The sequence below is a fragment of the Nicotiana tabacum genome, chromosome 3, assembly GCF_000715075.1.
Source record: "Nicotiana tabacum cultivar K326 chromosome 3, ASM71507v2, whole genome shotgun sequence".
Taxonomy (NCBI): Eukaryota; Viridiplantae; Streptophyta; class Magnoliopsida; order Solanales; family Solanaceae; genus Nicotiana; species Nicotiana tabacum.
In genome coordinates, this window is record NC_134082.1 from 95,323,676 (window position 1) to 95,395,764 (window position 72,089).

The 72,089-nt window shown below is 37.3% G+C and overlaps 1 protein-coding gene across 2 annotated transcripts; it reads right to left on the reverse strand.

The window, feature by feature from the left end:
- Positions 1–30,482: 30,482 nt before the first annotated feature.
- Positions 30,483–48,111, reverse strand: LOC107823901 (uncharacterized). 2 transcript variants are annotated; one of them, XM_016650614.2, is made up of 9 exons: positions 47,796–48,111; positions 38,015–38,426; positions 37,470–37,610; positions 34,860–35,024; positions 34,552–34,641; positions 34,398–34,456; positions 31,100–31,250; positions 30,893–31,025; positions 30,483–30,807 (listed from the first exon to the last, which is right to left on the reverse strand). In XM_016650614.2, exons 2-8 carry the CDS (start codon positions 38,342–38,344, stop codon positions 30,951–30,953), a joined length of 1,011 nt encoding a protein of 336 aa, XP_016506100.1. In that variant the 5' UTR covers positions 38,345–38,426; positions 47,796–48,111; the 3' UTR covers positions 30,483–30,807; positions 30,893–30,950. The 2 variants fall into 2 exon arrangements, with proteins under 2 accessions (XP_016506100.1, XP_016506101.1); XM_016650615.2 differs by having other exon boundaries at positions 34,860–35,015; positions 47,796–47,935.
- Positions 48,112–72,089: the final 23,978 nt, after the last annotated feature.

A 72,089-nucleotide genomic window follows, 5' to 3' on the forward strand; every position in this document is an offset into this window, starting at 1 on the left:
CTGGTCGGATCGTTACATCTTCCTCCTCTTAAACAAACGTCCGTCCTCGAACGTACCAAGAGTTGTTCCCAATGCCATCAAATCGACGTGTAACCTTGCCATGTACATACCCGGGGGTGATCCCACGTTACCCTATCCTATATAGGTCTGATAACTCCACATAACTAAAATTTCTTAATTCAACCTACCCTATAAGCCTTAGAATCCAAATTTCCAACCTCCGAAATTTTCTACAAGATATGAACCTCATATCTATACACTGTATAATTATGAACAAGTTGTACCAAGTCGTAACCATAACTCAAATACTCCAACTCAAATACCACATATCTCAATACTCGTAGCAATGTTTTTTAATTACAGTAGTTGCTCAAATTAACCCGATACCGGCAATAAACCTCATATCAAAGAAGACCTCATTCTAAAACCTTCGTACATCGCCGAAAATGAAAGAAACATACAAGAACTCATAACCACTCACTAGATCAACATGTCATGGAGCTTTCTCTCGCTTAACAAGTACCATAGCCAATTGTTTATGATGAATTCTAAATTATTATTTTTTTTCCGGTATGTTGTAATCAAACATCATAGTACCCATTCTAGGTCCATTGATCTTATATCACTAAACACAACTATTCCAGCTATTTCAGTGTAATCTTGCCTTTCCGGCACAGAAAATTAGTTAAATCCAACAAATCAATTTCCGTGAGAAGACCATATGTGTGTGCATGCACATAATTTTTCTCAAATTTCCCTAATCAGAAAATATCATAGCATGTAGAGGAAGGAAGTAATTAATCTGATAGATGGTCAATGAGATGCGATTTCCACACCAATAGTTATCACTGTTCAACTCGGCAAGTTAATGCAGAATTAGCAACAACCAAGTTTATTCTATACATTAGCCTCTTTGTAACCTCAAGTATAGCCAAGATAGTTCTAAACAAAGGTAAGAATGCGAGAAACATTATAACTTTAAGCGTAACAGTCAACTCTATATCACAGCCTAAGCTTCTTCCCGAGCATGAATAATTACCCCGATACCCGGACATGTGTTCAAACCTCACGTATATGAACGCTCACAGCGAGTAGCTATAACAATCAATTAGCGCAACTAATACCTCTAGTGGGTTTAAATAAAATACTCACATCAAGCATGTCGCAATTCCCGAAATAGTATACTTCTGGAGACTCCTAGTCTCCAAATTCATAGAACACATTAATCACCGTAATTGATCCCAACTCCAGTACCCAAATTACCAAAACATCCCTCATGCACGATCATCCCACTAAAAATACTTCTAAAATTATTCCGTTCCACATAGCAATAATTTGAATATATGCAGTCTATCATCCAAGTGACTACTACAATACCAATGAAACATCTGTAAGTCAAAATACAATGTCACTTCTGAAATGCACACCCATGCTCAGGAAATATCAAGCAGTAATAACATTGATCTAAATATCTAAAATTGGCCATGATGTCCAAAATTTGTGTCTTTTTCTTCAAAACTGAACTACCACCTTATACATGCAATTCTCAATCCCACATGACACACCACCCCTATTAGACCATCATACGAAAAGTACGAGCATTTCATATCAACTATGAGTCACCAGTAGAATACATACTCGATTTGTTAAAAATCTTCCATCTACTCCCTTCTAAGAGGAAATCACAATACACCACGCGTTCCTCACACCGGTAGAAAATATCCGGCTCAAACACTTTGAAATCTATTTGCACATAATCAAGATATCAAAAATAAATTCCTCTAACTCGACCAAGCCACATAGGTTACCAAACCCAAGAATATTGCCACCAAAACATCTGTAAAAACCCACTGCATCATAAGCACGCAAGAATCGATCATATCCATCACCATTCTGATCCAACCTACTACCAAGATGTCCTAATTCTCTGAGTTCCTTTCGAATTACCTCCAAATTTATATGTTTCTCTTCTAGTACACTACTATCCTTAACTAAAAATTTCCCCACAAACTTTAGCATAAAACCACACCGCCCTAAGGCTCATAAACCGTTGTATTCTTCTTAAGCACCCCCGTAAGTATCGCAACTGAAACGCCCACTTTGAAAGTACCTTATGTGAATTTAAAATCGTTCTCTTACCTCCCTTACACTGGAATATAGAACCCGGAGTCATACAGAATTATTGCAAGTTTCAATACCATCCAATGCAAATAATTGATTCTAGCGGTATACGGATTCGAAAAAAAATTCAATTCCTACATATACATTTCTGAATCCATAAGAATTCTTTCAAGAGTCATCTACTCTGCTCAAATCTAAATTGCACTGCCTAAATAAGCCAAATGACACATGTCCCATTAGCACAACAACACTCAAGGGAGTAAGCCTGCCTTAACACCACTAGTCGCATTCACGTTCCATGCGCATTACATTCTTCACAATTAATAACTTAATCATCCCATGATTTTAATATACTCATAAAGTGCAATATGACTCCTATTCAGGAATTTCATTATCCTAGTCTTCCCCGATCTCAACCTCTGCAGGTCATAACTAACCCACGAGTATGTTTCGAACCAAAACCTAAATTTAACATATAACCATCAAAATCGAATTGTCAATAGTAAGATCCCCCATTTGGCTCAAAGCCATAGATCAAAACTTTAAATAATATTCTATACCCATATTCATTTATTGTCATAATACCGCAGTGAGACTTAACTAAATTCTTCACAAGCTCATGCAACACAACCTATATGGTTTCTCAAATCTTCCACAAAGTTCACTTTCATTCTTGTGACAGTCACGTCAACTTTCTTGACTAATTCAAATTCAAATCCCAATACCAATACCCTACCGGTAGTAAAGAAAAAAAATTCTCCACACAACATTGTAAAGATCACACCTCTGTAGGTTATTCCATAAGTGATAACTCACCTACTTAGCCTCAAACTGGCATTTTTCTATACTCTTTTCGCAAACACAATTACTACGCAATCATTTAATGTCCCTAAGTCTAAACTCATTTACAAGTCATGAGAATTTAATTTGTTCCACACGTACACCACGTGAAAGATCCTTCAATAGACCCATAACTCAAGACGATAAATTAATCAAGACAGTTCAAGCAACTCCTCTCATTACACTCCAACCATTTGAACACATCCTGCATTCACCTCCTACTCATCATATAGCCATTTAACCATTCATCGAGCCACGATTTCAACTCATAAGAACACTATCGAACACATAAGTCCAATGCACAAGTTTTCACACTGAAACTACTGAGCCCTAGTTGCAGTCTACACCTGGACTCAAGTCTCCTAGACTGGACCATCATTAGTACACTAATCACCTTTTGTGTATCATTCATGGAATCTCAAACTGTCGAAAGCCGATACTGAGCGCTCATGTGCGCACACAATTACGCTTCAAGTTTAATCAATGTCGCACGATAAGAATTCAAGAATGTGGAATTTCCTAAAGGGTTCTACAGCCTCTCTAAGATAAGTACAGACGTCTCCATACTGATCTGCAAGACTCTACTAAATCTGCTCATGACTCGTGAGACCTATGTAATCTAGTGCTCTAATACCAACCTGTCACGACCCAAAATCTCACCTGTCGTGATGGCGCCTATCATGGAAGTAGGCAAGCCTCAACTCGATATCTCAACATAGTAGAACTTTTAAATAAAGGCGGAAGCAGTTAATATTAAAGAAATCCTTTTAAATATAGAATATAACTCCAAAACCACTATACAATCCATCCCTAAAATCCGGTGTCACTGAGTGCATAAGCAGCTAAATGATAACAACAACCGACTGATAAAACACTGTCTGAATATATAGAACAAAACAACATAAAAGGAAAGGAGAGTCAAGGTCAGCGAACGCCATGCAGCTACCTCAATGTCTCCTGAGTCTGACTCCTTAATCAGCAACCGCCGTGACCAGAAGTGCCTGGATCTGTACACGAGGTACAAGGGGTAACGTGAGTATAACAACTCAATAAGTAACAGAAATAAATAAGGAACTGAGAAGTAGTGATGAGCTATGCAAATACAGTTATCTCAATAACTTTCAAATAAGAGTAGTCATACTTTCTATTTAACAGTTTATGGCTCATCAGTGCATACTCAAATAAACCAGATATCAAATATCCCAGAAATATGTACGACAGGGACAAATAGCAACTAAGTGTAGCAATTAACTGAAAATAAATATGGCCTCTCAAGGCAACAGTCACTCAGCCCTCAATAATCATACTCAATAGGTACTTGCGCTCACTGGGGGGTGTGCAGACACCGGAGGGGCTCCTTCAGCCAAAGCGCTATAATCTGCACGGACAACTCACGTGCTATAATATAATATCGGGATCTGCACGAACAACTCACATGTTTTACGGACAACTCATGTGCTATAGTATCAATATATGGATCCGCACGGACAACTCACGTGCTGCACGGACAACTCATATGCTATAGTATCAATATCTGGATCCACACGGGCAACTCACGTGCTGCACGGGCAACTCACATGCTATAGTATCAATAACCTCACAACTAGGCCATCGGCCTTACTTATCATCAATATCTCCAATCTCTCGGACTCTCAGAAATCATATAAACAGCCCAAATAGAAGTAATATCATGTATCAACAATAAACAGTAAGAGACAAAGGCATAATAAGCAAGAAAAGCTATGACTGAGTACAAACAGTAATTGTAAGCACGTGATTTTTGCCCTATGAAAGAATTACTCCCAAAAATTCAAAATAAAACAATTTTCCTTTGTGTGCAATTTTTGTTATTTTTGTGGTATTTTTGTATAATTATTTGTATTTTTATGAGTGCATGTTTATTTGTTTTAATTAATAAAAATATAAAATATATCACATTTTCATTTAGTATTTAATTAAGTTTATTTTACAAAAATGAAAGTCACAAAAAAAATAGGAATATTTTGCATTGTTAGCATTTAATGTCAAATTATGCAATTTTATTTTAGTTGGTGTTTAATTGTGTATGATAGTTGTTGTTAGGAGTTTAATTAGTATTTTTGGATTTTAATAATTTTATTTGTATTTTTATGAGTGCATGTTTATTTGTTTTAATTAATAAAAATATAAAATATATCACATTTTCGTTTAGTATTTAATTAAGTTTGTTTACAAAAATGAAAGTCACAAAAAATAGGAATATTTTGCATTGTTAGCATTTAATGTAAAATTATACAATTTTGTTTTAATGTGTGTTTAATTGTGTATGATAGTTGTAGACGTGTGATTTTTGACCCTCCCCGGGAATTTTCACATTTTTAGCGTGAATATTTAAATTGGGTCTAATATAGCTATTTTGACTATTTTACTTTATTTCGTCGCAAAAGAAAAATTACAAAAAATATATATATATAAATTTTAGCTTATGTATTTCTCATAAACTTGAAAAAATACAAAAAAAAATAGTACCTTATTTTTGTACTTTATATAATTTCGAAAATTATAAAAAAATATAGTTTTATTAATGTTTTGTAGTCGTTTTAAACTTAAAATATATAAAAATAGTACTTTATGTTTTTATCGTTGTATAATTTCGAAAATTACAAAAAAAAAATTATTAACGTTTTGTAGCCATTTTAATCTTGAAAAAATACTAAGAAAAAAAAGATGAAATAGTTTTGTTTTAAATAATTAGTCTTATTTCGGTAGTTATTTTTCTTGCATAGGATTAATTGAATAACATCGTGTTTTTATTCTTGGGTCTGGGCAAAGAATAATATTTGGGTTTAAACTACCCGTTTTTAGGCCTAATTTTCGGACCTGACCCATAATAATCCGAGTCCACCACACATGGGGGACACGCGTGGGGAACACGGACGGAACACCACACACGGGGAACCCCACCACGCATGGGGGACACAAGTCTTGGACCCCTACACACGTGGGGTCCATGTTCTTTGCACAAGCTACAAAGAGGGGACAGAACGTGAAATTGAAGGGGGATTGGAAATTTTAAAAGCAAATTTTTGAAAAAAAGAAAGGGACAGAACGTAAAAAAAGGGGGGGATTTAAAAAGAAAAAGTTTTGAAGAAGGCACGATTGACCTTCTTCTTCTTCTTCATGAAGAAAAAACAAAACAGTCCAAGACTTCTTCATTTGGCCATTGCTTCTTCTTCTTTCGCGTCCAAACGATACCAGTTTTCCGTCGCGTCGACCACCCCGACAAGCAGCAGTTGCTGCAGCTGCTTCACGTCCTTCCCCATCGCCTTCTTCCTCCATTGAAACCAGCTCCATACGCGTCCCGTCGACCCCGCCACCAGCTCCCTCCATGCTAATCCACCACAGTCCAAACGACCAGCTTCTGCTTCGTCCTTTTTCGACGTCCACAAAACAGTCCGTTCGACCTCCAATAGTTCAACTCCGAGTTCGACTTGGGTTTGTTCAAGTGTCAGATTTTTCTTTCAAGATTATTTAGTTCATTTGATTTATTTTCTGTTATGGTTTTTGGTTTTAAGTGTTGTTCATAATCTTGTTTTGTTCATTCTATTTTTCGGATTATTGATTCTTTGTTTAAAGTGTTATTTTGTAATCTTGTCTTGTTCATTAGTCTCCTTCTTCTTCAAGACCTTTTTATTTGGTCAAGGTCTTTCTTATGTTTGTTTGAGTGTGCGTTATAAACTACATTCGATTTGAACAACTTCGTCGAATAGTTAGTTTATGACTGCTTTGTTTGGACGAATACAACATGAATCACTTCGTAAGTCTGTTTTGATGCTTGAATCTTTTGTGTGAATTTGACTTAAGTATTGGTTGTAGCTGTGTAGTGATTTGGTGTAGTTGTAAATCAGAGAGGTTTAAATACAAATTGCTAAGAGTGAGGGCAAGACAATAATAATAGGGGATTTTCAAGGGTATTTTTGGGTGTTAAAAGATTTAAAATGTTTAGTGTTAGTAGTCTGCCAGTTGAATATTTAGTGTATAATTAAATTAATGAATTATTTAATGAAAAGGGAATTAGTAGTGCAGAATACACCCTATCTGGTATCTTTAAGGGTGAAAAATCAGAAAATAAGCATGGGATTAATGATAAAAGTGTATAGATGCACATGGGAGGGAATATACAAGCTGGAAGTGAAAACTTTGAATAAATAATGTTTAGTTCTAGCCTATAAATAGGAGGAGTTGATATAGAGAAGGGGACTGGAAAATTTAGAGAAGAAAAAATTTTCAGAACTTCAAAGTGAGAAATAGGCTAATTTTTCAGAATTAAAAGTCAGTCTTTGAGAGCTAAAAATTGAAAGTGATGTCCTTTTCTTTACTACTGAAATCAGAACTTTGTTACTGCCTCTGTGGATTGCGTTTAGTGCTACTGATTTTCAGTCAGGCTTTCCGGGGTTTTTCAGTTTGGCTCAGACCATTGTTACATTGGTTATTGTTGGTTTTTGTTGCTGTTATTTGCTGTGGGATTCTGTTGCTGTGCTACTGCTGTACATTGTTGCTCCTGACCTCTTTTCTTTATTTGTAATTCGAATTCCAGGTACACATTCGAATCTTGTAGTGATAAAGCTTTGAAGTTGAAATGCAGCAATAAAATCCAACCACTTCAATAAAGTAGATAGTAGACAATCTGGTCTATTTAGTTTTTTTCTTTGTGAACTATTTTAATTTTTTTTGTATAATTGGACTGAAAAGAGAAGGAATCGTATAAATGTTCATGCGCTGATATAACATGAACCTTTCAATTTTGTTAGATTAATGGGGTAAATCATGATAAGTAGCATATCTCTAGTTAGTTGTTTGTTTCCATGCATATATTCAAGTAGTCCATAAACGAGATAGAGTACTTAGTCAAAACCCAATTAGTATTTCGTTTAGATGGTTAAAACTAATTCCCATTAGTCCTCTTAAGTGATTATACTCTCATCAGTATTGGCATTAATTCATGTTACAAATAATCTCACATAGATAGATTGTGGACTTGATAAAAATGTAAAAATAAGGTGGTTGGGTAGTGTCAACATTATAGCTCCAATAATAATAATAAAAGTAAATAAATAAATAAATAAATAAATAAAGGTCGTAGTCGATAATTTTATGTATTAATAATTAAGTATACTTACACTAATGTAGAGTAGTTTCAATAAAGTATAGTTAAATTGTGAATCCATTAGGGTTAATGAATTAGTCTATAGCTTTTATCATTTAGTTAACCTCACCACAGTTAAAAATGGCTAATTGTAGTAACGTTAGTCAATCTTGTACGCTTTTTTTATACAAAAATCCATTTTTAGTAATATTAGCTTATGGAATAAGGCGCGAAACAATTTTCTATTTTTACAAGTTCAAGTATAATTTTCGTTAGCATCTGTTGTAATCTATTAATTAAATAAGTTACGGTTTTTTTTAGCATGTAATTAACCAGGATTTTTCTTTATTTAGAGACAAATAAAAATAGAAATGTAGTTACTTTCCTTTTAAAAAATAAATAAATAAATAAATGAGACGAGCTTCGTCAAATAAAAACAAAAAAAATAATTAAAAAAAAAATTTGCAGGACCCTCAGTAAAGGTTTAAGAAATTTTTTTAGAAGTCGGGAAGGGCCGTTTAGCGAATTTCACGGCCCTCCCAAAAGATAATAATGCGCTAGAATCTTTGGGCGCGGCTTTAGTAAATTACATTCCTAAATATGGGTGGGCATTTTATGCGGCCCGAATCCAAATCCTAAGACGTTGAATAGAGTGTGCCTAAGATTGTGGGTTCATTTGATGCGGCGCAATCCGAAAACATACTTTAAACGGCGTTCACTCTCTCGAATAAATATATATATGTAAAAGCAATAAAAAGTAGAATCAGCACATAGGTTATTCATGTAAAAATCAGATAATAGCTAAATGCAACAGTTGAACGACCGTGCTAGAACCACGGAACTCGGGAATGCCTAACACCTTCTCCGGGTTAACAGAATTCCTTATCCGGATTTCTGGTTCGCAGACTGTTAAACAAAGTCATTCTTTTCCTCGATTCGGGATTAAATTGGTGACTTGGGACACCCTAAATCTCCAAGTGGCGACTCTGAAATAAAAAAAACAAATCCCGTTTCGATTGTCCTTTAATTGGAAAAACTCCTTCACCCCTCGCGGGGGCAGAAAAAGGAGGTGTGACAGCTCTGGCGACTAATTCAGCAAGACACTACCTCTCAGGTCTCAATAGTGATCACATAAGGCCTAAACATGATTTCTAACATGAAGTGCAGTCAATTTCTACGAAAATAGAGAGACTATGTATTAAAAAGTAGTCCAATTGATTCCACAGTCTCACGGGACAGACCAAGTCACAATCTCTACGGTGCACGCCCACATGCACGTTACCTAGCATGTGTGTCACCTCCAAAATAGTCATACGACACAATGTCTGGGGTTTCATACCCTCAGGACCAGATTAATAACCGTTACTTACCTCAATCCGAGAAAAAATCCTACACTGAAATGCCTTTGTCGCTCAAATCGGTCTCCAAACGTCCCGAATCCAAGTCGAAATCGTGAAAAAAAACCTTTGGAATCACCCAAATTCGTGCTTGAATGACCAAAAATGGAAGAAATTTTGGAACCCTTCGGTTTATACACTGTCCAGGGGTATTATAGCGATTTTACGAGCACTGTTGTGCTCAGGACACGCTCCAGCCGTGCTCACAAGGTAGAAACTTTTGAATATGCGCGGCCGCCGCGCACCTAGGTGCGCATATGACATAGGTCCAGTAAAATGGTTATAACTTTCTGTTACACCTCCAAATAACAAACGGTTTGATGCGTTGAAAACTAGACTCAATATGCTTTAATTTGATAGGTTGTATATCATACAACCCCTTATATCCATGTAGACATGCTCGTCCAAAGTGAGGTCTTGCGCGTACTCATTTGCAACTTTAGTCTATTATGTAATTTTCCAACTTGGCTTAGACTTAGGACCTTCCTTAGACCTCATATCATTTATAATATGTTTCGTACACTTGCTATCATATCTAATTGGTATCCATCATGTTAATAGTCATCGGATGAGAAGTAGAGTCCGCCCCCAAATGCATAACATAACTTATCTCTTCTTTCACGGATTTCAATTTCCCGAATTTTACTAACTCCCAAAATTTCCAAATATTTCGCCAGAATTTCCTTTGTAACTGGGCCTATCCTCCTGTCAGAGAATCTCACAAACCAATCTTAAAATATCATACGAATTTAGTCGAAACCTCAAATCATATCAAATAACGCTAAAACAGTGAATCACACCCAAATTCAAGCCTAATGAAACTAGGAACGCCCAACTTCTATATTCGATGCAAAAACCTATCAAATCAAGTCCAATTGACTTCAAATTTTGCACACAAGTCATACATGACATAACGAAGCTATAAAATTTTTCAGAATTGGATTCCGACCCCGATATCAAAAAGTCAACCCCCCGGTCAAACTTCCAAACTTAATTTCTTATTTTTGCCATTTCAAGCCTATTTTAGCTACGGACCTCGTAATAAATATCCGGATACACTCCTAATCCCGAAATTACCATATAGAGCTATTAGAATCATCAAAAATCCATTTTGGGGTCATTTACACATATTTCACATTCAGGTCCATTTATTCAACTTAAGCTTTCTTCTTGAAGACTAAGTGTCTCAATTTATTTCAAAACATCACTGGACCCGAACCAATTATCCCAGCGAGTTATATAACAACTGTAAAGCATGATTTTAGCAGTAAATCGGGGAAAATGGATTGTAATATTCAAAACAACTGGTCGAGTCGTTACAGTAATCATGTATCTAACTTCTTAAAATTGTGAATGCGAGCTTGAACACTGAGAAATCTATTCTGATGGTCTATTACGATCATTGTATTCGTGAATCTTTGTTGAAATGTGAATCATCTAGTCCATGACTACATATCCGGTTATTGGGTTGCACTAGTTTGGTACATAACTTTTCTCTGAACATCTTAAACTAGTATACATGTTGTTGGAATTTAAATGGCTATTACTTTCGATTATCATTGCCTCATTCTATATGATAAGTTTTGTTCTTGAATATGGATAGAACACTGAGAGGCATCATGAATCTCTCTCTTGTCTTGCTCTAGATTTTAAAAGTGTGACTATTCAGTTGCAAGCTGCCTTGATTTTAGCTGTTCAAAGTTCTGAATTAATTGATCTACATCCTCAATAGTCTCGCTTTTGTTCTTGGCTAAGATGTCGATATTCTAGATTTTTATGCATGTTTGGAATATGCAAGTTATTAGGGGATGAGTTTGCACTATACTGATGTGCATTAGCCTGAAGATACATTTCGAAGGACGTGTTATTACCCTACTCCAGTTGGCTACTTTGTTAGTTTATTTTATTTTTCTTTTCTTTTGTGTTTGTTTGGATCTGTTTGGGCTGTATGGACCGACTGAAATTGAATTAAAGTTTGGATCTTTCTTCTAACAAAAAAATAAATAAGGTAGCTAACCATCTTTCTTTTATAGGTTAACTTACATTGCATAAATAATTCATTATATTTCCAATAATTTTTATCCATAACTCCTGCCTTGCAATAATCTCGAATTAGTTTAGGACAATGTTTTATGAATATTTGTAGTTTGCCTTAGGCGCGATTAATAATAATCATCGTGATTATGGGTACGGTTCTCGTGGCATAGTCATGATACGTAATCCCCAATCCGAGTGTGCGTTTCATGTGACTCGGCCATAACTTTGAATAATAATAAAATATACATGTTGTAGATCGTAGGTATGGTTCCCGTGACACGATTTGCGACATGTACAAAAATAAACAAGCGTACGACAATCGTAACTTGTTCCATAAATAACACCATAAATAATTAAAAGCGGTTAAAAAGCTACAAGTGCACAATAGCTATGAATATGTTATTAATCAGATAATTAGGCCAAATAATAATTGAGCGACCGTGCTAAAACTATGGAACCCGGGAATGCCTAACACTTTCTCCCGGGTTAACAAAATTCCTTACTCGAATTTCTGTATTTTGCGGACTGTAAAACAGATTCAAACTTCCTCGATTTGCGATTTTAAACCAGTGACTTGGGACACCATAAATTATCCCAAGCGGAGACTCTGAATTTGAATAAATAATCCCATTTCGGTTTTGTCACTTTAATTGGAAAAACTCCCCTATACCCTTTCGGGTAGAAAAGGAGGTGTGACATTCACATCTACAACGTGAAGCTCCACTATAATACTTGCACCTCTGGTGCATATACAATCCAGTAGGAGCTTTATACTTACTCCTTATGAGGTTGGTACTCTTCTAACTAGATTTATCATAGAGCCTCTATGGAATATGACTGATGTACTATCTCTCTTGTACCTCTGATATTAGAGTGATTTTGCAGTGTTTTGAATCACGATTTCTATATTTAGCTGGGTCTAATAATAAGACTCCTAATTCACTTAGTAATGTAACTCTTTAGTTTTCTCTTCTCTATCAGCCTTTATGTAGGCTTAAGCTATCTTCTAATCTACGGCTCAGGGTATTAGTTATTACTTTCGCCTTTGGTGGACGCTATGGAACATCCATAATATAATCTTTTAACAATTCAAGCCTTTGTCTATGAGGTGGACTCAATTATTTCATTTAACTTATACCGGAGTCTCCTATAGTTGTAGGAATGTCAACATATGCTGCATGGATAATATTCTGAAATCTTAAGTGCGTTCATAATGTAACTAACTCTGGGTCATTGATCGAATAATTTCTTTCGCGCCTTCTTGGATTTCTTTAAAAAGTAAGCAATTACTTTTTCTGGTCGTTCTGCCACTTGTTGCATGAGTACTTGGCTTATCTTAGGGCCCAAACCCATTGGAATTTCATGCAACTCATATGATCTCTAATATTACCTTTTTTCGTTCATTAGCCACGATAGGTGCCACTTTCTTATGGAGTATATACAATATTGTAGTGAGACTATTGTTATAAGATCATTTTCTGTTTAGCTCACTATGCAGCTTGAAGTTTTCTTCCTTATTTTCTCAGCTAGTCTTTCGTTGCAGGGCTTAGGGAAGACCCTCTAACTCTTGTAAAGTTGCAAGTTACTACATTATATACCCCACAGAATTTTTGATGTTCTTACTCACCTATAAATATCATTAGTTACATACCCCTGTGCCTTTGTTCTTGTAGGGTTACTTCTGAACTCAATTTTTTGTCTCCCCCATGGCACTCTCTTTTATTTTCGTAACACTTTTATGGCAACTATAACTACCTCAACTCCTATCTGAATATTTCTCAATGATTATGATGTCGTATCTGCGAGACTAAATTTCCTATGCTGGGGTTCACTAGGTTTATCTTGCACGATTTGCGGATTTATCTGTATCCTCTTGTCTAGCCATAACTAGGCTATTCCTGAATCAACTACTAACTACTCGTTAGTCCATTCTCATATCTATATTCCGCATAATCTCTCTTGGGTTTGTTTCCTTTGTCTTAACTTACCTCTCGCATTGGCTCCTTATGTATCAAGTGTTCATTCGCACTTATTCATCAATAACATCCTAGGAGGGAACCCTTACTGCATCTCCCCGCCGTCATGCGTGTATAGTGTTCTGGAGTCATAACATATATGTAGGATCTGAATAAATGCAGTCTCAACCCTTTCGCCTTTTTACCACATTCTTCCTTTACTAGTCCATAGTTACCTCTTCATCTTTAGCATCTTTTCATATCTTCCTTGCCTCTTACTCGCCTTGCGGTAACCCTTCTCTACCAGGGATAACTGAATTTCTTACGCGCGAGGGTGACACCTAGTGTATCTAGCACACTTAGGGCCTTAATCCTAACTCTGCTCACATTGCTTGCTTTAGGGAAGTGTCTTGCTGAATGACCTTTAAAGGTTATCCTTCTGTTGTCCATTCTATCATTCTGAAACACGATTTATAAAATTCTTACGATGCCGACTATTATCGAATCCTTTGGTCCCTAAATCATGTTCGATTTTTTCTGTTTACTAGCCTATGTTGATTTCTATTACTCCGAGGGGTCTAACTTAGCCTTCTGGTAATTACGTTGGAGTCTCCAACTCATTTTCTCAAAATGAGGATATGACTTTATAGCTATACTCTTTTATAGTCTCAAGGCATGTCATCGCTTGTCTTTTCCTTTACTTGACTATAGACTATGTCATCCTGTCATATTATGATTTACCATTACCACTCTTTTATCACATCTTACTTGTAATGCTTTATTTACTCTCTTCTTATCCACCCTTCTTATTCTCTATTTATTACTTTATTCTAAAAACTTCAACAAAACATTCTTTCACTTTTATCTCCTCTTGCTTCATCTCACTAGCTCTTTGGGTCGCCAACTATTCTCTTTTTAGTAGGGGTGGGATTTATACTAAAGTAAATATTTATCCCTTATAGGATACCACTACATGTCTTCTAATATTTTTGAACGTTCTAGTATTCATATATGACTATACTATTCTATAGTGCACCATCCGTTATGCACGATCTAGTAAGGCCTCAAACAGGGTCACATCGTCAATAATTCTCTCTCTACTAATGCCCTTACCTGCTACTATATTAGCCCCCTGGCTAGCTGTAATTTTTTAAATTACAGGTATCTCTATAATTAGCAAACACAAGTCTTGGCTCGAACTCTTATGACTCAGCTCCATAGAACGATGTGGATTTGAAAGAAGGGTAACATACTCCTAAATGCCTTGTAGCTTCCTGTTTATATAATACGGTGCACAACACATCTATAAACAAGGCTCTACTAGACATGGCTTGTAGACTCCCTAAGATAGAATTGCTCTGATACCAAGTTTGTCATCCCCCAAACCTAAAAAGGCGTGGCCAGCACCCCGTGCCATACTCGGCCCGAGTGTACCACTCTGTAACTGTGAATTCTGGAGGGGTAACCCTCAACTTAGGCCGATGAGGCCATATTCTGAATCATCTAACAATAACGTCTACAACTACCAATACCAAACTAAACATCTACATAGGGCTAGTAAGGCCACAATACTTATATAAAAAATGTACAGGACTCGTCTACAAGCCTCTAGAGATAACTGAATTGTACCATGGTTGGGACAGGGCCTCGACCTACCCATCAAACCTGTATATATAAAATGGACTCCAAGGTCTACACCTAGTAACTCTAAGGAAGTGGAGCTTACCAACCAAGCTGATGTTTGACTCTGTCTGCTGAGAGGGTTTGTCCATCTATCAATCAGAACCTACAGGCATGAAATGCAGTGTCCCTAGCAAAAGGGACGTCAGTACAAAATAATGTAACGAGTATGTAAGGCAACAGAATTACTGAAAGTTGAAAATGAATTGATAACATAATAACTGAAAGTACTTGGGTGTCAAATATAATTTAAAGATATGCTTACCTACTGATACTGACTCATCTCTCTCAATATAGAAATTAAAATAGATGTCCAGCTATAAGGTTCGTTATGTATAGCTACTCTGTAGTAGTAGGCTCGCTCATAGGCGCTCGACTATACTAGGCTTTATATCTCTGTCCTCTAGGCTTGCTCATAGGCACTCGACCACAGTAGACTCTCTGCTCTCTTGGCTGAAAGAAGAGAAAACTAAACTGAATATGAAGTCCCGATAAGTGAAAATAATGTAACTTATGAGACTAGGATAATGTACATAAATTCCGGAATAAGAACTTCTCTTTATGCCTCGTTATCAAACGCATGTAGTTATAGGATCATGCCAAAATGAAGGAAAGATTTAGACTTAACATACCTTAACCTCGTTTATTCTTTAATAGCTTCCAAGTAACTCTTCAAACAACTTAACTCAGTCAACCATAGCATAAGGAGATTCAAAATTAGTGCTGAGTAAAGGCTAAGTGTGTAACTTAAGCTAGTAGCTCATTTTATGTAATTTTGGGCAGCATATTTCTTGTAACAAGGGCCTCCTCCAATACCATATATCAACAACAACAACAACAACCAGAGCAATAAAATAAGAACTACATCAACAATAGTGTACAAAATATTTCATTAACAAGTCGTCAACATATCCGACGAGGGGCAAGCTCAGACTGAATCCCTTCAGCACCCTTCAACCCCAATATCACCCCTTATATGTCACGACCCAAACCGAAGGGCCGCGACGGGCACCGGTGCTTTACTCAACCGAGTACCAACGTAACATATCTTTCTTATCATATTATCATGAGTAAATGAGCCAGAAAACCCGTCATGAGATAACAAGAATAAAACATAAGGGAATACTCAACATATAAAGACCCAATATGATATACAAACTTATATATGTCACATACGGGACTATAAGGCCGACATGATCATTAGTAAACTCGAAACATAGGCCGACACGGCCATACAAGTATCCATACACCTGACATCTGTCTACAAGCCTCTAAGAGTACATAAAATCATAAAGGTCGGGACAGGGTCCCGCCATACCAATCAATACATATCCAAAGCATACTGACCAAATAGGCAACTCCGGAGCAAGTGGAGTGCACCAACACCTTTGCTGAGCTGATAGCCTACTAGGAGGACTGTCAACCTATCAATCGGGACCTGCGGGCATGAAATGCAGCGTCCCCAGGCAAAAGGGACGTCAGTACGAATAAAGTACCGAGTATGTTAAGCAGGAAAGCATACATAAGAACAGTAATGTAAAGAGAGAGATAGAAGAGATACAACCTGTAACATCTGAGTGCCTCTAGGGGCTATGATATGAAATGCATAATATATATATATACATAAACTTTTTAAAACATTCGCCTTTATGGGCATCATCATCATCATATCGTACCCGGCCTCAAAGAGGCTCGGTAAAAGCGTACCCTACCATCATAAGGTTCGGTAGAATCGTACCCGGCCACGTGGAGCTCGGTAAACCCAACTGATCAGTGGTTGCACAATAGGTGCCATACCCGGCCGACTATAGCGCGGCTCGGTAGAGTAAAATAGATACTATATATAATGCATGCTAGACTCATGGAATCACCTTCTAAACCTTTTGGAGTGACTTAAGAGCACTATGGACATCCATACCCTCAATATGAACCTTAGTAGGATTCAAGGATCATACACACTTGCTTAGAATAATTTTATAAGGAAAGAACAACATGGACAACCTTAGTTGCTAGGAGTAGATCCGTTATGAAGTAGCGTATTCATTTCACTTTAGATCATGCCAAAAGAAAGAAGAAAGTGTCTTAACATACCTTAAATCCGTTGAGTCCCTAATCCCTTCCAATCAACTATTCAAAAAAGTCAACTCAATCTATCATAGTATAAGGAGATTCAAAATCAGTGCTGCGCAAAGGCTAAGTCTATAACATAAGCTAGTAGCTCGTTTACGTAAATTTGGGCAGCATCTACCTTGTAACAAGGGCCTCCTCCAATACCATATACCAACAACAATTACCAGAGCAATCCATCAATACATAATTATCAATATCAAGACACCATATAACAACAACAAGTCACAACTACATTACGACGAGCGGCAAGCTCTGATTGGAATCCGTATACCCCTTATCAATCCTTATAGACTTCTTACTTCAACATAAAAGTATCATTAACATGATAATGAAGTCATTAATCAATGATTCCAGCCTTAAACCATATATTTATAACAACGAAAATAATCCACAACTTCAACTATCCTCAATTAGCAACTTTATTCACTAGTTCATGTCTAACCCATCCATTTAACTTAATCAACATCAAGATAACCTTAGGAACAAGCAAGATCACAATATACATACCTCATACAGTAACTTCAAGTCAAAATCCAAGTTATATTCAGTTAACAACAACCCTTAATAGCAATACAACACCTTAGAAGTGACTTAAGCTAATCCAAGTATTATCTTGTAGTTTATCATCCTAACAACTTAACCAACATACAAGCAAGATTAAGCACAATTAGTAGGCTTTTATACTCACCATAGACAGCAGAAACAACTTGGAATTTCATCCAAATACAGCCCACAACAATCCTCAATGATAACACAACCTCAAAGAGGTGTTGTTCTTCACTGGAACTAAGTTTTGATGTTGAAATATGGTGTAATCACCTTGGAATCACTTCAAACCCTTGTGGTATATGTTTAGGAGGGTTAGGAGAGGTTTGGAGACGAATTTTAGTTGAAAAATGAGCAAAAATAGGCGTCCAAATCGTTTATAAATTGAAGTAGGTCAACCACCGCCTAAGTGGGTCCCATTGGGAGCTGCTTGCGCGGTCTCGCGAAAACGCGAATATCTCTCTACTCCGATGTTGTATTGACGAACGGTTTAATGCGTTAGAAACTAGACTTGTAGAACTTCAATTTGGTAGGTATAACACCCCATGATTCCAAGTATATTTGGAGAAATTCTCATATACATGTGACCTAAATTTCAGCAAATTTATGAATGTAACTTGTGATGACCTTTGCCAACTCTTGTTCCACAACTTGCTTGCCTTCAAAATGTAGAAAGTGAATATCATACGACTAAAATAACTCATAGAATAACCTCCTTATCATGTTAAGAACCCTAGTCTCATCCCAAAGTACATGTTATAACATTCCAAACTTATCGACTTTTGACGAAACTTATTTTCTTCAATTGGTTTAGCTTCTAAGATTTCCAACCCTCTTGGTACTCGTTATTCATGATCTTAAATATTTGTAACCTCCAAGGTAGCATGATTAACTTACTTTATTTTCTTCCAAATATAATCTCATTTCCGAGCTTACATCAATGACTTACGACGTACTCTCACGTATGAAAACTTGGGGTGTAACATTATAGACTTCTTACATTAACTTAATAGCATCATTAACATGATAATGAATTCATTCATAAATAATTTCATCCTTATACCATATATTTATAACAAAAGAAACAATCCAAAACTCCAACTCTCTTCAATTAGCAACTTTATTCACTAGTTCATGTCTACTACATCTATTTAACATAATCAACATCAAGATAATCCTAAGCACATGCAAGAAAAACAACACAAGTACCTCCTACAATAGCTTCAAGTCAAAATCCAAGTTAAATTTAGCTTACAACAGCCCTCAATGGCAATACAACACCATAGAAGTGACTTAAGCTAATCCAAGTATTATCTTGTAGTTTATCATCCTAACAACTTAACCAACATACAAGAAATCTTAAGAAAAAATAGTAGTCTATTATACTCACCTTAACCAGTAGAAAAAACTTGAAATTTCATCCAAACACAGCCCACAACTATCCTCAATGACAACACAGCCTCAAAGATGTGTTGTTATTCACTAGAACTAACTTTTGATGTTGAAATATGGTTTAATCTATTTGAAAGACTTGAGATAACCTAGGGTTGATATGAAAACCTTGGTAGAGTATTTTAAAGAAATTAAACCACCTAAACAACCTCCCACATAAGCTGGAACCACCCAAACATCAGCAACAACAAGAAGAACAAGAAACTTACTAGTGCGACGGGATTCCCGACACTCGATTTGTGTTGTTTGCCCTTCATTTGGGTCTCGGATCATGAGAGAACATTGAGAGAGTAGTTTAGGTGCCTAGTGTTTGAAGATACTCAAAAATAATGAGTTAAAATGGGGTTGAGGCATCTTATATATACTAATATATCTTAACAGCCATTATGGGTCCCATAGAGAGCTGCTTGGCGCAGTCTCGCGAAAATATGAATATATCTCTACTACAATATTGTATCAACAAACAGTTTAATGAGTTAGAAACTAGACTCATAGATATTCAATTTGATAGGTATATCACTCGATAATGCGAAGTAAATTGGGGGAAAATTGCATCTACATTTGACCTAATATTCAACACATTTATGAATGTAACTTGTGATGGCCTTTGCCAACTTTTGTTCCACAACTTGCTTGACTTAAAAATATAACACACAACTATTATACGACTAAAAACTCATAACATAACCTCATTGTCTTGTTAAGAACTCTAGTCTCATCACAGAAGTACATGTTATAACATTCCCAACTTGTCGACATCTGACAAAACTTATTTTCTTCAATTTGTTTAGCTTCTTAGCCTTTCAACCCTCTTGGTACTTATTATCCATGATCTTAAAGATTTGTAATCTCGAAGGTAACATGATTAACTTACTTTATGTATTCTCAAAGATGATCTCATTTATGAGCTTACATCAATTGACTTATGAATACTCTTTCATACAAAGATATGGGGTGTAACATACTCTTTAAATTCCTTCAATTCAGCTAGTGCCATACAATCCAGAGGAATAGAAATGGACGGAGTGCTCGTCACCAAGTCAATACCAAATTCGATGTCCCTGTCAGGTGGCATGCCGGCAGGCATGCAGGAAACACATCCAAAAAATCTCACACCACCGGAACAAAATCAATAGTAGGAGTATCAACACCGACATCCCTCACAAAGGCCAAATAAGATAAACAACCATTTCCAACCATCCATTGGGCCTTCAAATATGAAATCACCCTACTAGGAACATAGTCTAGAGAACCTCATCAATCGATCATTGGCAATCCAAGCATCGACAATGTCATGGTCACCAGAAGAGCATGACATGGAGACAACCAATCCATACCCAAGATCACATCGAAGTCAACCATACTAAGCAATAAGAGATCAACTCTAGTCTCCAATCCCCCAATAGTCACTACACATGACCAATATACACAGTCCATAACAATAGTATTGCCCACTGGCGTACATAAATGAACAGATGAAACTAAGGACTCACGGGGCATATACAGATAATGAGCAAAATACGATGATACATATGAATAAATGGAACCAGCTCAAATAACATAAAAGCATCCATATGGCATACTAAGACAATATATGTGATCATTGTATTTGAAGCAATAGCATCTGGCCTGGCAGGAATAGCATAGAATCGGGCATGACTGCCACCTAATCGGCCTCCTCCTCTAGGGAGACCTCTAGCTACGTGGGCTCTACCCCAAGCTGGTTGGGAGGGTGGTGAAGTAACTAGAAGTCGTATCCTGACTCCTCTGCTGCACTAGGCCTCCCGAGCGATGGGGATACTGCCTCCACATATGCACAAACTCCACGCACTCAAAGCAACTCCCCAGTGCTGGTAGTGAGGAATGAAAGGAGCCTTGAGCATCGGGATGACTGCTAGAAGGACCCGGCATAGATAAACCCTAAACCGATGGAGCACGGGACGAACTCTAAACTGGAAGGGCACTGAGAGATGATTGTCCCTGATGAGCACTGTATGAACCATGGCTGGATGATGCACTACGGTGACCTCGACGAGTCGTTTGAGTGTGCCTATAAAGATGACCCTTATTGTGGTAGAACTAATACCCAGAAGGAAAACCGCTGAAACCACCCGACCCACGAGGCCTCTTGGCTCCCTTTCACCATTCACCTGGCTACGGACCATCTCTATACACTGATCAATGTCAACCACCTTGTCGAAAGTAGTACCAAATACCCTCTCCTGAGTCATAAGCAACAGTAGCTGATATGTGAGGCCATTAATGAACCTCCTAATCCTCCCCCTATCAATAGGAACCAACCAAATTGCGCAATGAGCCAACTCTAAAAACCTCATCTCGTACTAGGTCATAGACATGCCCTCCTAACGTAGTTGCTCAAACTATCTGTGCAGCTCCTCTTTGAGAGACTGCAGTACAAACGTCTCTAAGAAGCGAATGAAGATCTCCTGCCATATAAGTGGTGTTGCATCGACCAGCCTTTACCTTTCATAAGCATCCCACCATCTGAAGGAAGCCTTAGTAAATTGAAAAGTAGTGAACGAGACCCACTGGTCTCCAGAATACCCGTCGTGTGAAGAATCTGCTAGCACTTATCCAAGAAGTCCTAAGCATCATCTGACTCAGTCCCGCTTAATGATGGAGGCTGAAACCTCCCAAATCTCTCTAGTCTCCTCTGCTCATCATTAGTCATAACAGGGACCACCTAGGCCTGAGCAACTACAACCGCCTAGACTGGTAGTACCCACGGTGTTTAGAGTTCCTACATCACCTGCTCTGTAGTAGGGGCGGCAGGAGTGTGAGTACCTCTCCCAATCTGAGAAGTGGTTGTTGCGGCCGAAACAAAGACCGCCTGAGCAAGGCTGGTGCACACAGGCAAAATCTAAGCCAAAGCCTCCTGAAGGCCTGGAATCACAATGGGCACAGATGGTGCCTGAGTTGGTCCTACTGGCTCATCCACAATTAGAACCTGCTCTTGAACTGGGCAACTGGTGGATTTGTACGTGTTGCCCTAGCTGTTGTAGGAGCTGCATTTCTACCCCTACCGCAGCTCCTTCTGTGACCTCAGCCTCTTGCGGCCCTAGCTGGTGGTACTGGTGGCTGTCCATTTTGTCTTGTATCACGTGTCCTCACCATCTGTGAGAGAATAGAATAACAGAAGTTTAATTACCGGAATCAAAAAATTTGCACATCAAGAGTACAAGAATGTGAAGTTTCCTAAGGGTTCGACAGCCTCTCAAAGATAAGTACATATGTCTCCGTACTGTTACACAAGACTCTATTAAACCTGCTCATGACTCGTGAGACCTATGTAACCTAGGCTCTGATGCCAACTTGTCACGACCCAAAACCTGGCATGTCGTGATGGCGCCTAATGTGGTACTAGACAAGCCAACATTTCAAAATAATTCCAATAATTTTAAATGAAAGGTAAAACAACACAGGTTTAAATTCATGAAACTCTCAAAAACTGGATAGAAGGTCAAAACATAATACTGGAATTACCAACATCGGAGTGTCACTGGGTACATGAGCGTCTATAAAACACAAGTCTAGAAATACTGTTTATAATAGTCTAAAACTAAATATATAAAGTGGAAAGATAGGGAAAAGGTCTGCGAACGTCGGGCAGCTACCTTGAAATCTCCAAACGATCAACTGTGAAAATGAATCAACACCCACCATGTCCAGAAACACCTGAATCTACACACGAAGTGCAGGGTGTAGCGTTAGTACAACCAACTCAGTAAGTCAACAAGACTAAATAAAGGACTGAAATTAGTGACGAGCTTCACAGTTATAGTTAAATTATAGTAATTTAAACATAGGAAGGTAGGCAAGCTTTCAAGTTCGACAATTTAGGCCAAAACAGTGGATTCGTGTCAAGTTCAAGTGAAACAGAATATAATGTTATCAGAAATTACAAGACCAGTGATATACGACAGCGGAAGTGCAACAGTAATAAAGTCAAATGCATCCTCCTAGAGCAACAGTCACTCAGTCCTCCCATTCACTCCAACCTCACAGTCACTCATACCTCACAGTCACTCATTCCTCTCAGTCACTCAACACTCAGCATTCGGCACTTGGCACTCGCACTCAGTAGGTACCTGAGCTCACTGGGGTGTGTACAGACTCCGGAGGGTCTCCTTCATCCCAAGCTCTATAACAAGCCAATTATGTCATAAATCAACAAAATATGATGTGACGTGCAGCCCGATCACATAAATATCCTCACAATTAGGCCTTCGACCTCACTGATTCATCAACCTCCCCAGCCTCTCGAGCTCTCAATAATCATAATAATCAACCCAATATAAATGATATAATGTATCAATAAAGAATAATAGATACTGAGATATGATATGCAAGTAAAACTGTGATTGAGTATAAAAAAGCAATTTAACAGATAAGTCAACATGTACACGACCTCTATGGGTCCTTACAGTGCCAATACATAGTATAAACATGATTTCTAACATGATTTGTAGTCTAATTTCTATAACACATGGAGAATAAACGGATAACAATAGATTTTTCAACTATACAGTTCCATGTAATTGACCAAGTCACAATTCCTACGGTGCACGCCCACACGTCTGTCACCTAGCATGTGCTCCACTTCAAAACCAATCACATGACAAATAATCCGGGGTTTCATACCCTTAGAACCAAATTTAGAACTATTACTTACCTCAAGCCGTGCAAATCTCTACTCTAACTTACCATACGCGAACGCGGAGACTTCTACGTGAATGCGTACCACAACTTCCTCCAACCTACGTGATCACGTCTCACCTCACGCGATCACGAAGCACAAATGCGTGACACCCAGTTGCCTCCTCACCTCTTTGCGAACGCGGCAATGCCCACGCATTCACGATGCACTGCTTAGCCAAACATACGTGAACATGTACTACCCCTCACGAATGCATAGGGAAAAAATCACCACTGCCCCGAACAAGCCAACGCAATCGCGGACCTGTCCACGCGATCACATATAAGGAAACCAGATACAGACACAAGAAAATCTTCAGCCATAACACCAAGTCCAAAATCGATCCGTTAACCATCCGAAACTTACCCGAGGCCCTTGATACCTCAACTAAACATACCATCAAGTCCCAAAATATCATAAGAACTTCTTCGAATCCTCAAATCACATCAAAAACATGAATCGCACCCCAATTCAAGCCTAACGGAACTAAGAAAATTCAAATTTTACAAACAATGCTGAAACCTATCAAATCACATCCAATTGACCTCAAATTTTGTACAAATGACACCACGGACCTACTCTAACTCTCGGAACTCCATCTGAGCCCGGTATCCACAAAGTCCACGTTCAGTCAAACTTCCAAATGTTCAACTTTTGCCATTTCAAATCTAATTCAACTATAGACCTCCAAATCACAATCTGGACACTCTCCTAAGTCAAAAATCACCCAACGGAGCTAACGAAACCATCAAAATTCCATTTTGAAGTCATTTATACATAAGTCAATATCCGGTCAACCATTTCAACTTAAGGTTTCTACCTTGAGACTAAGTGTCTCAATTCCTTTTGAAATCCCTCCAGACCTGAACCGACTACCCTGGCAAGTCACATAACAATTGTAAAGCATAGAATGATTAGTAAATAGAGGAATGGGGCTATAACTCTCAAAACGACCGGTCGGGGTGTTATACAAATGATCAACGTGAACATAATACGTAGGTAGTGGCTCAAGAAGAGCCCCGAGACATAACAAATTATAAGACCTAAGGGGAGGTCTAGGTACCTGAAAATAATGAGAATGAATATATACCGATAAGTTATGTCTCTACAGGAAAAAGGTAAAATTAAAATGAAATTATTATTGACAATATTTTTACATATAATGTTACTATTGAAATAATGCAACAAGATGAGTACTTGAACCAAAATCTGTCAATAAATGTAGACAGAGAAATAATTTACCAAAATAGAAAGATGCTATCCAAGCAGAATTAACTTCACTTGAAAAATGTGAAGTCTTCGAACCTATAGTCCGAACACCTGAAGGTATAAAGCCAGTGGGTTACAAATGGGTTTTGTGCAAAATAACATGATAAAATTAAAGTCATTAGATATAAAGCACGACTTGTGGTACAAGATTTTTCGCAAAGGCCTGGTATTGATTATATGGAGAAATATTCTCCTGTGGTGGATGCTATCACCTTCAGGTATCTTATAAATATGGCAGTGCATGAAAAGCTTGATATGCATCTAATGGATGTTGTCACAACCTATTTGTATGGCTCATAGACATTGAAATTTTTATGAAAATTCTTGAAGGATTTAAAGTGCCTGAAAAATATAAAAGTTTTCGAAAAACTTGTTCAATAAAGCTTTAGAAGTCCTTATACGGATTGAAACAATCAGGGCGCATGTAGTATAATCACCTGAGTGAATACCTATTGTAAGAAGGGTACAACAATGATCCAATTTGCCCTTGTGTCCTTATAAAAAGGGCTGAATCTGAATTTGTTATAATCGTTTTGTATGTTGATGATTTAAATAACATTAGAACTTCTGGGAAACGTCTAAAAGTAGTAGATTATTTGAAAAAAGAATTTGAAATGAAAGATCTTGGAAAGACAAGATTTTGTCTTGGTCTACAAATTGAGTATATGAAAAATAGAATTTTTATCCATTTCAACATACACCGAAAAGATTTTAAAGCGATTCTATATGGATAAATCACATCCATTGAGTACCCAATGGTTGTGAGATCACATGATATAAATAAAGATTCATTCCGACCTCATAAAAATGATAAAGAGCTTATTGGTGCTGAAATATCATATCTTAGTACAATTGGGGCATTAATGTATCTTGCCAATAATTCTCAACCAAATATAGCTTTCTCAGTAAGTTTGTTAGCAAGATTTAGTTCTTTCCCAATACAAAGACACTAGAATAGTATTAAGCATATATATAGATATCTCCGATGAATCCAAGCCAGCATTAATTGGCTATGCAGATGCATGATATTTATCCAATCCACATAAAGCTCGATCTCAGACAAGCGATTTGTTTACATGCGGAGGTACATCCATATCATGGCTTTCAATGAAACAAACTATGGTTGCTACTTCTTCAAATCATGTAGAGATAATAGCCATTCACGAAGCAAGTCGAGAATGTGTTTGGTTGAGATCAATAACTCAACATATTCAGGAACCATGTGGTCTTTCTTTGAAAGAAAATATTCCAACAATATTGTATGAAGACAATATTGCATGTATAGCTCAACTGAAAGGAGGATACATTAAAGGAGACAGAACAAAACATATTTTACCAAAATTCTGCTTCACTCATGATCTTCAAAAGAATGGTGAAATAGATGTTCAACATGTTCATTCAAGTGATAATTTGGCAGATCTGTTTACTAAGGCAATGTCAACCTCAACATTTGAGAAGTTAATATACAAGATAGGAATGCACCATCTCCGAAACCTTAAGTGATATTTTAATCAGGGGAGTAAAAGTACACAATTTACATTTTTTTCCTTAACTAAGGTTTTGTCCCATTGGATTTTCCTAGTAAGATTTTTAATGAGGCAACAAATAATACATATTACAAATAACTATGTACTTCCCAGGTTTTTCCTATTAAGCTCTTAATGATGCATATTTGTTTTACATGGTCATTCAAGGGGGGGTATTGTAAATAGTATGTGGATGAATGTCCATGTGTAAATAATTTGTGGATGGATGTCCATCTTTATTTTACTATAGTAGTCTTCACCTTTATGCCTATAAAAGGCTATGTTAATGGCAGAGGAAAGACACGCTAGAAGAAGTGAAAAACTCCTTCATTCTATCTTTGTTTCTTATTTTTATTTTACTAAATTACTTTTATTTCATAACAAAAGGAGCTTTTGGCAGCACAGCTAGGGGCGTAGCTAGCATAGGATTTGCGTGTTCGGCCGAACACAGTAACTTTGGTGCAAACCCTGTATTTATCTTTAAAAATCCATTGAATATGTATAAATTGTTAATTTAGAACCCAATAACATAAACGAACTAGAATCTCGAACCCACAAGCTCTAAATTCTGGCTCCACCTCTGAGCACAACACTGCTCCCTCCGGTTTATAATAAGTGACTTTTGTCCTTTGACACACCCCTTAAGAAAAAGTAACTCCTAGAGAAAAAAAAAAGGGTATTTTGACTACATTACTTAGTTAAAATTTGTTATTATTAACTTGACACATTGGAATATGTAAATAAGGACAAATTTTAAAAATATAAAACTAATTCCTTCTCGATTATGTACACGTATTTTGGACCAAAATTAAAAGGCAAAAAAGTCACTTATTATGGACCGGAGAAGTAGTATTTTGTATTTCAGTAAATGAATGCAACCATCAAATAATAACTTCGGAAAAGGGCCGAAAATGCTCCTTTACTATATAAATAGGATAGGCTAGCCCTCCGTTAAAAGTTAGTCTCTATTCTATCCTTGCCATCAACAAATGGGATCGTATATGTCCTCCATCCTAACGAAAGACTCATAAAGCCACGTGGAATATATGTGAGGGAAAGTTAGACATAGTTCGAATTGTATCGGGGCATATATGAGTCAGTTATAATAATCATTTCTCAAATATTTCACAACTCCATGTCAGTTTACTTAGACACCTATTTGACACACCAAACTAATTATCACAGCAAATAAACTAAGTCATGAGGTATTAGCATTTTCACCGTTAAAATATAGCATGGTTACTGGTGTTAGCATTTTCACGCATAACACTTTAAATTGTTGCGCTATATATAGGGCCAATCTTTCTAATAACCCGCCACTTTTTTCTTGCACCTTAAAACCCGCCACTTTACAAATGGAAAGTTTCCAAGTCATTTCGCGGTACCATCTCACACTGGCGTGTGTTCACATTACCCTTTGCTACTTTTGTTGAGTCACTAGATGTGAAGAAATCTCATTGGTTGGATTGATAATGAGAAAGATTTATGGATCTTCGAACATCTGTCTTCCTGTGTCCCAATTTCTTTATGAGATTTTTTTCTCTTCAATTTTGTTACAAAAAAAAAAAGATATCTTTTTATATTTAAAATATTTTGATTTGAAGATTTCTTATTTATTTATAGTGACATTTTCTTACAAATATAAAAATGTTGTAGTAATATATTTTGGTCAAGCTTTTTAAAAGTGTTTCTAAGTTCCATTTTATAAGATGTCAGTTAGTTACTTTATATTTCTTTACAGTTTACGCTTGTACATTTGTAGTTTTAGTGCTTTATGGAATGACTTCTGAATATCAAGTTTATTTTAAATTAATTTTGGCTTTTTCTTACACATCTAACCCCTCGGATTATATTGGGTTTATTATTATTATTGATGATGTAGTACAGTAGTAGTCTGAATTCTCTTTTGTAGATTATTTAAACATTTAAACCAGCATGACGATTAGTCAAAGACCATGTATATTTCAAGTATCATCACTGATAGATATATATCTATATTTATCTATATCTATATATATATATATATATATATATATATATTAAAGGAATAAAGTTATCATATATAAGTGGCATTGTGGTTAAGCCAAGTGACAAACTAATAAAAGCACTTGGCAATCTTTAGGATAAAATATAAAAAATATAAAAGAAATTGTCTTGAATTAAACGATAGACATTTTAAACAGTGGCTTAAAAGTAAATACATGTGTTATTAATGGCTAACCGTGCACTTCCCCTAAAAACGTGTTTGCCGTTTTACTGCATTACACTAGCAATAAATGTGTTTGATTAAGTTAAAAGCTCGACAATTTTTAGAAGACAGAATCTAACTAATGTGGCTTTAGAATATTCATATGAACAAGATAGATTCCATTCTCTTTATCACGTATTTTTATCTATTGTTCTTTTGGGCATACATGGTCAAAGTTGAAATGACATGACTTTCTTTCAAGATAAACATGCTCGTATTAAGATTATTAAAACGGATTTAGAATTTCAGATTAGCAAGTACAGAATTTAAGTATAAAGTATTATAGATCTACTATTCACAATGTGAAGGTAACTTTGTATAAATGTATATATTTTTATGACTTTACATCTATATATCATTTAGGCATGTCTGCAACCACAATAGCAAATGGTACATTCATGGATGAAATTCAGTGATTTGACCTAGCAACCTACTGGACCATAATTAAGATCCGAAAACCATAGTAAGAGTAACACATGATTTGCGAGTAAAAAAGAAAGAAATATCAAGAGAATGGTTAGCATAAATAGCAGAGTAGATAGTGATAATTTTGTCTTTTAATCCATTAAATAGCAATAATTACACCATGTAGAGATATGCATCGTGGCAAAACATCATCCACAGAGTTGACTTATCCATAAGTCAGGAGGACTAAATAAAACTCCTCGCTACTCCCGTCCAAAATTTCTTGTGGTCCAAAATAAGTAATTTTTTTATATTTCAAGAATGAATTAATTATTTTTTTCCTACATTGCCCTTGGAGTAATTAATGTTGGAGTATATGTTAGGAGTAGTTATGTGAAGAGACAATAAAGGTTAATATAGTCAATTTCATTGCTAATTAATGTTAAAAGGTAAATTTCTTAATATGTGTGAAAACAACCAAAAAATCACTTATTTTAGACCGGAGGGAGCACAAAAGAGACATTCACCTAATGTCTTGGATTTAGAGAATCAATGCTTCTGAAATATTCCAATAGATCTTTTGGCCCACTTTATTTTATCCTTATTAAAGGATCATTTCTGTTGTAGAAAAATATGTGTTATACATTTATCATAAAATTAGAAATGCTCTCGATTTGTGAAGAACCTATTAATTCTTATGGAGAAGAACGATTAAGTAACAACCTCGTAAGTTGTACCTTCATATTTCTCTTGTCCTTTCAGACTTCAGTGTAAAAAAATTCCAGAATTCTAATCCTATAGTGTCAGATTATGTTTATTTTTATGAAAATGGTAACAAATAAAATGATGTCTATTGTATGTATAAGAACCTACTAACGTTGGTAAGTTTTGAAATTGGAAATAGCCACGTGCTTAACACTGAACATTTTCACTTGCTTCTGTCTATTAGGTCTATATGATAAAATTTATTATGTCAGGCTTCTCTGTGAAACTTGCCTCTGATCAATTACACCTCTTCGACTTGACAAACAAACTGATGACAAAAGTCTCACGTTGTGCATAACTAATCATGGTATGTAAATTCTTAAGATGCTATAAAGCTTGGGAAATTTACAATAGTTGATGGCTGGATCACTACAGTAGTTTGTGACATTCTATAAGTGATGAGGAAATAAAACTGAAAGGCACCATACACAGCCATTGAATATGTGATTTGTGTCTATGTTGCCTCTATTTGTCATCAAAGACCAGCAGTCTGCACACAAGGCTGAGTTATATCAACACCAGCCATTGGCCTCCAAAATCTTGAGTTGAGACGCCTCCAACATAACCACCAGAGATCTATTTCGACGAGAAGATCTGCAAAATGTGCAGTTTGGTTAAGCCTTTCTGCAGCTCTTGAGCATAAAAACGATACCTGATTCATGATAGAACTTATCAGAACCTAAATCACGAATGTCCCCAGTCTCATGAAGGGCCTTGTCAATTGTCACCACTTAGTATTACACCTCATGAAGCCTCTTAGCATTTTCTACTGTTTCAATGTAGAAATACAATCTCCACAGTGTTGCTTTGTCCTACAATAACCCATTGGGAACTCAGGAAACTGGTCATGTAGAAAAACTAAGCACATAATTAGACTTATATTTACCTCTTTTTCTAGATCAACATGCACCTCACTGCAAGAATGTTGCTCTACTTGCTTACCACGGCATAAAATCTCGACCACGCGATCAAGATTCCTAGGTGGGAGGTCCCGTATCAGCCGCCGAAGGTGTTGTTTCTCAGGTAAGGTCATTAACCTGCCAAGGGCAATCAGATTCCCCATACCAAAAGTTAAGCACAGATCTGACAAGCAACAAGCCACATCGAGACCTCATGTAATAAACAATACCTAATTAATTAATTAACCAATTCTTCATCAAGGCCAAATTAATTAGGATCAGTCATATGGAAATTCTATAATCATTCTACCCCATTCGAGGCCCTTCCAAAATAACAACGAAGGATTTAAACACTACACCCCGCAGGATCAAAATACAGACCTTCAATTTACAAGACTGTTGCTCTACCACTGAACTATAGGGACGCAGACATCTACCAGATATTCTACTACTGTCTTCTAAAGGGAATTCCACATCAGTCAGGTTTCTAATTCTGTCATGCTTCTTCTGGACACAAATTTAACATGGCTTCAAGGGTGTGCAAGGAATTTACACCAAACGCAGCAACTAACAGGACATTACAGCGCATCTAATTTTTTTTTTTTTTTGATGACCGAGAAATCCGTATGGAGCCGATCATACAGCGCATCTAATTTAACGAGGCCAAATACGACAAAATCAGATATATTCAGGCACTCACGCACATGTAACATTATACACACACACGCACACTTCGTTTTCACACTATGTCAGTCACTGAAAACCAATAAAACACTTCTTCTCAAACTTTTGCTTTTATCTTTCAGAAGTATAGCAGAATTCTTTATCATAAAGAATACAACACAGAAATAGAAAAGAATAAATTGGATCCTTCCACAGTATTTATTTATGAGAAACATTACTTTTGTTTGATAATGGTTATGAGAAAAACACAACTTCCAATCTCATTCATTCTACCAATACCCTCAATTGTAAAGAAAGAATAGACCTTACTACTCAATTTAGACAATGTACAAAATTCTCATACCTTTCACCCGGATATTTTAGACTCTTTCTTAGTCTTAAAGGCTACGTTGAAGGAGTTCAACATTGTTAGAGAACAGAGATACTATAATCTATTAAGTATGAAATAGATCAAAAATGTCATGTGTGTCCTTTGTTTGATAGTTGTTACAAATTTTTAACAGAATAAAACCATACAAAAGTTAAAGGGCAAGAAGAAGTAAATTCATGTCCCTTGCTTTTGAAAACTGTCTTGCATCCACACAACAACAACCCAGTAAAATCCCACAAGTGGGGTCTGGGGAGGGGGTAGAATGTACAACTGAAATAGTGGTCAACTAAGGGAAAACTCAAAAGTTAGGTCTCCTTTCGATTAGAATATACCTAATATGTGAAACCAAGATTGGGTTTGGAATGTTGATAAAATACCACACAGGAACAATTAATTTGCTAGTAGAACATGCTTAAATTGGACATTAGCAACATTTTCAAATTGTTACATGCTATCTCCATTTTCAATCTTTTTTCATAGTAGTCCTTCCCGATAAAGAAGACATCTCTCCTGAAATGGCACAATTACCATATTGAAAAAGCCAAATTAACATGTAATGGCAGTATCTTCCAACTTTTGTTTTAACAATCCCTGTGGAAATCATCATTTGGGAGCTATGGACGTCTAGGTGCAACTCTAGATTTGATATGGAAAACCCATCTTTTCACAGATCCAAAGAGATGATTACTTTCAACATGAAGGTCTAGGCGCAGCTCTAGATTTGATATGGAAAAACCATCTTTTCACAGATCCAAAGATATGATTACTTTCAACATCACTCAGCTTATCAAATCTCATTTCAAGAAGATCAACTTTGGAAACAATTGAGAAGATGTATGTAACATGTATGAAGTCCGGGTGGTGATAAACTACTTTATTATGGTGAAATGGCTCAAACCACCACCTCTCTTTGTGAAGCTGAACAGTGATGATCTTGTCTAGATGGAAACTGTGGAGGAGGTATAGTGAGAAGGAGTGATGGCTGTCTCATAATACCTTAATGGCATATTCATTGCCATTGGGACAGGGCAGTAACACTGCAGAAGCTAGTGCATTGCTCTATGGCCTTAAATGGTGCATCAACAATGGCTTTAACTCGATCATAGGAGAAATTGACTCACTCATCCTTCAGAACTCAATGATTGGAGAATGGGATACACCTTGGAGAATCAGTGATACATTAGAAGAGATAAAATTGTTGGTAAATACTCATGATATTAGAACTCGGCACTGCTATAGAGAAGCAAATCGTGTTGCGGACAAACTGGCATCCCTTAGCCACAATCTGACAGATCTTTGTATATATAACACTTTTGATAGCCTACCTGGGCAGGTTACAGGCTTGGTAAATACCGATAGATTGCAACTTCCTTCATTTAGAATCAAGAAGAAAAAAGAAAGCACCCTAACAGATGAACCACCTTGAATTTTCAGCTTTATAGCCACTATGTAACTATTTTTTGGTGTTAGCTTTTTAGCTCTCTAAACTTGGTTTCCAAGTTCAACTCTTGTAGTAAAAGGTCAGGCAAAGCCCCCCTTTTACAAAGATTATTCTCAAAGTGGCTACAAAATCGTGACTCGGTTTGAAGGTTTAAAAAAAAATCCCCGTGGAATTAAACACAACATCACATTCAAACTTTCTTTTCTTAAACATTAGGCAAAGTCAGCAAGGTCAATCAATTTGGGTATGGCAGGAATACTTAATATTTGCTCAAACCAATTGATAATCACATTTGGGCTGGATAACCTCAGGTAAAGTGCACTTGCCCAAAAAGAGACACCTCGAACTGGATAAGATCCCAACAACCCAATATCCAAGCACCCTATAGGACCATAAGGGAAACATACCAACCCTGAGTGTTATGGTTTTACTAAACGAAACTGCCAAATTATCGTAACATTTATCCCAAATGAATATCTCAGGTGTTCCCTCTGTAGCCAAATAACAAGCATTATATATATAACACAAATTCTAACCTTCCTTTGAATCTTCTAAGATATTTAGGTTTCGGAGAAGATTTACAAGCAAAGCTCATCCAAATTGTTAGAATTCAGCTCCCTAGAGTTCTTATACGCCAAACAGGGGGAAAAACAATACTAATAAAATGAAACAAATTTTGAAATGAGAACTTCAAATCATCGTCTATCAAATATTACTAGCATACAAGGGCTAGCAAAATATACTGAAATGGGAACAGCAAATAATCAAATTTCCCAATGTCAACAAATACCTGCAATTTGACATAACAATATCAAGAAGTTCTTCAAGCTTCTCCTCCATGTATCCAAGCTGCATAATGTCAAACCACAATTTAGACATAGCTAACAATCTACTAAAATCAGTAAAATTCCTGATAGAGTGACTCAAGTGCTTAGCCAATTTACCGTATCTAAAAGTTCATCGCAATGCTTCTTCATCACACTCTCAACCTTTGCACTATCATTTTTTAGCAGAAACTGCAAATCATTGTGGACCTGGAAAACAGGAAGGGGGTGATGAAGCATTTCTTTGCAACTACATCAATTCAACATTCTAAGCAAAAGGATAGTCAACATGTTAGTTCAAAGCGAATAATTAAAGCTTTATCCTCGTCCAAAAAAATTCCCACCTGAAAAGATAAGAGAGAGAAAGAAGAAAAGAAGGCAAGCCTAGAAACATGCACCAGAGAGAGAGAGAGAGAGATGGATCTTACATCCCAGTCTTCAGGAGCTGCTCCAACATTTGAACCCAATTCATTTTGGTCCATCTTTGCAAGGGATCTTTTAAACTGTTCTCCTTCAACTTTTTGAACATCGTCACTCGACATTCCTCCAGATGGCAATATATCCAGGTCCTCTCTTTCTGAATCCTGCATATCCTGTCAAACGTCTCAAAATACATTTCGATAAAAAAAGCCAAAATATGGGGTGAGACCGATAGAGGCAGTGAATTGATTCACCCTAGCCGAATGAAGGAAGACCCTCAGGTCCGTTCGGGGGCAGTAAAAGATTCGCGTGCCCCCGCCTCACAAGGAAAACGAAGTCTAACACAATACAAATTTTTGCGCAGCATTATAGCCGATGAAGTTCAGGTTGGGGCGTTTTTCCATCATGCTAACTTATCAACTGCTTTATTATCTTCCTTTCCCTACCCATATTATTCTACTTTTACCAGTAACTTGTCGCTGGATAGATGACGATTGATTATGCAAAAACAAATTTTAGCTTATCATTTAAATAATGATACACACTGTTTAAAAAAACTCAAACAAAACTAGGTATCTTATTATTTTTAATCTTAATACAAATATTCGTTCGATAATGATAGTAACAGTGATAATGTTGTATCTAAATCAAACTAACGATTAGCATGTCAAATTTTGAATTTAACTGTAACAGATGATCTTAAATCCTTTGAGAACATAATTAGAAAAGCTAGAAATTCAATTACTTATGTTGTTAACTTTATTTCAAGGCCGAGAAAGGCCGAATTTAAATGTGTGGAAAACTTTCACAATGTACTTTACAATTGGGTAAATGACATTATTAAATGTGCGGAGAACTTTCACATATGTACTTTTAAAAAATTTAGTACTTACTATCCTACTACAAATACTATTTCAGATTATTTAACTTAAATTGCTGCTATACTTCATGAATAAAAGGAAAACCCTTTCGCAAATGCTAAGCAAAGAAAGTTAGAACTTGAAAAGCATTTTATTCCAATTACACCTATTTTTGAAGTTGCTTTATTAGATCCTTTTTTAGAATTAGGATAAGTTAAACAATTAAAAGATTTGGTTATCTACATTTGGATATAAAAATTGTTGTTGTCCCAAATGTGAAAACAACCAAGGCAATTTTACATGTAAGTATGCTATTGCAATGTTCGGTTATTATCGTGAATAAGTAGGGAATGTTAGACCAATGATTCCTACTCCAACTTCTTCTTCTCAGAATTTAGGTACTCTCGGTATTTGGAATATGCTTAAATCTCAATCAAGTTATGGCCCACTTTAACGAGCTTACTTTTTCTTTGCAACAGGATTTGGGAACGAAGGAAGATTGCAATGACATTTTGAAATGGTGGAAGAGAAAATGCTAAATATAATACTATTTCCACCACGACTTGGGATGTGCTCAATGTTCATGTCTCAATTATGGCATCTACAGTGCTTTTTAGCCAAGGAAAGATGCAACTTAGTGAACAACGAAACAGACTCACTGGACAAACTTTGGACAACTTAATTAAGTCAAACTCAAACTCACAAGAAGAGTTTCAATATCCAAAGTTGAAGACATTTGTGCTTCCGTGGATTGAGTAATTCTCGTAAGTAACAAAATTAGTCTTGTAAATTTGTAAGTTGCATTTAAAATTTTAATATCTTTGAAATTTAATAAATTTTGAGGTACAATGTTTGCATTTTCGCATCCAATGCCTCAATATTCATATTTTACAAATTTTTAACTTTAAATTTAAATTTTAAAAATTACATACAACTCAAAAGAGAAAAAGATTATTATAATCATTGGCCCATCAAAAGCCCAGTTTAAGCCCGGACCTGGCATGCCTAACCCATTTAATAAGGGGCCTGGGTGAACTGCTTTCCGCTCAAGAATAATCCGGCCCATGATGGCATGTTTAAAGTGAGCTTGAATCAGCAGCCTACGGGCCCTCCACTTAATGGGCGAGGTTCAGTCTGAATCAACCAACTTAACATGTATAATTAAGCTTCAAACCACCGTCTCCCGGATAAATTTGTTAAGGCAGTGTAAAGAAGTTTATGCCCCCAGATTCCAAATTTTTACAGCTAAAAGAAATATCAATTTAACCCCTCTGCATGTTTTTACCAAAATTATAGAAAAGAAAAACAAATCTAGACAAATCTTCTTTTTAATAACCAAGAAATCTTCAAAAGTCAGCTGGTGCACGGCCCGAAACTTTGGTGAATATTGGGCTTGCCTCTTAACCCTTCTTCAGTTAAATATCAGACTCTAAGTTTGTGACAGAGTTCGAACTCCTGGCGTGCATCTAATTCACACATCATGTTTTGCACTCTTACCCCTGAACCAAAGTCCTAGGGGCAAATCTCAACAAACCATTTTGGCCCTCATTTTATAAAAAGACACTTAAAATAGGAACGCTTAAGAGTCACTTTATTAAAGCAACTACCATATTCTCTACAAGTAACCTGTATTAAGCCTCAAATTTCTTTTAGAAGTCTCACTCCTTATTTTCTCTTTTCTTTTTTCTTTTAACTTTCAAAGATCAAATTGAAGCTTCCAAAAGATAGCAAGTTCCAAATAAAACATGAAACACTTACTGGGAAAGGGGACGCTTTGAGCTTCTTCTGAGGATGGTTCCCTTGATCAGAGTCAGATACAGCACATGGTACAGCTAATAAACTTTCTTTATACCTTAGGCATGATCGCAACTGACATATGGAAAATATAGGATCCAGAATCTGCATTGACATATCCATGTGAAAATTATATTATATAATATAATACAGATAATAACTAAGACAGACAGCTGGTTTTCAATCATTCTTTGCATAATCTTTGCTTAGAAATGGTCATAAAATGCATACAATAGCACATCTAACATTTATCTTCTGCAGTTGTTTCATCTTTATGAGCAAGAGGAGAACCATTGACTGGAAAGCAATGACCACTTCCCACGACTATAATGGCACAGGCACACAGGCATAGGCACAGAACGACTTTTTACCACATAGACATGCCCACAATAAAAGGATCAATATATAATAAAACCATAAAAGTAACACCCCTTCCGGAAATAGCCAAGTATTGGGAGAACTTTGTTTGATGTGCGATGTAGGTGAAGGTAAAAGCGGGTAGTATGTACCTCGTCCACTTCCCGTGAAAGAGCAACAATACTTTGCCGAAGCAACAACTTCAATCTTTCCGTTCTAAAATCCGAAACATGAGATCCAAAACAATCAGAAAATAAGGAAGCAGACCCACCGGTGTACCTAAACTCCTTGGCGTTATAGGTACCCATACTACTATTCTTTTCTTCGACAGCACTACTTACTTCTCCAGAATTCTCAAATATCTGATCTGAAAATGGCAGAAAATCTCCATCCTGAGAAAGTAACTCTGCCACCTCAGATGCAAAAAGCCCAAAGTAATCTGGTCCTTTTCTATTGCACTCAGTCGAAGCACCCCAACCCATTTAAGATACTTAATATCTTCAACGCCAACTTCTGCGATGAATTACTACTAGATCAGTCGTGGTAGCATTCGCCAAAGTATTACTGCAAAGCAAAAACAAAGCCAGGTTGACTGATAAGCTGCCAGAGTTGCATAGAGGGAGCTCTTCTCCATCGAGAAGATAGAGTAGCCAACACAAATATAAACTAGGGACGTAATTAAATACTACCTGTTGAAAGTCAAAGGGATTAGTGAAGTTATATGTCTCTTAATCCATAATATGACTATATTCAACTTGCAGAATTATTGTTAACATTAAATCTTCCATATTTAATTTAAAATAGTTACTTACCTTATTGCATAGAAGATAGTTACTAATAAGAAAATGAATCTTGAGCCTAACTCAACCGCAAACTAACTCATGAGGAGAGGATTGTCCAAGATCATATAAAAAGACCAAATAACCTACTCACAACTGATATAGGATCTTACATCCTCCTCCTCTTCCCCACCAGCCCAAGACTGAATATTTGGAGCGTTGACAGTATAATATGAGAGCTCAATATCGGGTACTTTGTGATGGATCTAGCTATGATACCACTTGTTGGAATTCGAAATAACCAAGTGTGATGTGGAAGCTATTAAAGCAAATCATGGACGATAATAAATAATACAACAAAGAGAAATATACCAAAAGAAACAAAACAATTTAACATGATCAGGTCAATTGAACTACATATAAGCAATTCACTAATATCAAAGAGAGTACAAAAATACCGAGGGAATAATCCACCAAATTCACTCTCAAAAAGGTTTATGTTCTCCCCCGAAACAAACGCTCTTAAAGACTATATCGTTAATGATGTAAAGCGAGAAGGAAAGATCTTAAATTTATAGAAGTCCAAAACTTTTTCCTCCAAAAAAGAGGATTAGCCAAATATGAAAGATTTATAATTTCCTTTTAGGAAAACTAAAACTAATTATAGTAAATGTTTTTCTCTTACTTCAAAACAAGTAAATTCAAATATGGTAAAAAAATCAACGCAAACACCTAACAATTCTCACCCTTATCTTGAATTTTCTGACAAAATATACTTGATTCACTTTCTTCACATAATCTTTATCAGATGACTACCGCTTGCCATGTTTAAAAATAAGGTTAAAAATAGGTATGGATTAAAAATATTTATATTTTTATTTTCAAAGATGCAGCAACAAGAATGTCGAAAATATGAGAAAATTATCTTCATATGGAGTAGTACAACAACAAGAACATCAGCATACCCAGTTTGATCCCACAAGTGGGATCTGGAGAGGATGGGGTGTACGTAGACCTTACCCCTACCTTGTGTGAGGTAGAGAGGCTGTTTCCGATAAATCCTCGCCTCAAGAAAAATAGTTTCAAAAGGTTTGAAAAATCTAAGAGCAAAAAAGCTAAGATGAAAATACTGTAGAAAAAAATATTGACAGTAAAAATAGTAAGATGACCAAAGTAAAAGAAACAATAGTAAAATTGAAAAATAAGATAATGATAAAATAATAATAATAATAATTTTTTTGATAAAGTAATAAATTTCATTAATAAAGGCGGAAACAAGCCCGTATACAAGTAGTATACACAAAAAGCAGAAAACTTTACAAGAGACATGGTTTTCTACGAATAACACCCAATCTTCCATGCAAATAAGATCCTCATGGATGCACCGAAAATAAATAAGGGAAAAGAGGCTACTCGTCAAGCGAACAAGATTTATTTCTACTCCATCAAAGCTCTCCTATTCCTCTCGGTCCAAACCACCTAAAAATTTCCCCCCACAAATAGGAAGTTATCCGGCAATGTAAGAGAAAGTGATTCAGATCTTCTCCCGATTCTTTGCACATGAAGCACCAACTAACACAAGTGATCTTCCTCTTCCTCAAATTCTCTGCCGTCAATCTCAACCCTCTTGTAGCTAGCCAAGTGAAGAAACACACCTTTCTCGGCACCATGGAAATCCATACCGGATTATGTGGGAAGACCGGCTCCTCCCTATTTAAAAGCTTCTCATAGTACGACCTAACGAAAAAAATCCTTTTTCCCCGGCACCCCATCTTTATACATCATGTCTATCTTGTGAAACTTTTTGATTGTGAAGCCGTCTGAGCAAGTTTTGAAACTCTTCCACCTCTCAGTCTTGCAAGTTCTTTCTAAACCTGACATTCTATTGCACTTCTTCTCCTTGAAGACTCCACAACCGTTGGATAGGCATCTTCTTTTGACTTGAGATGTTATACATGTTCGGAAATGTGATTCTCAGAGCATTGTTCTCGCACTATTTGTGCTCCCAAAAACTAATCTGTCTCTAATAATAACAACAACAATACTGATAAGGAGAAGAGAGAGCGGATAAAGTGCTCTAAAATAGGACCATGATCCCCTTCAGAAAAGAGAAATCACTCGACTACCTTCAGACCTTCTATCCTAATCCTCGACCTCCATGTTCTTCTATCTAGGGTCATGTCCTCGGTTAGTTAAAGATGTACCATATCCTGTCTAATCACCTCTCTCTAATTCTTCCTCAGTCTACCTCTATCTTTCCTTAGACCGATCACGGTCAACCTCTCGCACCTCTTCACTGAGGCATCTGCGCTCCTCCTCTTCACATGTTTGAACCATCCTAGTCTCGCTTCCCGCATCTTGTCCACCACGGAGGCCACTCCTACTTTGCTCTTTATATCTTCATTCCTAATCTTATCTCTCCTAGTATTCCCACACATCCATCTAAACATCCTCATTTCTGTTACTTTCATCTTCTGAACGTGTGAAAACTTGGATGGCCAGCACTCTGCCCCATATAACATAGTTGGTCTAACAACCACTCTATAGAACTTACCTTTTAAGTCTTGGTGATACATTCTTATCACATAGGATACCACATGCGAGCCTCCATTTCATCAATCATGTTCCTATACAATGTGTGACATTATCGTCGATCTCCCTATTTCCTCAAATTATTGCCCCAATATACTTAAAGCTTCCTCTCTTAAGGATGACTTGCGTATCAATCCTCACTTTCACATTCGCCTCGTGTTATGCGTCACTGAACTTGCACTCCATGTACTCAGTTTTAGTCCTTCTTAATCTGAAACCTTTACTACTCAAGGTTTGTCTCCAAACGTCCAGTTTCTCGTTAACTCCACCACTCTGATCAAATTTCCCCAAATTAATCTTCATTACCGTCAATTTCTCGTTAACTCCACCACTCTGATCAAATTTCCCCAAATTAATCTTCATTACCGTCAAATTAGTTGCAGGTAAAACTGCACTAGCCATGAAGTTGTCTTCAATCTCACTTTAATACCTGATAATTAAATGAATCTTGGGATTAAGAAAACCGCAAAATCCAGCTCACAAGGTAATGATTGCCCAAGACAATATACGGAGATCAAATAACCCACTCACACCGATGTGGGAGCAGACCCTCCCACCCCTCCCCCACATCCAAAACCATATGAATAGTGCGTGGACAATATGATATGGGGGCCAACATCGGAAAAACCAAGAATTGAGATGGATCTGGCTCTGATACCTGATACCACTTGTTGGGATCGAAATAACTAGGTCTCATGCGCAAGCTAACAAAGTAAACCTTAGACGGCAATAAATAAGACAACAAAAAGAAATATACCATAAGAGATAATAATTAACATGATTTGGTTAATTGATCTACATATGAGCAATTCACTAATATAAAGAAAGTACAAAAATACCAATAGAATAACCTCATAAATTTCACGCTTAAAAAGGTTTACATCTACAAATTGTTTTTTTAAGGAATTGGCAATTGCATTATAAATAGCACCAGAAGGTGCACTTAAAAGTATTTACAGTGTCACATCTCTTCTTAGAGGGAACCTATCAATTCCTACTACTAAAATTCTTTTTACACCAAAAATACCATAAAAATAATCAATTCATCTTGATCTTCTGAATAGAAAACACCTCCCATTTCTCTCCTTCCGGATGGACCATATACAGTTTACATTTATAAATTGTTAGGTGTTTATCCCGATTTTCTTATCATTTTTGAATTTTACTTTCTCTCAAAAGACGAACAGATATTAACCAAAATTGGTTTGACTTCTCCTAAGAAAAGAAAAATATAAATATACCATAGTTGGCTAATCCTTAGAAGGAAAAGGTCTTGAACTTCTATAAAATAATGATCATTCCTTATCACTTTCCCATCCATAATGTAAACCTTAAGAAAGTCTTGTTTAGGAGGAGAACGTAAATCTTTTTACGAGCTACATTGTACATAACGTGAAACTCTCATATAAGGAGCTCATTTTGTACATTGTTAATAATCAATTAAACAAACTATTTTGGCACTATTTTCCCATAGGGTAAGAACTTCTACGATTTTAGTAGAGACTCAAGTAGCTTCTATTTATCCGACAAATTCCCTTACGCCATCTGGTCCGCCAAAGTTTTTCTTCTTTTATTATATTCTAATGTCTTTTCGGTGATATTCTAGTTGCACTACTCTTTATTTTCAATGACATTCCCGATGACACAACCCGATTTTCGATTAACCGACAATTTTGTCTCCTTCTATCACTATTCTATCATTGCTCGGCATTTTTCAAGTACTATGAGTAGACTACTCCTAATCCTCCCTACATTTTCTTAAGTTATCATCGCACCATCCCATTATGCCTTTGTTACAAATTTATCCACAGTCAAAATACCTGAGATTGTGGCAGAAGCAATGGCTCATCCAAGTTAGCATCAAGCTTTGGTTGAAGAGATGAGTGCCCCGCAGGATAATAACACTTAGGAGATAATTCCTTTACCACTTACCACATGAAAAAACAATAGTGGAATATCCTTTGATATTTACTGTCAAGATAGGATCGACAGGCCAAGTTGATCGTCTTAACGCTAGATTAGTGTTTGAGGGATATACTCAGATTTATGGAGTAGATTATGGTCATATATTTATCCGATGGATAAGATTGCATTAATCTGCCTCTTTATCTCTGTGGCAGTTATATTTGCCTCTTTATTAATTGGAAATAAAACGTTTTCCTTCATAGTGAACTCATTGAGGATGTCTATATGAAGCAACCACCTGGGTTTGTTGCTGAGAGTTAAGCAACCACCTTGTTTGTGGCAACCATTTTCATTAGTCTCTTTATCAATTGAACATCAAAAATGTCTTCCTTCATGGTGAACTCACTGAGAATGTTGCTCAGGGGAGTCAAGCTCTGCTTGGTATGTCATCTAAGGCGCCCGGTATATGATTTAAAACAATCTGTAAGAGTTTGGAAGATTCAACTCTGCTATCAAGTGAAGCATAAAAAAGGGAAAAGGCACTAAAGACTAGGTTTATTCTTTGAGCATCATCGGAATCTATAATATCAACTAACCTATTTAATACATACATATCTACCAAATTATACAAAGTCATGCACAAATCTTAACATTAATTTCTATCCACCTACAAACTATACAAAGTGATAACGATTTTAACACTCCCAACCATATACAACAAAAACTATACCTCAGTCCCATAAATGTTGGGGTCGGTTATATATATCTTCACTTCTCCATATAAGCTAAGTTCATGTCATTATCATACCAAATAGAAAAAAGTTAAATATCAAAATAATAGCAATGGTAATAATAATAATAACAACAGCAACAACAACAATATTAGAAGTTCTCTAATAAGACTAAATCCTACTTTCCATTAGTAGTTATCACTTAAATGGATCTTTTTCCTTCATTGTACCATATTTTAAGGTAAGTCTACATTGATCCAAGAAATTGAAGGTCTTTTTTATTTACGTGGTAACATTTCCCAAAAAATTAAAGGTCTTTCAAGGAAACTTCATTCCATAAGATTTAAGCTCTGTTTCCTTCCCTTATAATACATTCATTCATCATAATTTCACACCTATGATCTGATGCCTTTGTAGGTCGACGTCAAACATGACTAAACCATCTCAAGCGATCTTCTCTCATTTTATCCTCAACACGTGTTATGTGTACCTTCTGGTGACTATAGTCATTGTTAATCTTATCTAATCTTTGTATGACATATCCATCTTAGCATTTACATCTTTGCAATACTCATTTTTGGATTTCTTGGACTTTAGCGGCCCAAGATTCATTGTCACATAACATTGTCGGCCTTATAATCATTGTGTAGAACTCACCACGCACTTTGGTAGGTTCTATCCAGGGTTGTAAAAAGCGAGCGCTTCCTCGCTTAAAGCGAGAAGTGAAGCGAGGCGAGGTATCTGGCGCTTCTGTTAGCTGAAGCGTAGCAGATTTACAGAAGTGCTCGCTTACCCTGAAAAAACAAGAAGCGATGAAGTGATGCGAAGCGTAAGAAGCAAGCACTTCTCTTTATAACTGGGCTGCCAACGTAATTAATTAAAAAAAACTGTCTTTTTTTAAAACACCATCGAGCAGCAGCAATAGAGAAAGAGAGATGACCTAGGGTTCAAGTTTTCTACACTTTTCAACTTCAATATCATCAAGTTTGGTCACAAGTATGTGATTTTTTCCTCCTTTTTTTCTTTCAATGTTTCAGCATCCAAATAGCAACGAAATGCTGGCGAATTTTTTTCTTTCCCTTCAGTTCTTCTTTCTCATTCTGCTCCTCTTCTTCTTCATCTTCTTGCAATGTTCCAGTGATAAAAAGATTGAAATGCTACCCATTTTTTTGTTTTAGTTATACTGTCTTTCTTTTTGAAATGCAGTATTTATTTTAATATTTGTTTAAAATTCCGCTTCACTTCAAAAAAGCGAGCACTTCGCTTCTCGCTTCACACTCTTCACAACACTTTTCTATCTCATAACACTTCGGTAGCACTTCTCAATTTCAAGCCTTCCGGTTTTAATTCTAGGAGTAACACTCTCAACCAGATATCTTATTTTGAAACTACACAATTAAGTTTGATCTCGTAGTTTTCTTGAAAATCAAAGAAAATATCGCTAAGAAGCCATCAATATAGAATTTAATTTCAATCTCTAAGATAGGAAAGAGATTGAATTGGAAAATATTTCTTTTGCACGTTGCTAGCCAAGAAAATAATAAAGAACATAGAGATTCGTCGGGAAAATAACTTCTCCATCACATTTACAATCGGCGAATAATTTTCCAGCTCATCTTAATTGCAAAAAAATAACTAAAGCTGCTCAATTACACGAAATGATAAGGTTTGGAGCCTAGCTTAAGGAGCAAATACATGTCCATTAGATGATCCTTCCTTTCAAACCTCCATCTAAGACAGGAAAACTACAAACGTGACTTCAAAAGGAGTTTTGTGTTACATATAAATATAGGGAATGGTGAAAATTAACTAATACAATCCTAGATAGAGCATCAACATTGTTTCGTGTTTCCTTCTAAAATAGAACTTCCTGTTACCTTCCAAAATAAGACATCTTTTTTTATTTTATTTTCTGAGTTGGTTTATACTTACTTTCCAAAAAAGGATATCTAGTTCCTTTTTCTTGGTAGATTTTCCACTATTTATATGGTTTCCTTGTATAACAGAGACTTCCATTTTCTTATTACAACAACTACTATTATTACTCCGCAGTCCCAAATAAGTTGGGATCGCCTACATGAATTCTCATTAACCATATTACTCTACAAATACAAGTAAAACAATTTAAAAATTTGCTATATATTTTTCAATGTATAAATACATGAAAGGTTAAACCACACCTAAAGCATATGACTTAAAATTAAAAGTGCTAATATGTCTAGACCATATTCTCTACTAATATGTATCGTCTATATACATCTTTTCCTTCCGTTGTTCTCTATTTTTCGGTAAGTCTGTACGGATCCCTAAAAACTATAGGTGTTTCGAGACAACTTCTTTTCATATGATATAAGATCTACATCATCCACTTTTAACACTACCCTCACCATGGTTTCATACCTAATGATAGGTGGTGCATCTAGAGGAACTTCACCAAATCATCAAACAACCTTCTCTCATATAACCCTCGATTTGTGCTACTTGAACCTTCTTGCAGATGTGATCGTTTCTAATCTTGTCTAATTTTGTATGATCACACATCCATTTTAGCATTCGCATCTCTACGACATTCATCTTGTGGATTTATTGAACTTTAGCAGCCTAACATTCACCCCTATATAATATTGCTAATAATATGTATTATGTAGAACTTATGCAATAGTCTTGTAGCATTTCTCAATTTCAACCATCTGATCTTGATTACATGGTAACATCTTCATCTATCAATTCATTCTCCTGGAACAAACCTAAGTGTCTGAAGTGTATGCATGTGATCTCATCTAATTTCACATCAATTTCACTCTCCTATGACTAAACTTGCAATGAACATACTCAATAATCTTGCTTCTTTTTTTCTAAAACCTTTACTCTCTAGAGTGTTTCTCCATAATTCAAGCGTTTGATTGGCACCTTCAATGTTTTCGTTAATTAGCACACTATCATCAACAAATAGCATACATCATGGAGCCTAATCATGTTAGCTCATCCATAACGGGGATAAAGAAGTGGCTCAATGCCTAGCCCAAGTCTTAACTCGATTGTGGGAAACTCATTTATATCTCCTACACACTAGTGATGTTCCTTTATGGAATTATAAATTAAATATGAATTCCTTTCTTCTCCAACACCCACCAAAGGACGTTTTTTGGTACTCCATCATATATTTTTCCTAGGTCAATGAACATCATGTCCAGATCCTTCTTCCTCTCACAATCGACTTCTCAATCTCCTTAAAAATATAAACACATGTTGAAGATCTTCTATAATTACAACAATTTTGTGAGGTTGGAAACCTTATTGTTCAAGATTGAACTTCAGAATTACTTTCAAGCTTGAGCTCTTTACCAAAACTCTTTTCTTCTTTAAATCCTAATATATTTGGTTCTTGCTTGCTTGAAAGATTTGTTGCTTTCATACTTCTTCCTGCTACGCCCTTGCTTTCCCACCGCTCTGTGGGAGCCTTCTCTTCTTACTTGAGAGATGCGATTTGAAAGAACAGAAGATGTTCTATCAGTTAATCATCATCACTTCCTCTAATGAATAGATCCCATCTGCTAAGTATGGCTCAACTCCGAGGGAATAACGAAAATAAAAAAAATTCTCTATTTGAAAGATAGTAGCATAGAAACTTTCAAAGGAATTAAACAACCTTAGACCCAAATTGAATGTATATGAAAACAATTAACGTATGAAATCAATCGTACCCAAAGAACGACAAGCAAGAACCAAAGATATAAAGATTTAAATAATAAAACAACTCTAGTAATCTGGGGTTTCCACTTCATATAAGAGATATCTATAAAGAACAAAGTATATAATCCAATTTGATGAAAACTAGAAACCCTAATTAATCCAATCAAACAAAAAAAGGCCCCACCAAATCCAGCATAAAGGAACAATAAAACAGACGAAAACAAAATGGCTACCTTAACTTGAAAAGATTAATCTTGAGTAATAAGTTGGAAAATCCTTCCTCTTCTACTCTCCGGGAGTTTCACTTTTTCCTTTCCCCAAATGAAATGCGTGTCATACGGTAGCCGAACAGTTGCCTGATACGTATCTGAATATAAAGTGTAGTTGTTTGGGAAAAAAGGTCTCTTTTTGTTGTTAAATTCTAAAAGTAATTTGAAATTTGAAATGGAAAAAATATGGAATTTTGAACAAATCTAAGGCATATTAGTTTAAGAGTCGGTTCCAAAATAACTCCTTAATTTCACGTGTTTCCCCAATTTTTTGGTATGCGACTCTCAACAGGCAACATGGTCTTTAATATATGGGGGTTGGACTATTTTGTAGCATGTTTGGCCAAGCTTTTAAAATTTACTTATTTTTAAAAAGTGCTTTTGGAGAGGATACTTTTTTCGGCTTTTCTAAAACTGTTTTTGATTCTACTCAAAAGAATTTTTTTTTCTTCAAAAAGCTGGTCAACCTTAGTTTTGGCAAAAAAACACTTTTGACTAAAAAAGTATTTTTGACCAAAAAAGAAGCTTGGTCAAACAGGCTATTGGTCTCTTATATATTGCCCTTAATAAAAATATCACTTATGATTTAAAAAGATAGTAGGATCTTTTAGTCTTAAACCTTAAAATTAACAGTAAAAATAATATTTTCGTTAAACTTAACAGGTTTCGCTCGCATTTATGGTGTAAAAATGTAGAATACAGGTCCAAGAGCCTTTTAAGAGCTTTGTCAAGAAATTTAGGTAGACGGCTTCTTTAAAAAAGGATCTTGATCTCGTACTAATGTTAAGATTTTCGTTGAGAAATTAACAAGGGGTGGCATAGTAAATTGGGGAATGAAGAACAAAATAACCACGACACATTATTAAATTTGGACAAATCTGATACAGTAATGCTTGAAAACAGCTTTGGGTATCAACAAAATCGAAATACATGACAAGGGCATAATGCTCAGTTATGAACATCGAGAGCAAAAACCCAGAAAAAGAACAGGAAATTCATATCCCCCTTAAACCCCACGATATTAACAATGAAACCAACCTATGTTACCAAAAAATTGAGGGATCATTATTCAAGGAAAAACTTCTTGCATACGAATCAATGGCATACCCCAACACCCTCCACCTTGATACCAACACAACCAATGGTTTGTTGGATACCCCATTCTCGCAATCTATGGAACCTATGGAAGATGTGACTTTAAGCCCCACCACCATCAATACTACCAAAGGCATCAAGGCAAGCATTCTAATGGAGGATGATTGAAATTGCATGTACTCCCCTTGGAAACACTCCCTTATAATTAAACTAATTGGAAAATAAATTTAACATCAATACCTAAGAGAAAAAATAATCCAACTATGGAAACCAACAGAACCATTTCCATTAATTGACCAAGGCCTGACTATTTTATTATCAAATTCACAAAGGAAGAAAATATGATACAAGCAGTACAAAATGGCTCGTGGTTTATCAATGGATACTTCCTCTCTTTTAAACAATGGAAACCAAACTTTTTGCTGAGAAAGCAAAAAAAATGCACACTGCAGTTTGGGTACGCTTGCCCCAATTGCCTATGGAGTTCTACGATGGCCTAATACTCCGAAAAATTAGGAACTCCATCGAAAAAATCCTAAAAATAGCTACATGTACCAGTGCTACTCTAAGGGGTCGTTACGTGAGGCTTTGTGTGGAACTACCTATGGATAATCCAGTCCAATCTTGTATACCCATTGGATCCCACCTCCAATAGTTAACATACGAAGGGAACAATATTTTATGCAAGAATTGTAGTCGCCTGGGTTATGCAAATTGCATCCCCTCATGGTAGAATCAATTCACCTTCTTTAATAGAACCTACCAATAAGAAAAATAGCACATCACCAGCAAACCTCGGGCATACGGTCACCTTCCCCAAGAGAAGACACCAAAACAACCTCATACATGGAGAAGCAACCGTCTTTACAAGTGGAGCAACGACTACGACACCCGCCAGATTCAAAAGTAGGTATATATTTAAAAATATTTGATGTGGCGTTATGTAAGTACCTAAAAACTCAAAAATTATTTTTTAAAGAAAAAAATCCTAACCTTACTAATGGTTCATCTTTTCAAAGCCACAAAGCCTTTAATTACACTAACAACCGTTCAAATTCCTCCATAAATTCTAGGCTACCTCCTACTTTAAAGGACATTAATTCCTCTCCTACATTAATGGACAATAAATTCATTCACATCTCAAACAAATTCTCTTAATAAATGATGATTTTAATTTCCTTGATTCTAGGATGCAAACGGATGGGCAGAGAGACAAACATTCTCTCTCAAACCCTTCGTTAACTCCAATGTTGGAACTCTCTCCCCAAAATTCTCCACCCTCTCCTAGGCAGCCACGTGGCAGTGATGTTGCATGCAACACTCAAAACCCTAGCCTACTAATTAGCCCTAGGACAACTAATCCGCCTACTAAGGTGTAATGATCCGGCTGGTCATTTTGAGAGTTGTAGTCATGTTTTCCTATTTACTGCTCATTTTATACTTTATAGCTATTATGTGAATTGTCGGGGTAGTCGGTTCGGGTCTGGAGGGGTTTCGAAATGAATTGAGATACTTAATCTCAAAGTTGGAAGCTTAAGTTGAAAAGGATGACCGAATGTTGAGTTAAATATAAATGACTTCGGAATGGAGTTTTGATAGTTCTGTTAGCTCCATTGGGTGATTTTGGACTTAGAAGCGTGTCTGGATTGTGTTTTAGAGGTCTATAGTTGAATTAGGCTTGAGATGGTGAAAGTTGGAAATTTAGAAGTTTGATCGAGAGCGGACTTTGTGGATACCAGACTCGAATTGGAGTTTTGGGAGTTAGAGTAGGTCTGTGGTGTCATTTGTAACTTGTGTGCAAATTTTGGGGTAAATCTGACGTGATTTGATAGGTTTCGGCATCGTTTGTAGAAGTTGAAATTACCTTAGTTCAATAGGCTTGAATTGAGGTGCGATTCGTGTTTTTGATATTTGATGTGATTTGAGGGCTCGACTAAGTTCGTATGATGTTTTGGGACTTTATAGTATGTTTGGTTGAGGTTTCGAAGGCCTCAGGTGAGTTTTGGATGGTTAACGAATCGATTTTTGGACTTGGAAGACTGCTGAAGAATATGTTGGTGTCCAGTTCTGGTTTCCTTCTTCGCGTTAGCGATGGGCGTCCCGCATTCGCGAAGGGTAGTTAAAGGCAAGTGAAGAATTTTTCTTCGCGTTCGCGAAAGGGGAACCGCATTCGCAAAGGACTGGGTAGGTGATGCATCGCGAACGCGTGAAGTGGGTCGCGTTCGTGAAAAGGAAGAAGAGGCAACTGGGACCCCATGCATTTGGTCTTCACGTTCGCAAAATAAGGATCGCGTTTACGAAGCTAGGGGTCAGATAGGCATCGCGTTAGCGAGTATAGCCTCGCATTTGTGTAGAAGGTTGTAGGGCAGCAGATGTATTTGTGCTACGCGAACGCGAAAGGAGGACCACATTCGCGAAAAAGAATGTCATTGGGCAGATTTAAATGTTCAAAAATGAGGGTTTGAGTTCATAACACAAAATTGATTTTGGGAGCTCGGTGGGAGGCGATTCTTAGGGAGATTTTCAAGTAGGTGATTGGGGTAAGTGATTCTTACCCAGTTTTGGTTAATTTTCATGATTATGTCTTTAATTTCACCATTAAATTAGTGATCTGAGATGGAAAATTGGGGGGGAATGGAGAAAAATTCTTAGGCCAAATTTTGAGGTTTTGATCGAGCGTTTGGTGTCGGATTTGAGTAATTTTGGTATGTGTGGACTTGTAGTTAAATGGGTCTTCGGATTTTGTGACTTTTATCCAATTCTGAGATGTGGGCCCGGGGGGCCAACTTTTGAGTTGACTTTTGACCTTTGATTAAGAGCTTATTATTTTCTTATGGAAATGATTCTTTTAGCTTGTGTTGATTGTATCGAATTATTTGTGACTAGATTCGAGGCATTCAGAAGCCGTTTCGCGAGGCAAAGCTGTGTTGGGGTAGTGATTTACATGGTTTGAGGTAAGTAACAGTTCTAAATTTGGTTCTGAGGGTATGAAACCCCGTATTATGTGTCATGTTTTTGGTTTTGAGGTGACGCACATGCTAGGTGATGGGTATATGGGTGTGCACCGTAGGAATTGTGACTTGGTCAAATTCCATGAAATTGTATAGTTGGAGAATCTGTTATTATCCGTACATTCTCCATGTGTTATAGAAATTGAATTGCAATCATGTTAGAAATCATGTTTAGATTATATGTTGGCCTTGTAAGGACCCACAGAGGTCGTGTACATATTGATGACTATTATAAATATTATAAATATTGAGAGCCTGAGAGATGGGAGAGTTTGATGACTGAGTGAGGACGAGGGCCTGATTGTGAGGATATTTATGGGATCGGGCTACACGTTGCATCATGTTTCAATGGCTTATGCCATAATTGGCTTGTTATAGCGCTTGGGTTGAAGGAGCTCCTTCGGAGTCTGTACACAACCCTAGTGAGCGTAGGTACCTATTGAGTACGAGTGTCGAGTGCCGAACGTCTGGAGGAATGAGCGACTGTGATAAATGAGTGATTGTGAGGTTGGAGCGAATGGGAGGACTGAGTAACTGTTGTTCTCAAAGGATGCATTTGATTTCATTACTATTGCACTTCAGTTGCCATATATCATCATCTTGAAATTTTTGAGAGATATTATATTTTGTTTCACTTGAACTTGACTTGAATTAACTGTTTTGGCCTTAGTTGTCGAACTTGAAAGCGTGCCTACCTTCCTATGTTGAAATTACTGTAATTGAACTATATTTGTGAAGCTCGTCACTACTGCCAGTCCTTGTTTAGACTTGTTACTTACTGAGTTGGTTGTACTCACGCTACACCCTACACTTTGTGTGCAGATCCAGGCATTTCCGGACACGGTGGGTGTTGATTTCCTTGCGCAGCTTGATCATTGGAGATTCTATAGTAGATGCCCGGCATTCGCAAACCTTGTTTCTCTTTCCTTATTTTTCTGCTTATTTTATTTAGTTTTAGACTATCATAGACAGTATTTCCCAGACTTGTGATTTATAGATGCTCATTTACTCAGTGACACCCCGATGTTGGGAATTTCTATATTGGTTTTGACTTTCTACCCAATTTTTGAGAGTTTGATGAATTTAAACCTGTGTTGTTTTTACTTTTCATTTAAAAATGTTGGAATATTTCGAAATGTCGGCTTGCATATTACCGCATTAGGCGCCATCATGACAAGATAAGTTTTGGGTCGTGACAAGTTGGTATTAGAGCTTAGGTTACATAGGTCTCACGAGTCATGAGCAGATTTAGTAGAGTCTTGTGGATCGGTACAGAGACGTCTGTACTTATCTTCGAGAGGCTGTTGAATCCTTAGGAAATTTCACATTCTTGTATTCTTGTTGTGCATATTTGTTGATTCTAGTAACTAAACTTCTGCATTCTATTCTCTCACAGATGGTGAGGACACGTACTACCGAATAGGACAAACATCCACCAATACCACCATTTAGGGTCGCGAGAGGCCGAGGTCGCGGTAAGGGTCGTGGTAGGTGTAGAGGTGCAGATCATACAACAGCTAAAGTAGCGCCTGCAAATCCACCAGTCGCTCCAGCTCAGGAACAGGTACCAGATACGGTTGAGCCAGTGGGGCCAGCTCAGGCACCAGCTGTGCCTATTGTGATTTCAGGCTTTCAGGAGGCCTTAGCTTAGATTTTGACTATATGTACCAGCCTTGCTTAGGCGGTCTCGATTTCGGTCGCATTAGCCACTTTTTAGGCCAGTGAAGGCACTCAGACTCCCACCGCCCACACTCTAGAGCAGGTGATGTAGGGACTCCAGACATTGAGGGTACTACCAACCCAGCTGGTTGCAGCTGCTCAAGCCCAGATGGGTCCCGTTATGACTAGTGATGAGCAGAGGAGGTTAGAGAGATTTTGGAGGCTTCAGCCTCCTTTATTTAGCGGGGCTGAGGCGGAGGATACTCATGGCTTATTGGATAAGTGCTAGCAGATTCTTCGCATGACGGGTATCCTGGAGACCAGTGGGCTCTCGTTCACTACTTTTCAATTTACTGGGGATGCATTTAGATAGTAGGAGGCTTATGAGAGGCATAGACCGGTCGGTGCAGCACCACTTTCATGGCAGGAGTTCTCCGTTCTCTTCCGGGAGAAGTTCATGCCACCATCTCATAGAGAGGAGCTACGCGGACAATTTGAGCAGCTATGTCAAGAGGTCATGTCCGTGATCCAGTACGAGATAAGGTTTTCAAAGTTGGCTCATCACGCAGTTTGGTTGGTTCCTACTGATAGGGAGGGAATTAGAAGGTTCATTGATGGCCTCACATATCAGTTGCGGTTGCTTGTGACTCGGGAGAGGGTATTTGGTGCTACTCTCAACGAGGTGGTTGATATTGCTTGGCAGATAGAGATGGTCCGTAGTTAGGAGCGTGGGGAGAGGGAGGCCAAGAGGCCTCGAGGTTCGGATGGTTTCGGTGGTGTTCCTTTTAGAGTACAGTCCTATCACAACATGGGTCATTCTTATAGGCCCACTCAGATAGCAAGTCCAATTCACAGTGGTGCATCATCTAGCCATGGTTCATGCAGTGCTCATCAGGGTCAATCATCTCTCAGTGCCCTTCCAGCTCAGAGTTCGTCTCGTGCTCCATCGGCTCAGGGTTCATCTATGTCAAGTCCTTCTAGCAATTATCCCAATACTTGGGGCTACCTTCAGTCCGCACCACCAGCACCGTGGAGTTGCTTCAAGTGCGGGGAGTTTGGGCATATGTGGAGGCAGTGTTCCCGTCACCTAGGAGGTCAAGTACAGTAAAAGAGTTAGGTTATGACTTCCGCACTAGTTACTTCACCACCCGCCCAGCCAGCTCGGGGTGGAGCCCAGGCAGCTAGATGTCGCCCTAAAGGGAAGGCTGATTAGGTGGCAGTTAGGCCCGATTATATGTTATTCCTATCAGGCCAGATGTTGTTGCTTCAGATACAATGATCATAGGTATTGTCTCAGTATGCCACAAGGATGTTTCTATATTATTTGACCCTGATTCCACTTATTCATATGTATCATCGTATTTTTCTCATTATCTGGATATGCCCTGTGAGTCCTTAGTTTTATCTGTTCATGTATCTACACTGGTGGGCAATACTATTGTTGTGGATCATGTATATCGGTCATGTATAGTGACTAATGGAGGATTGGAGATTAGAGCTGATCTTTTATTGCTTAGTATGGTTGATTCACGTGATCTTAGGTATGAATTGGTTGTCTCCATGTCATGATATTCTGGATTATCACAGTAAAACCGTGATGTTGGTGATGCCGAGGTTGCCAAGCATCGAATTGAGAGGTTCTCTAGACTATGTTCCCAATAGAGTGATTTCATATTTAAAAGCCCAATGAATGGCTAAAAAGGGTTGTTTATCTTATTTGGCCTCCTACTATTGATTATGTTCCGGTGATGCGAGATTTTCCGGATGTATATCCTGTAGACTTGCTGGGTATGCCACCCGATAAGGATATTGACTTTGGTATTGACTTGGTGCCGGACAGTCAGCCCATTTCTATTACATTGTATCGTATGGAACCAACTGCGTTGAAGGAATTGAAAGAGCAACTTCAGAAACTTCTTGATAAAGGGTTTATTAGGCCTAGTGTGTCGCCTTGGGGTGCACCAAATATGTTTATGAAAAAGAAGGATGGTACTATGTGGATGTGTATTGATTATAGGCAGTTGAACAAGGTTACGATCAAGAACAAGTATCCTTTGCTGCGTATTGATGATATATTTGACCAGTTTCAGCGAACGAGAGTGTTCTCTAAAAATTATTTGAGGTATGGGTATCACCAGTTGAAGATTCGGGACTTGGATATTCTAAAGACGACATTCAGGACCCGTTATGGTCATTATGAGTTCCTTGTGATATCTTTTGGGTTGACCAATGCCCCAGCAACATTCATACATCTGATGAACAGTGTGTTTCAGCCTTATCTCGGCTCATTTGTTATAGTATCTATTGATGATATCCTGGTGTACTCTCGTATCCAGGAGGAGCATCCCCAACATTTGAGGATTTTGTTGCAGAGGTTGAGGGAGGAGAAACTTTATGCCAAGTTCTCCAAGTGTAAGTTTTGGCTTAGTTCACGTGGTATCCAGTGAGGGGATTCAGGTGAATCCAAAGAAGACAGTTCAAAGTTGGCCTAGACCATCCTTAGCTATGGAGATTCAGAGATTTCTCAGCTTGGCCGATTATTATTGTCGCTTCGTGGAGGGTTTCTCATCTATTGCATCGCTTTTGACCAAATTAACCCGAAAGGGTGCTACTTTTAGATGGTAGGATGAGTGTGAGATGAGCTTTCAAAAGCTCAAGACAGCCTTGACCATAACTCCAGTTCTAGTTTTGTCTTCAGCTTTAGGCTTTTATACAGTGTATTGTGATGCTTCTCGGATTGGTATTAGGTGTGTCTTGATGCAAGAGGGTAGAGTGATTGCGTATGCTTCGCGCAAGTTGAAGCCCCATGAGAAGAACTACCTTGTTCATGATTTGGAGTTGGTTGCCATCGTTCATGCATTGATGATTTGGAGGCATTATCTCTACGGTATGTCGTGTGAGGTATTTACGGATCATCGAAGTCTCCAACACTTGTTCAAACAAAAGGATATAAATTTGAGGCAGCACAGATGGTTGGAGCTACTAAAGGATTATGATATCACCATTTTGTATCATCCCGGGAAGGCCAATATAGTGGTCGATGCCTTGAGTAGGAAGGCGGTGAGTATGGGTAGCCTTGCATTCATTCATGTTGGTAAGAGACCTCTTTCAGTTGATGTTACAGGCCTTGGCCAACCAGTTTGTGAGGTTAGATATGTCGGAGCCCAGTCGGGTTCTAGCTTGTGTGGTTTCTCGGTCTTCCTTATATGATTGCATCAGAGAGCGCCAGTATGATGACCCTCATTTACTTGTCCTTAAGGACATGGTTCAGCACGGTGATGCCAGAGATGTTACTATTAGGGATGATGGGGTGTTAATGATGCAGGGTCGGATTTTTATACCTAATATAGATGGGATACGTGAGTTGATTCTTGAGGAGGCCCAGAGTTTGCGGTATTCCATTCATCCAGGTGCTGCGAAGATGTGCCAGGATTTGAGGCAACATTATTGGTAGAGGAGAATGAAGAAGGACATAGTGGGGTTTGTAGCTTGGTGCCTGAACTATCAGCAGGTAAAGTATGCGCATCAGAGACCGGGTGGATTGCTTAAGAGGCTAGATTTTCCAGAGTGGAAATGGGAGCGGATCACCATGAATTTTGTAGTTGGGCTCCCATGAACTTCGAGGAAGTTCGATGCTATTTAGGTGATTGTGGATCGGCTGACCAATTCTATGCACTTCATTCCAAATGGGACTACTTATTCTTTAGAGCGACTGGCTGAGATTTACATCCACGAGATCGCCTGCCTTCATGGTGTGCCAGTATCCATCAATTCAGATTGGGGCACACAGTTTACATTGCAATTTTGGAGAGCTATGTAGTGAGAGTTGGGCACCAAAATTGAGTTGAGTACATCATTTCACCCTCAGACGGACGGACAAAATCAAGCGCACTATTTAGATATTGGAGGGCATGCTACGTGCTTGTGTCATTGATTTCGGGGTTCATGGGATCAGTTTCTGCCGCTCATGGAGTTTGCATACAACAACAGCTACCAGTCGAGCATTCAGATGACTCCGTATGAAGCTTTGTATGGGAGACAGCGTCGATCTTCGGTGGGTTGGTTTGAGCCGGGTGAGGATAGGCTATTGGGTACTGATTTGGTTCAAGATGTTTTGAACAAGGTTAAATTGATTCAGGATCGGCTCTGCATGGTGATCGGCTCCAACCCTGCACCACTATATAATGGCGAGGAGTGGTCGATGCAGTTTTTACCCGAAAGGTCGGGATCGATTTCCACAGGGAGTTAATATTGGTTGGGAGTTGGGTTTCTATCTAATCTAGCTACTCGTGTTGCTTTTAATTGCACTTCTAACCATGCTCGGATTTGCTTCTATTCTACTCTTAATGTTATTGATTGCTGAAAATAATCTAAGTACAATGTTTTTGTAAAAGCTTTCTCAATTGATAAAAAGCACTAGGGAAGTGACTTACACCTAGGTGAGTATCTAATATGATCTAAAATTTAGGACAAGCTTGTTATATTTGGGGTCGTGATTTAACCTTTGCACATAATTACTCAATCTATACCTTTCGGTAGTTTGAGTGACTTTGCCCTAATTGGCTTTTTTAAAATTGGCTCAAGTCGGGTATTATTATCTCTAGGTTTAACCCTTTAATTGGGGCTATCAATCTTTTGAATGCACCCCAATTCCTTGTTAGCCTAATTTTCCTAGACTTAGTCCCTCTTTCTCAAGAAGAGTCTAAGTCATAAAGGCACGAATCAGTGTTTGCAACCACCAATTCTACAATTAAAGCATGAATCAAGCTAAATATCACTAACTCATAAACAATTAAGCCCTAAAATTGAAGACCCATTAAATACCTACACTAGGGTTGGGTCACAACCCTAGCTAATGGGTTTAGCTACTCATAATCAATGTAGAAATCAAAGATGGAGATGAAATATAAGCCATAAAAGTTGATTACAAGAATAATATCAAGAATATAAGCTAAAGCTACTCTAAAATTACTCTAAATGGTAAAGTACGGCTGTTCACAAGCTCACTGATACAAAAGATAACCTAAAAATGTGAAAAAGATCTATTTATACACAGCTGAAATTACTAGACAAAAATACCCCTACGGAGGTTTTGCTGTCAGCGAAATACTTGGTGCATCAGCGCATGGACTTTCACGGCCGCGCAAAAACAAGCGCAGATCGCGTTTCTTCAATTTTGGACCGGGACTGGGCTAGGTTTCGCGGACAGCGTAAAGTCTACCGTGTTAGCATTGGATTCTATCGCGGCCACTAAAAATGTTCGCGGACCGCGTTCCTCTTTTGAGCTCATATTGCAAGGTCTTTGATTCTCTATATCGCCTCAGCGGAATTTGTACCGTGGCCGCGTCAGGTATTCCACGGCTGCGCTTTTTCATCACGGCCAGCGGTCTCTATTGTACCTAAAAACATCTTCTCTGAATCTCACTTCTGCGGACCGCATAATTGTGGCCGCTTCATCGGTGGACCATACGTGGCCGCTATTTTCCATCGCGGTCAGCACTTTAGTCTCAGCTTTGAACTTGTGCAAATTTAACTCCTTCATGAGTTGATTATGGCTTTCTTGCCTCATTTTGACCAAACCCTGCAGACAAGCACATTAAGTTAGTTTTCAGAATATTTTTACACATTTTTTATCCAAAACCTAAGCAAAAGAGAGCATAGGATAGGCTAAAATCCATAGTTATCAATCTCTCCCAAACTTAAGTATTTGCTTGTTCTCAAGCAAACAAAGTAATCCCCACCTCCACAAGATAAAAGAAAGGAAAATTTCAGCTGTTCTAAGGTGACTTCATCAAGCATCAATTGGGACTAACAATTACCCCCAACACAAATGTATTATTAACAACACACAACCTTTTTAGTACCATAGTTCTTGTGCGCACAAAAGCGTCAAGAGTTGACTGAATTCACCAAGCAAACTCGCTCTATTACGTAGGTCATTGTGAAACCCCAAACTCTTTCTTCTCTACTCTCTATAAGCAAATCTCACTTAAGAATTGAAGCACTCAAAACAAGGATTGTAAAGAAGCACACTCATCTCTTACAAGGGAATGTCACAAGTCCGGCTTCAAGTACCGTAAGCTTGCCCCTTATGTGAATTACCACTAATGTAAGCTCACTCAACTCGAGATCGTATTGGGATTTTGCGGGAATGTAATGAAGGCTTTTGGATCAAGGTAGGATAAATTGGTCTATGAAGTTTTCATCTTTCCTTAAGCACTTCATTTTCTCATTTCGGCTTATACTTTCTTGACTCTTTGAGTCATTTTCTTCTTCCATAGGGGAACTAGAGAGACACATTGTCACTCTTTCTTATTTATGACAATCATTTTCTCCCTTTCTAATCATTCCAAGCCTTTCATCATTGTTTTCATTGATTCCCTTCATTTTTTCACATTTTTCACTTTCTTTTTGACTTTTTGGCTTTTCTTTCTTTTTCTTTTTCCTTCTCTTTTCTTCATTTTGTACCTTTTATCCCTTTTGCATTCCTCGTCTCTCCCCCCAAACTTATACTTTTGCCAATTGTGCTAAGGAAAGAACGGGTGCCAAGAGAGGGTCATTTTAGAACTAATAAAGGCTTGTATCATGGTTATTGAAAGAACAAGAGCTTCGGCTCAATGGGGTTGACTAGGGATATGATATTTGGTGGGCTATGGATGCCTTCAAGTTTCAGATTGAATCAAGGAGAGCCTATATTCATTTCTTAAGTCGAGCCACACCTAGAATTTCGCTTAGACAAACATTCAGGGCAAGTTTTAGACTTATTGGTGTAGACATGTGATTGTTGACCCTCCCCAATATTTTACACATATTTGTATTTAAATATTTAGTTTAGGCCTAATATAGTTATTTCAACTAATTTTGATTCTTTTACTTTATTTTATCGCAAAATGAAAATTACAAAAATATTTATTCTGTTTAGTTGCTTTTAGTTTATATACCTTTCGTAAAACTAAAAAAATATAATACAAAAATAGTACGATATTTGAAAATACCAAAAAATAGGTTTGTTTTAACGGTCAGCCTTATTTTAGTAGTTATTTTACTTAAGTAAGATTAATTAGTAAATGAGGTCGTATTTTAGTGTTGTTCACGGAGAAAGAATAAAATTTGGGCTCAAACAACCCATTTTAGGCCTAATTTTTGAATCTAGCCCATAATTCCTAGGCTCATACCCCCTAACCTAAAAAAACCTACAAAAACAAACAAGACCTAAGGCACAAAGAGGGGAGGTCAGCCGTTTCCATGGATTTTGGACACAAAAAACTAACCTAAAGAATATATCCGTAGACTAAAAAAGCTGATAGCCGCAGACCTAGGATCCCCCCCCAAAGATCGTCTTCTTCGACGACCCCCCTGAACGTTTTCTTCATAACAGACCCACCAACTCGTTTCTTCACCACCAAGCTCATCGGAATGCCGGCAACAATCTCCAAAAAGAGAACCAACAATTAGGCTTATTCAAACAAAAGCTTTAGAGTTTCCTTCTTCCAAATGACCTACTCCATTCATAAAATGGACATCCTTCACAAAACACACACACCTACAGATATACACGAGAGAGAGATGAGAGGAACGAGGGAAAGCAGGGGTTGGAAAAACGGACAACAACAGGGACGAGAGACGAGGAACAAGAGCTAAGATCACCTATCATCATCTTCTTCACATCACAACAATAGAGTAAAGCTCTGTACCCTCGCTCCACTGCTCGAAACCTCCATCGAAACAATGTGAAATAGCTCGAAACAGCTCTGAATCGCGAGTCACTGTTATGGAGATCGTTGATTTTGTCTTTCTAGTTTAGTCCGAGTTTTCCAGCGAGCTTCAAGGTTGTCGGGGGTCGTTATGCAAGGAGTCTGTTTCAGTCGCACATCGAGGTACTGTCTATTGGTTTCCGGTTCGAGTTCCGTCTGGGTTCTAGCGGGTTGAGGTCTATTTCTCCCTTATTTTGCTGTTTTGCTTAATATAGTGCTTTTCCTTGTTTTGGAGATTGTTGTTTCGTTGTCTTATTGATCGTTTGAATTGATATTCTATTGTTCTTTGTGGTGATGTTTGAGTTTAATGTTGTGTTATGAGTTCACTGATCTAGATGTTATTGAATCTTGTCCATTTTGAAGTTCCATAAATTGCATGATTCAAGTGAAAACTAATTTATATGTGTTCCTAAAGTTCTAGGCAAAGAAATCGCTTTAGCTGTGTAAAATAATTTTTCATTATGTTTAAGGATTCATGGTGTGCTTTCAACTGTTTCATCTAGTTTATTTCTAAAATTCAAGGGATAAGTGGGTATGGGAATATCACTAATAAGTCATAAAACTAGCATACTTTTCATATTTAATACTCTATCGTAGCTTGCTTTAGGCGCGCTATATTAAATTGTCATAGCTACGGGTACGGTTCCCGTGACGTAGTTGTGATGCTTAATTTCTAAAAATTCGGGTGTACATTTCATATGACCCGATTTTAATATCCAACAAGGTTAAATAGAATGCATCATGAACGCGAGTGCATTTCATGTAGCGTGACTTACGATGTGTTTTAAAAAATTTGAATTTTCCTGAAATATTAAAAGCGGTTAAAAGGTTAAAAGGGGCACGTAGGTTTTAAATGTGGAATTAAATCAGATAATTGAGCCAATAATAATAGTTGAGCGGCCGTGCTAGAATCACGGAACTCAGGAATGCCTAACATCTTTTCCCGGGTTAACAAAATTTCTTACCCGGATTTTTGTATTAGCAGACCATAAATAAGAGTCAAATTTCCTCGATTCAGGATTTTAAACCGATGACTTGGGACACCATAAATTATCCCAAGTGGCGAGTCAGAATTTTAATTAAATAATCTCGTTTTGATTGTCACTTAAATTTGAAAAACTCCCCCTATACCCCTTTCGAGGTAGTAAAAAGAATGTGTGACAGCTCTGGCGACTTTGCTGGGGAAACTCAGAACTTCTGGTTCAGGGTTCAGAATTCGAGCTTAGAATAACTGTTATAGTTGGCTTGTATTTATTATAAGATTTTTATATGTTTGAGCTTAATGTGCTAATTGCCGCTGTTTACCGCTTTGATATTGTTTGGACTGTATATATATTGTTACGAAACCTGCCTCTCTCTAAGTCTTCTAATCATCTGGGAAGTATGCACTTCGTGTGACTTCTCTTCTGTTAGAGTCATATTCCAATTTCAGAACGAGGTTCGAACAAGTTGCAAAGCTGGTGAAGTTTCTGTATTCTCGGTACGCCCCCCCCCCCCGGCTCGAGCTGTCTGCTCAGGTAAGCCAAGTCTAGAATAAATAAACCCAGGTTTTAAAATCTAGAATAACATAACTTCATGGCGGATCCCTAGTAGGAATGTTTGTTTACATCACGTGCATTTGACTTAGGGGACTCAACATAGGGGCTGGGTCCGTCTAGGATAAGTGTACCCCAAATTAAAAGACCATCCTGATGCATCATAATGTGCTACATGTTGCAATCTTCAAGGGTAAAAGGGTCATTTGGCGACCCAATGATGGCTGAGGGTAAATGATAAAGAAAGGAGCTTGATGTGTAAAAAATAAAGCAAGTAGGGCCTAGTTATAATTTTATTTCACGCTTTTTCAAGAAAAGACCAAAAATTGGAAATGAAAAAAAAAATCCAAAAAGATTTTGCACTTTCCCATCATTTTTTTTTTCAAAAAAAAAAATCAAAAAAAGAGGAAAAAGAAAATCCAAAAAGAGTTTACATGTTTCATCATTTTTCAAAAAAAAAAAGAAAAAAGTATATTTTCTGTAAATTAGTTATTTTTTTAATTCTTGCCCGTATCCAATCTGCCCGAACTACGCATACCTGATTCTCGTCTTTCGGGGCGTGATACGTAGGCAACCCACATAGGGTCCGGTCTTCCTAGTGAATCTTAGGTTCTTGGCTCTGTGGGATCTTAACCAAATTTTGCACTTCTAACCCCCTTTTGGCCACATAAGTCATTTTATAAAAATAGTCTCAATCATGTCTTGCATGTGTCCAACAGGAAATGATATTGTCTCACATAGTGTTATATGTCTTTAACTTTATTTTTTCTTAATTTTCTCATACAGGTGTGAGTCTACTTACCGGAGTTTGAGCATGACATACACCTCGGGCCATTCAGTCAGGATCGCTCATTCAGGAGTTGCTTAAGGAGATATTTTTTTTATATTTTATATTTTGGGTCTGTTTTTCTTTTTATGTCGTCTTTACTTTCTAGATTTGTACAGTAATATTGAGTTTTTGGTTATTGTACTTTCATTTAGTATTTGAAAAAGTGTGTTGTAAATCAAAAATCCAAAAAAAAGAAGATATTTTGCGTTTTTATATTTCCGTTAGAATTTTCTTTAGAAATACTACTCCTAGAAATTAAAAAAAAAAAAAGAAAATTTGAGGTGTTTTTTCCTTTAGAAAATTAATATCTAGAACTCAAAAAAAAATTAATTTTATATTTCCCTTAGGATACTAGGCCTAAAACTCAAAAAAAGGGATCTTTCTCTTTTGATATCTCTTATAAGTTTTCCTTAAGATATTAATTCCAAAAGCCAAAAAGATTTTTCTTTGAAGTTCTTCTTTCGAAAATTAATAAAACAAAAAAAAATATTTTTTTCATTTTCACTAGAACTTTAGGACATTGTACATAGAAGGAAAAAATATATTTTATCTTTTGTTTATCATTAGAATTTCTCTTTTAGGTAATCAAAATTTGAAATTCAAAAACATTTTTTTTACATTTTTCATTTTTGTTTCGAAACCTTTTTCAGGATATCAAGTGAAAATTCAACATATTTTTCTTTGGTTCATTCTTTAGATTTCCTTCTTAAAAAGAAACAAAAAAAAGAAACAATTTTTTTTTATTTTTTTCTCTCTCTCCTAGGGGTTTTTCCTTAATAATTTCTCATAGGGTATCTGTTTCAAAAAAAAAGGAAAATAAAAAATATTTGCTTGTTTAAGCTTGACTTTAGAATGGGATATAGAACATTAATTCTAGAAAATTCAAAAAAAAAGAGATTTGCTTCTTTTATTTCTCTTTTCTCATTAGAATAGTCATTAAAGTAGAAAATTAAAAAAATGGAAAAGAGAACGGTAGTTTGTTTACTTTATTCCCGATCTTCCCGAACTACGCAAAGATCCGATTCATGCGGCGTCATGATATGTAGGCAACCTACATAGGGTTCGATCGAATCATTTAGAAAGCCTGATCTCTATCTTTCAGCAACTGAACGGGAAATGGTTTAAGAATAAGAAAGGACTTTAGAATCGGATGCGCTCGCCCAGCGAGAAAGGCCGTGACCCATCATTTTTTTATTATTTTATTAAATTAAAAGGAAAAAAGAGAAAAAAAGAGTTAAAATTATTGGATGTAAAAAACGAGAGGAAAGAATAGAATGATAATTAGAAGAAAAAAAAGGAGGGAAAATGAGCAAGCCAAGAAGTTCTAGAAAAGAAAGAAAAGAAAAGAAAAGGTTGAAATGAACAAAATTGGGATGATGCCAAGTGACCTTGTGACCCTCGCAGTCATTCCAGAACCGTTAGTTGTTGCTAGGTGCATTGCATACAATGTGATATTTGCAACTGTTAAATGCCCTAACGCTAACGTGATGACCTCATTTTGTTCCTTTTTGTTATCTTCATTGAGCAGAAGGGTGGTTAGTTTGTGGTTTTAAGTAACTCATCCATACAACACAAGGTCAAAGAGCAAGGTAACAATGGCTAGCAAAGAGTTGGACAGAAGGGTTATTGATCCGTCTAAGGGAATTATTGAATCAGAATCTGAGTTGAAAGAAGAGGTCTTAAGGGTGAAAGGACAGATGGTCAAAATATACCAAGCCTGGATTATGGGCGTCCTCCACCATCAGTTCCCACTAACTACACTGAAAGCCTTGTCACCATTCCACCACTGTCATAAATCCAACTTCCTACTGTTGCTGATGTCTACCTGTAACCTTTTCACACCACCCGCCAAAACCACCTCATATCCCACCCATTTGGCCACTCATGCTTTTGTAGCTCCTCCACCAGCTACTTTTCCTCGATCTTCTAACAAGATTGTGCTCAAAGTTCTCGATGCCTAACACTATGCTCCAGAACCAACTTCCAAGGTTTCAGATCCCTACTCTCACGCTCCTCATTTTGAGCCTCCCGGTGAAGCTGAAAAGCCTAATAAAACAGTGGAGCAAGATGATATATCTAGTAAGGTGAAAATCTTAGAGCAGTCTTTAAGAAACGTGCAAGGGATAGGGAGCCAGATGAGCGTGGCGTACAAAGACTTGTGCTTGTTTCCTGACATCCAACTGCCTGCTGGTTTAAAGATGCCGAAGTTTGATTTGTATGACGGACATGGAGATCTCGTGGCCCATTTGAGAGGTTACTGCAGTAAGATGAGAGGCATCGGTGGGAAGGACAAATTATTAATGGCATATTTCAGCCAGAGTCTGAGTGGGGCAGCTCTGGAGTGGTACACCAGCCAAGACGTTAGCAAGTGGTACACATGGGACAATATGGCTCAGGTCTTTGCCCGGCACTTTCAATACAACATAGAAATTGTCCCAGATCGCATGTCCCTCAGCAAGATGGCAAAGAAACCTAATGAAAGTTATAGGGAATACGGGCTCATATAGAGAGAGCAAGCTTCCAGAGTCAATCCCCCGATGGAAGAAAAAGAGATGGTCGAGTACTTTCTTCAAGCTCAAGAGCCAACTTACTTTGGGCATTTGATCAATGATGTGGGTAGACCTTTTAATGATGCAGTAAAAATGGGAGAAATGGTAGAAGATGGGCTGAAGTCGAGCAAGATCATGATCTATTCTGCTTTAAACACCACAACACAAGCAATTCAGAACGACACAGGAAACTTGCTGGGTCAGAAAGAATATGATAATATTGCCATTGTTGTCTCAATATCAGGACATGGTTCAACGGGTCCACCTTACGAATATACTCAGCCTTAACCCCAACCCCAAACCTATCCCCGAGCTCCACATAATCCACCTCAGTACTATCCTCTGAACAAAGTCCGGTCATCTGTCCAACCACCGGGTCACTCCTTATGGCGAGCGCCAGCACCGCATAATGCACTCTTGCCTTCACAACATTTTCGAGAACCCAAAAACCCTAGAAAACAAGGGCAGGGAGGGGTACAAAGGCAAAGAAATAGTTTTACGCCAATCGGGGAGTCCTACACAAGTTTGTTTGAAAAGTTAAAGAATTTTGGCCTGATTGAGCCGCTCATCAGCTATACTCTAGACCCATATGCAAAAGGTTTTGATCCTACTGTACGGTGCATGTACCACTCTAATGTCCAAGGGCATAGCATTGAAGATTGTCGTGCTTTGAAAAGGGAAATAAAAAGAATGATCCGAGAAGGAGTAATTGTGATCAAGGACAGTGACAAGGAGCATGCCAATCCTCTTGGGAACTTGCTGATTGAAGTTAATGATATTAAAGTTGGTAATGGTCTTGGCAATATGTATGTGGAACCCAATAGCTAAGATGTCGTGCTTGGTAATTGGAAAGACGCTCCATTTCTTGGTTAGCCGGGAAGGAGTATTGGTGGTTTATTTTGTTGTCATTTTTGTTGTCCGGGTTATTTTCAGGGTTATAATCGAGATATTGTCTTGTGACTCAAGCCCTTCTACCCTTTTATTTTGCCTAGTTCCTTTAGTCGTAGTAACTCATTTAGTGTTATCTAGGTTTATTCTAGGGTTGTAACCCCAATTTAGTTTGCTTGATTTTGTTGTTCAAACCCTTTCACCATTTGTCTAATGCAATTTTCTGTTTTATGTTATTTCTAGTCATTTTTTTGTTTAGTTTTCTTTTCCTTTTATAGTTCTTTTCCTATTGACTCTAGTGACAAGACATGCACTCGTAATTCTCAGTCTGGTCTTAAAAGTTAGTTTAGTCATGAAGCAATGAAATAATTTTGAAGATGATAGGGACATTTGAGGGAAATAAGTAAAGGCATTTTGATATCACTTCAAGCCCGAATTGTATGAAACTGGGGCAGATAGAACATAAAGAAACACTATTGAAATGCATCCTGCCGCATCAGGTTGAAGATAAAGGCAAGTTTGCCCCAAATTGGCAGGGGTCGTTCGTAGTAACGAGAGTGTTGTCCTATGGTACTTTGTATTTAACAGATGTCAAAGGCAAATGTGTGGATATAGTTATCAATTATGATGTAGTTAAAAGATATTATGTATGATTTATTTGGTTTGTTTAATTGTGTCGTTTGTATTTGGTATGCTTTAAAGATTGGAATGACGAAGGCATTTTATTATGCTATCTAAACACTTTATCCTTTGTTACCCCTTTGAGCCTTATTTATTTTCTTTCATATCCCTCTTTAGGAATTAGAAGCAGAGTTTAGAAATACAGATATAGAATTAAAAAAAGAGAAAAGAGAAAAAGAGAAGAGAAAAAGAGAAAGAAAAATGGGAAAAGAGTAAAGAAAAGAAAGGAAAAGAAAAAAAGTGAGAAAAGTACAAAAAACAAAACAATTCCTATGACATGAACTACGTTCGACCTGATTCCTTTTAAGGATACGCAGGCAGCCTCATGGTTCAGTCCCATCAAAATAAAAATTCAAAAGTCCACAAGCAAAGAAACTGGGGCAGAAGTTGTGGTTGCTGTAAGAGATCTGATTCCAAAAGTTGTATTTTTGAGCACTTTTAAGCTATTTTTGAGCCTTTATGATACCCTTTGTTTCTAATCATATCCAAAAGCCTACATTACAGTTCAAAGAAAGACCTTCCGATCAATCTTTGAGTAGTGCCAAGTCAAGCGAGTTGGAGGTATGATTCTCATCAGGGGCAACACTCCGTTCTACACAAGGAAAACAAAAAATGAGAGAGTCTTATCGGTGAAAACCTTCACAGGCAACATAAGGCGACGGTAAGTTGAGAGAAAGAACAAAATGAGAGAGGCCTGATGGTGAAAACCCTTCGGGCACTACAAGTCGAATAAGGACCGTGAATCATATGGGATAATCGGAGCATTGAAGCCCAGTTTCACGACTCATAGGTACAACAAGAGTTGAGCTTTAGACTTGCTTGACAAATTAGGCCACTTAATCCAAATGTGCATGTCATGGTCATTAGAGTTGGTATCCACATCTCATAAGTTTCTACTTCGTAATTTTCTCGTTAGGTATCATCTCTTTCCATTGTCCCTTACTTTGTTCCTTTTGTTTTGTTTACTTCCTCTTCCTGAGTCTGTTTGGTCAGAACAAGTGAGAAATAACTTCAAAATTTGCCACCAGCTTTCCAATTGCACAAAGCGGAGTCTGGCTAGCACATCAAAGCAACATAAGTCAGGAAAGAACAGTATGTGCACTGAGTTAGAAACAATCAACGTGCTTTGGGATTCATGTGAAATGCAAAGGTACGGTAAATGTCAGTTCATGTGCAATGCAATAGATAGAGGGTATTGGGTCTGAATGGAGCAGAGGTATTTTTTGTGATAAGGGTGACAGAGAAATTGGTTAGTCAATAAGCAAGCAATGTAATTCAAGGTGAAATCAAAGTTATCATGGCAAGTGAATGAGTAATCACCCTCAAAGTTAATGCTACAAACCAACCAAGATGTTTAAACTCACAAGTTTTCTTTGTCTGAAACAGGGACGAAAGCTATGTTCATATCAAAGCTTGGAAGCTTGAATTTTTCAGGTGTAATGTCCTAGATCTGCTTACGTAAAGGTTATTGAAAAGATTACACATCACCCCTAGGAGAAACACTTCCTAGTCTGGGTTTTCAAGTTATATTTTATTGTAGGAGATGCACTTCCTAGTTTTGGATCATATGAGTTTGAGTCACTAAGATTTTTACCCTTAGAAGACGCACTCCCTAGTTTGGGGCATATGAGTTTTTGTCACTGAAGTTTTCACCCATAGGAGACGTACTTCCTAGTCTTGGTCATTTAAATTCATCCCTAGGAGACGCACATCCTAGTTGGAGTCATTGAAATTTTACCCGTTAGGAGACGTACTTCCTAGTAGGGGTCTTTCAGATTATACTTATTAGGAGATGCACTTCCTAGTTTTGGGTCATTTAAATTCATTCTTAGGAGACACACTTCCTAGCTTTGGTCATTTAAATTCATTCATAGGAGACACACTTCCTAGCTTGAGTCATTAAAGTATCACCCCTAGGAGACGCATTTCCTAAATGAAGATTTTCCTTTAGGAGACACACTTCCTAAATTGAGATTTTATCACTAGGAGAAGCACTTCCTATTTGGTTCATTTAAGTTCATTCCTAGGAGATGAACTTCCTAGTTTGAGTTATTAATGTTTCACCCCTAGGAGACGCACTTCCTAGTCTGGGTCTTTTGGGTTATATTTTTATTTTAGGAGACACACTTCCTAAATTGAGATTTTCCCCTAGGAGACGCACTTCCTAGTCTGGTTCATTTAAGTTCATTCATAGGAGACACACTTCTTAGCTTGAGTTATTAAAGTTTCACCCTAGGATATGCACTTCCTAGTCTGGGTATTTCAGATTATATTTTTGTTTTAGGAGACGCACTTCCTAAAGTGAGATATTTCCCTAGGAGACACACTTACTAGTTTGGGTCATTTAAGTTCATTCATAGGAGACACACTTCCTAGCTTCAGTCATTAAAGTTTCACCCTTAGGAGACGCACTTCCTAGTCTGGGTATTTCAGGTTATATTTTTGTTTTAGGAGACGCACTTCCTAGTCTGGGTATTTCAGGTTATATTTTTGTTTTAGGAGACGCACTTCCTAGTCCGGGTCATTTAAGTTCATTCATAGGAGACGCACTTTCTAGCTTGAGTCATTAAAGTTTCACCCCTAGGAGACACACTTCCTAGTCTGGGTATTTCAGGTTATATTTGTTTTAGGAGACGCACTTCCTACATTGAGATTTTACCCCTAGGAGACACACTTCCTAGTTTGAGTAACTGAAGTTTCACCCCTAGGAGACGCACTTCCTAGTCTAGGTTTTTCAGGATATACCTTTAGGAGACACACTTCCTAAATTGAGATTTTACCTCTAGGAGATGCACTTCCTAGTGTGAGTCATACAAGTTTTACCCCTAGGAGACGCACTTTCTAGTTTGGTTCATTCAAGTTTCATACTTAGGAGACGTATTTCCTAGTTTGGTTTATTCAAGTTTTACCCATAAGAGACGCACTTCCTGATATGGGTATTTCAGGTTTTATTTTTAGCGGACACGTTTGCTGGTCAAAGTTTCTTGGTCTTACTCACAGGAGATGCACATCCTAGTCGAGTCTCTAGTTTACTTTCATCATTGCATCAATAACATAAGTGGTTTACAGTTTTACTAACAACTTACAAATCTTCCGAGTACAAACTGGGGCAGAAAATTTTGTTTGTTTTGATGTTTTGATTGCAGGCACCCACCTGGAGAACAAGGGAATTTATTTCGGAATTATCTCAAGTTTCAAGGGAAAGCAGTTCTGAGGGAACACAGAAAGTTTCAGCAATTAGGCGCCCACCTGAAGAACAAGGAAAGATAGTTCAAGTTTCAAGGGAAGACATTTCATGTTTCAAGGGAAAACAGTTCCAAAGGAAGACAATTCAAGTTCAGCAATCAGGCGCCCACCTGGAAAACAAGGGAAGATAGTTCAAGTTTCAAGGAAAAGCAGTTTCGAAGGAGAACAATTCAAGTTCAGCAATCAGGCGCCCACTTGGAGAACAAGGGAAAACGGTTCAAGTTTCGAAGGAAGACAATTCAAGTTTTGGCAATCAGGCACCCACCTGGAAAATAAGGAAATTCACTTCAGAATGTAATTCAAGTCAGCAACAAAAGAAGCTCACGGCAAGAATGCGAGTCAACAGTCCGAGATGATCAACGGAAGTTAGTCACAATCCAGAATATAAAAAAAAAAGGCAAGAAATGGATCCAAATGCAGAAGTTGATGAAAGATGTGAGCTACTCAAGACATGACTGAAGTCACAAGCATGGTATGTCCGGTTTTGATCTGAAAAGCTAAAGAAGAATGAACTAGCACCTGCAACTAGCAAGTGTCAAGGTTCAAATCCAAAGTCTGCATGAAGAACCATTCAAGACTCAAGATCAAGCTTCAGAAGACTTATAAATAGGAATTTTGTAACTCATAATTGACAGACTTAGTTAGTCTTTTTCATTTTTTGATTTTAATGTAATAACAAGACCGCAGACCAGAACCTCGACGGAACGGCACCTCGATCGGCTCTCCACCTCAGTACACTCCTTCACTGTTCCTACTTCTGAACTACACGTGGCCTGATTCCTTTATAGCCAAGGATATGTAGGAAGCTCAGATACAAGGGATCGGTCACATTCTCCTTTCTTTTAGTTTTGGTCTCCCTAAATAAGGGTCGGGTCAAAAAGCTTGTCTAGTCGTTCTTTATCTAAAAATACTTCGTGTTTCCAGTCAAAGAGGGGCAACTGTAGACATGTAATTTTTGACCCTCCCCAATATTTTACACATTTTTGTATTTACATATTTAGTTTAGGCCTA

Coding starts and splice junctions, on each gene's coding strand:
- LOC107823901 (XM_016650614.2), bottom strand. CDS start 38,344: ATGGGTTGGGGTGCTTCGACTGAGTGCAATAGAAAAGGACCAGATTAC. Junction 37,611..38,014: donor TTTCACGGGAAGTGGACGAG/GTACATACTACC, acceptor ATGTCAATGCAG/ATTCTGGATCCTATATTTTC. Junction 31,251..34,397: donor ATTGTTATGTCAAATTGCAG/GTATTTGTTGAC, acceptor TGCCCTTGGCAG/GTTAATGACCTTACCTGAGA.